The sequence below is a fragment of the Nicotiana tabacum genome, chromosome 8 (genome assembly GCF_000715075.1).
Source record: "Nicotiana tabacum cultivar K326 chromosome 8, ASM71507v2, whole genome shotgun sequence".
Classification (NCBI taxonomy): domain Eukaryota; kingdom Viridiplantae; phylum Streptophyta; class Magnoliopsida; order Solanales; family Solanaceae; genus Nicotiana; species Nicotiana tabacum.
In genome coordinates, this window is record NC_134087.1 from 150606999 (window position 1) to 150679087 (window position 72089).

At 37.6% G+C, this 72089-nt stretch overlaps 1 protein-coding gene across 1 annotated transcript; it reads right to left on the bottom strand.

Moving 5' to 3' along the window:
- Positions 1-11508: 11508 nt before the first annotated feature.
- LOC107829815 (membralin-like protein At1g60995) lies at positions 11509-36536 on the bottom strand. Its single transcript, XM_016657280.2, has 14 exons — positions 36043-36536; positions 35182-35244; positions 31824-32228; positions 28245-28326; positions 24533-24594; positions 24318-24412; positions 23684-23763; positions 20048-20131; positions 15646-15762; positions 15021-15106; positions 14802-14908; positions 13351-13442; positions 13191-13267; positions 11509-12378 (listed from the first exon to the last, which is right to left on the bottom strand). Exons 1-14 carry the CDS (start codon positions 36193-36195, stop codon positions 11896-11898), a joined length of 1986 nt encoding a protein of 661 aa, XP_016512766.2. The 5' UTR covers positions 36196-36536; the 3' UTR covers positions 11509-11895.
- Between the last annotated feature and the right edge of the window lie 35553 nt (positions 36537-72089).

The following is a 72089-nucleotide window of genomic DNA, read 5'->3' on the forward strand; positions in this document are numbered from 1 at the left end:
TCTCTTTTGTAAGACCATTGTCGGTCCCTTGAACATATTTTTGCCCCATATATATAAAGAAATTTCTCTTTTGGATGCCTTCTCAAATTTGGTCTTCAAACATGTTTCGTGCCTTGTATAATTTTAGGACATTTTTATGCTTCAACAATATGTTTGAGGTTTTGGTTTCAAATGACTTGATCAAAGCCATAATAATAATACTGCTTTTATAGTCGGATTCGAGTGAAATCTGAATTCGAAGTGAATTGACCCTTAGGTTTGTTTTGAACGACACAGGATCCTCGATCTGTAGTCGAGTAGGTTTTAGTTCGAATTCGGGATAGCAGGGGCCTTAAGTTCGAATCTAGCGAGAACGTGCTCTCAAACTCAAAGTGTGTTGGCCCTTGGACTCTTTGAATTGGGCCGATATGGCCTCTAAAGGATGGCTATTTTTTCCCTCTTTTGGCTCAAAGACTTAGTAAAAAAAAATTATGCCTTAGCATGTTTTTTTTATTTGTACCCATTGGGTTTTTTGAGGGTTTAGTGTTGATCGAAACCCCTTTGTTTTTTGAGTCTTAGCACAAGTTTGTATTTGAATAATTCGATACCTCTTAAGATTTTTTGAGGACTGATTTTATCGAAGCCCTTTGATTATTTTTCCGAGGGTAGCCTTTTTTACCAGTTTTTGGAGAGAATTCGAAGGCAGGTTTTTATTGCGGGGTTCGGATGTCTCCGAGCAGCGTTACTTTGGCTGTAGCCTTTGGGTGTGACTCTTGGTCTTACTTTCCCATCAACACTTCAAACTTGTTCGAAGTGTTAGTCCCCGAGAATGACAGCCTTGGCCTATAAATCGAGGGGTGCCTCTTTGAGGTCTTTAGACAATTCAAACATGTTGATTTTCAACGGCAGTCCCCGAGTAGGGGGTAAATTCGTTTGAGGTGATTTATACTTGGCCCTTGAACCATTTTTCACAAAAATCATAAGCATGAAGCTTGTATAGTAGAAAATTTTGTTTGAGGCACAAGGTATTTGATAAGAAAAAACTGCTTCTTTGAATAATTTATACATGCATACATGTTTCTCCATTGGCCTCGATTAATCTACATGGACACGGTTCGATCGTTTGTCCCATTACAAAGTTTCCCTATCGAGGCCTTTTGACACGAAGTATTTTTCCTTAAAAATAAATCATCCGAGGGTGATGCCCCCTATATTCAAGGTTGAATATAGAGAAGCCTCGGATACTGTTGAATTGTCCCCGGGTATCACATATAATCATTGCCTCATTAAAAACCTCACCGGAAAAATCCATTTGGGATAAAAATCGATCTAAGGGAAAAAGAGTGCAATGCGTGCTTTAAAACCTAAGATCCTTGTGTTGAAGAGCTTCTTCGACATCTTCGATTGAACACCTGTGATAAGTTAGTATCAAATACAAATGGAAAGGGAGAAAGTCATACCTTAGCAATAATATCGTTTGAGGAGTGATATATTCCAATTGTTTGGCAATTGTTCATGCTCCACTGTGCCAAGTTTGTAAGATCCCTTCCCAATGATATTGAGGACTTGATAGGGTCCTTCCCAATTTGGGCCGAGTTTTCCTTCATTAAGATCTCGAGTGTTGATGGTGACTTTTCTTAAGACTAAGTCCCCGATTCTGAAGTAGCGAAGGTTGGTTCTTCTATTATAATATCTCTCGATTCTCTATTGTTGCGAGGCCATCCGAACGAGTGCGACTTCTCGTTTTTCATCCAATAGTTCGAGGTTAGTGTTCATAGCCTCGTGATTTGATTCTTCTATTGTATGTCAAATCTGGTAATAAGTTCTCCGAATTCGACCGGAATGAAGGCTTCTAAGCCATATACTAAGGAGAACGGGGTTGCCCCCGTACTAGACTTCGATTTTGTTTGATATGCCCAAAGAACCTCGGTTAGAATTTCTCTCTATTTTCCCTTGGTGTCGTTCAATCTTTTCTTTAGATTCTGAATGATGGTTTTGTTTGTTGACTCGGCCTGTTCATTTCCACTTGGATAATATGGTGTTGATAAGATTCTTTTTATTTTATGTTCTTCGAGAAATATCATTACCTTGCTGCCAATGAACTGATTTCCGTTGTCGCATATGATTTTGGCAAGTATCCCGAATCGGCATATGATGTGATCCCAGATGAAGTCTATAACTTCTTTTTCTCTGACTTTCTCGAATGCCTATGCTTCCACCCATTTAGAGAAGTAGTCAGTCATAAACAAAATGAATTTAGCTTTACCTGGAACCGATAATAGAGGGTTGACGATATCCGTCTCTTATTTCATGAATGGCCACGGGGATAGGACCGAATGAAGTTGTTCTTCGGGCTGATGGATCATTGGTGCATACCTTTGGCATTTATCACATTTTCAAACAAACTCCTTAGCGTCTTTTCCCATACTATCCCAATAGTATCCTGCCCTGATGACTTGTGAACTAGTGATTCAGTACCGGAGTGGTTCCCACAAGTACCTTCATGGACTTCTCGTAGAACATAATCAGTGTCCCCTGGTCCCAAACATATTGCTAATGGTCCGTCAAACGTCCTCCTGTACAATGTTCCATCTTTAGTCAATGTGAATCGAGCAGCTTTTGTTCGTAGGGCCCTCGATTCTTTAGGGTCCGACGGGAGCTTTCCGTTTTTCAAGTACTCGATATATTTATTCCTCCAATCCCAAGTTAAGCTTGTGGAGTTTATCTCAGTGTGACCTTCTTCGATCACTAATCTCAAGAGTTGAACGACAGTCCCCGAGCTGATTTCATCCTCCTCGACTAATGACCCCAAATTTGCAAGAGCGCTCGGCTTCACTATTCTGCTTGTGAGGTGCATGCTGCATGGTCCATTCTTTAAAATGGTGAGTCACTTGTAGCTTGTCTAAATACCTTTGCATTCTATCCTCTCGAACCTCGAAGGTTTTGTTTACTAGGTTTACTACCAGAATAGAGTCGTAATTGGCTTCAATGACTTCTGCCCCCAAGCTTTTAGCTAGTTTGAGACCTGCAATCATGGACTCGTACTCGGCCTCACTGTACGTTAGCTTAGAAGTTTTGATATATTGTCTAATAGTGTTGCTCGTGGGTGGCTTTAAAATGATGCGTAGCCCGGGCCCCTTCACATTCGAGGGGTTGTCTGTGAAAAGGGTCCGCACCCCCGATGATCTACCTGATTTTAACAAGAGTTCCATCTCGACTTCAAGTACGAGGGTTAGCGTGAAATCGACCACGAAGTCTGCTAAAATTTGAGACTCGATGGCCATACGGGGTTAATATTTGATATCGTACCCACTGAGTTTGACGGCCCATTTGGCCAGTCGGCCCGATAGCTCGGGCTTTTGTAAAACATTATGAAGTGGGTAAGCAATTAGTACACATATGGGGTGACATTGCAAATACTGTTTTAGCTTCCTAGAGGCGCTTATCAACGCAAGTGCCAATTTCTCTAAGTGTGGATATTTAGTTTTCTCCTAGAGTTCGACTTATATAATAAACAGAAAATTGCGTACCTTGCTCTTCTTCAACCAGGAAACCACTTATCGCGATCTCCGAGACTGCCAAATATAAGTAGTTGGAGTATGAAGAAATGGTGGGCTCGAGAGGTATCGTTTCAATTCTTCTAACGCTTGTTGGCATTCCAGGGTTCAGGCGAAATTGTTCTTCTTTTTGAGTAGAGAGAAGAATCTATGACTCCGATTCGACGATCTCGATATGAATCGGCCTAAGGCAGCTATTCACCTCGTCAACCTTTGCACGACTTTAACGCAGTCTACGACAATGATATCTTCGATAGGCTTAATTTTATCGGGGTTGATATCGATTTCCCGATTTGACACCATGAAGCCAAGGAACTTGCCCGAACCGACACTGAAAATGTATTTCTCGGGGTTGAGCTTCATGTTGTATTTTCTCAATATCTTGAATGTTTACTGCAAATGTGTCAAATGGTCCTCTGCATGCATGGATTTAACTAGCATGTTAATATATACTTTCATTGATTTACCTATCTGTTCTTCGAACATTTTATTTACTAAGCTTTGGTAGGTAGCTCCTGCATTTTTAGCCCGAAGGGCATTACATTATAACAATATGTTCCATAATTAGGATGAATGAAGTCTTTTCTTAGTCTTCCGGGTTCATTGAATTTAAATGTACCCGGAATAAGCATCGAGAAAACTAAGGATCCCGTGGCCGGTCGTGGCGTCGATCATGTGATCGATCTTAGGCAGTTGAAAAGAATTTTTGGGACATACCTTGTTTAAATTCTTATAATCTACACACGTCCTAAGTTGTTCCCTTTTTTAGGAACTACGACTACATTATCTAACCATTCGGGGTACTTTACTTCCCGAATGGACCTTATTTTGAGAAGTTTAGTTACCTCGTCTTTTATGAATGCGTGCTTTACCTCGGACTGGGGACTTCTTTATTGTTTCATCGGTATGAACTTTGGGTCCAGGCTTAGTTGATGCGTTGTTATTTCCGGCGAGATCCCTGTCCTGTCTAAGTGGGACCCAGCAAAACACTCTATGTTATTAATAAGAAAATGAATAAGCTTTTTCCTGAGTTCGAGGGTTAACCTCGTTCCCTACTATACCTTTCACTCAGGCAGGTGCTCGATTAATATAACCTGTTCCAGCTCTTCGATCATTGATTTGGTGGCGTCGGAATCTTCGGGAACAATAAAAGTTTGAGGGGTCAAAAAATCTTCCTCTTCCTCTTCCTCTTCCTTTTCCTCTTCCTCTTCCTCTTCCTCTTCCATTTCCTGCTTCTCCGATTCGGTCGAGGCTGGTGGCAATGATTGCTATTTGGCTTCCTGTTTACCCTTGATAACCGTTTCTTCTGATATTGATAGCGCCTAAATCGGTATTACCTCATCGAACGCGAACATTTCTTTTGCAGCATGGTTCTCCTCGTACACTATTTTTACCCCGTCCGACATCGGGAATTTCATCATTTGGTGGAGAGTTGAAGATACTGCCCTCATGTTGTGGATCCAAGGCTTCCCAAGTAGGGCGTTGTACCTCATGTCGCCTTCGATCACATGAAACTTGGTATCTTGGATAGTTCCAGCTACGTTCACCGGTAGGATAATCTCTCCTTTAGTTGTTTCACTTGCCATATTGAAACCGTAAAAGACCCGAGTTGCGAGCATGATTTGATCTTGTAGGCCGAGTTGCTCCACGACCCTTAACGGGATGATATTTTCTTAGCTACCTAGATCCACTAAAACACACTTAACTTGAACTTTATTTAATAAGATAGAGATTACCAGAGCGTCGTTGTAAGGCTGAGAAATTCCTTCTGCCTTCTCGTTGTTGAATGATACAGTGCCTTCTAGCACATAGTCTCGGGTTTGTTTCTCCCTAGTAATTGATAGCTTAGTGCGTTTGAACATAGGCCCTTGTGGAATATCGACCCCTCGGACGATCATATGAGTTACATGTTGTGGCTCTTCCTGTTCAATTTTCTTGTTAGCGTCCCTTTCCCTAAAATAATTCTTGGCTCGATCACTTAGGAATTCTCGAAGGTGGTCCTCATTGAATAAACGGGCTACCTCCTCTCTCAATTTCCTGCAATCTTCGGTCCTGTGACTATGCATGCCATGATATTTACACATCAGATTGAGGTTCCTTTGGGAAGGATCGGTTTGTATGAACCTAGGCCTTCTGGTGTCTTTGATTCTTCTAATTGCTGATATAATACCTGACGCATTGATACTAAAATTATACTCCGATAATCGAGGTGCCTCTGTAGAGTCGGCATACTTGTCAAAACCCTTTTTGCTCATGAGTCCCCGAGAATTTCTATCCTCGATCGCTTTTTCGATCGTTCCGGGCATGGTTGCGTCCTGGACCACTATTCCTACGATCAGAGGTATACGGTTGATATCGGTCTTTTTTCGATCTTGGCTCTCTATCGATGTCCCTCTGATTTTTGGCGACTGACCTGTTCGGGTGCACTGAACCGGAAGGAGCTCCTAATTGGTCATCCTCGACCCTGATTTTCGATTGTTACCAATTGTGTACATCTGCCCAAGTTACAGCCGGATATTCGATTAGATTTTACTTCAGCTAACGTGATACTATCGAACTTCGTTCATTCAATCCCTGAGTAAAAGCTTGAATGACCCAATCATCTGTGACCGGTGGCAACTCCATGTATTCCATTTGAAATCGGGATACAAAACTCCCTCAACATTTCATTATCCCTCTGTCTTACTTTGAAAGGTCTGATTTCCTTGTCGCAACCTTTATGGCTCTGGCATGTGCCTTTATGAAAGAGTCTGCCAACATAGCAAATGAGTCGATGGAATTTGGTGGTAGATTGTGATACCAAATCATTGCTCCTCATGATAGGATTTCCCCGAACTTCTTCAATAAAACGGATTCGATCTCATCATCTTCCAAATCGTTACCCTTGATGGCGCATGTGTAGGAGGTAACATGCTCGTTGGGATCAGTGATCCCATTGTATTTAGGCATGTTCGGCATGCAAAACTTCTTTGGAATGGGTTTCGGAGCCGCACTCGAAGAGAATGGCTTTTGTACAAATTTCTTCGAATCCATCCCTTTCAAGATTGGTGGTGCCCCCGGTATTTGATCAACTCGGGAGTTGTATGTTTCCACTTCTTTATCATTAGCTTCGATTTTCTTCTCTCCTGACTTAATTCTTTTGGAGAGCTCATCGAGCATTTTCATTATGGCAGGATCAGTCCCCGATTCGTTACCATTCGACCTTTCTGGCATTGGCTCAGTACAGCAAGTGATTTCTGGCTCGACCCCACTCGGAGTTGTATGTGGATTTTGTAACTGAGCAATAGCGGCCTATAACATCTCGAATATAACCTGGAGACTAACTCCTCTGTCTTCTTTGCCCTGTGTACCTTGGCCACCAGATTGGCCTTCTCTACGTACACTCCCTTCGGGGTCCGCACCTAGGTCCATATTTAAAGCAACGTGCAAACTAACATTGACTTGATTGGCAACCGGTGCTCCCCCGAGATTAGCCTGCGGAACCTCGGCTCCTAGAGCAATTACATTGTCAATTTCCCCGTGAAACCCGAGACCATATTCACCATGTGTGGGTGCATTTTATGAGTTTGACATGTTTTAACCTAAGAGAAAAGATACTTGACAAGAACAAGCATAAAATAATGTGTCATCAGAATCAGCACCGAACAATCACTATTATCCTTAGCCCGCGGCAGGCGCCAAACTGTTTACCCTTAAATTCGGGTAACAATTAAACTTATATTTTGGTTTTAAGAATATGCGATTTCGTTCAATACTAATTGATAAGCAAGAAAATGAACGATTAAATTAGAGAATAAAATAAATCAAACCAGTGTGCTAGCCAGGTCTCGACCTCGACTTGGGATAGTCTCGAGGTGGGATAGTATGAACAGTAAATGATAAAGCAACTTTGATGAACAGTAAGTGAAATAGCAAGAAAGTAATGGGTGTATAAATTCTTATCCGCGAGCAATGATCCTCCTCACAAATGAATGGGATCCCTCTTTATATAATAGAGGAGTTCTAAATAAGGTACACTTCTAATTATTGTAGGAAACCATATTAAGACCTAATTAATCGTTGTAGATTGATCTGTTATGAGATTCACACCACGATCCTCGACCAATCGCGGATATCTCGTATTTTCCGTTATCAAGCTATGCCGATGTCACTCGAAGTCTGCCTCTTTCTGGTCGCAATCGATGTCTACCTCGGTCCGGAATCAACGTCCTAGCTCTTTGACGTGACATTCCTATCTAGACCAAAGAGTGAAATCGGATAGCCCCGATTTCTACCGTATACAAGTTTATTTCACAACTCTTTTGTTTGATTTTTTTTTTCAAAGTGTAAAACAACTACTTTTTTTTGTTACATATAAATAAGGACAGAAAATGAGATTTTGTTATGTGTTTTATTAATATTTTTTTATATTGGTTAAACATACTTTCTTAACCAAACTTTAATTTTTGTTAGAAAATATTTTCATATTAAGTAAATAAATTATTTTAAATAAATTTTTAATTCTTTTATTAGAATAAATTGTCCTACTTGTTAAAAAAACTTCATTTTGAAGTAGCGAATAAAAAAAGAAGAAAAGTAAAGTAGCAAGAAAATCTCGTTGTGTGCCTAATGCTGATTTTATTATCGGATATTATCTGTCTATTTGACCCCTCTTATACAAATTCCAGTTCCAAGATCATTTATCGGTGAGAGCAGGTTAAAATTCATTCCGTTGGTGAAAGACTTACGTACAATCCTGGTCATTTCACTCCTTTGCCAGTGAGAATGATCTGAGCGCGTGTGAACAATAGACAAAGACTTACGTATAATCTTGATCATTTCATCAATAGCCCACCCATGGTCAAGACCTTCAGTTGAGAAGGCCCTAAGGTACAAACCCCATTAAAATCCACCATTAAAGTTTGCCACATTCAAAAGTTTTTGCAACCTATGGGATATACAATATACTTGTTAATCAGGCTGGGCTGGCCCGTTCACAATCCGGTTCGAACTGGGTTAGCCTGGTACTGTATGGGGTGGGGACGGACTGGGGAGGGTTGGGCGGGGAAACGGGCTTGGACGAACAACTTTGGTAACCGGTACACCGAAACCCGGTTAGTCGGTTACCCGTTACCGGATTTTTACCAAGCTATAGCCCGATCCAGCCCGGTTACCGTTACAAATTATTATTTTTTTAAATTTCTGGACCTTTGCTAACGGTCAAATTCAAAAATGACCATTGGGCAACGGCCCTTTTTGGCCATTTCGGCATACCCCCTTAAGAAAATAGTCCTCTGCCCCTAATAATTAATAAATTACAATTTTAACCTTTTAAAACTATAAATAACCCTCCATCTTCTTCATTTTTTCTCATAATTTACTCTCCTACTACTCTAATTCCCTCTCAATTCTCTCTTGATAATATTGATTATTGCTCTTAAATTCTCAATTACTTATTATTTCAAGTTTCATCAAATATTTAGTTTAGTCACTATAAAATTATTATTATCTAATATCCAGTATTCAAGTGAAGTGCGGTATCAAATATTGGTCTATCAAGTGAAGTTTAATATCAAATTAAGGGCGGCATCTGAAATTCCGGTACACTCGTTCCATCTCTTTCTCTTCTTTGGTGTATATTTTTATTTTATTATTTAGAATTTTTAATTTAATTTCTTAATTTAATTTACTTAATGGATATATTAAGAGCAACCAAAAAAGTGTGCATTAGTAGGGGTGGTAATAGTAAGAGTAAAACTTCTAAAAAGTCAAGAGGTGGTGTTGGTTCTTCTAGTAGCTTTACACATATTTCTGAAAGTTCACCTGAAAATTTAAATGTAGATTATGAGCGACTTCAAGAAAATTATGGTATAGATGATGATTTAGATGATAATTTAAACGGAAAGGGGCCAAAAATACCCCTATCGTATGGTAAATAGTTTATAAAAGCCCCCGTCCATCTATCCGTCTGAAAATATATAGGACGTTATTTCTATTTTCAAATTTACCCCCACGACTAACGGAATTCCATGTGTGCATCTCATTAACTGATGTGGCCTTATTTCATTTGTCCACGTGGATCAGTGGGGCTAACATTATATTTGGGTATTTTTTTTACCCATTAAATCAATCCGACCCATTTCTTTTACCTGTGGGTCAGTCTTTTAACCCTAAACCCACATTTTTTACTCATTTTCTTCCCCCATTTTATGTGGCTACACTTGAGTTTTTTGGAGCTTATTATCCTAATATTGTAAAAGGTTTAGTTCATATTGCTAAAATTTCTCTTTTACTCCATAATTTGAAGAATAAAGAAGGATATACTTCTGTTGTTGAATCTATGCTAGATAAATTTAAAAAGTATTTCTACCCAATTCCCCCTATTTACCTAATTGGTGTTATTTTAAACTCTTCTAACAAAATGACTACTTGTCGCTAATTAATCACTGTTTTATATGTTTATATGATATTGGACCAACTGAAACTACTGATACTGAAACTTGTATTTCTGATCTACACAAACATTTACAAACTTTATATAATTATTATGCTAACATTGTTGATGCTTCTGTTGTTGTAAATGCAAATATTCCTTCAAGTTCAGTTTCAATATTTGGGACCGGTGCTTTAGATGATAATGATGGTGTTGAAGATTATTTGATTTGGTCTACACTAGGAGAGCATCAACAAACCAGTAGCAAGAATATTGATGAACTCCAATCTACTTGGAAAAGTCACCAGAGCCTCGCACAAAGAAATTTCTACCGCTGGGTTGGTGGAGGAGCAACTCAAATCAATTTCCTGTTCTTTCAGCCATGGCTCGAGACGTGCTAAATGTGTCGATTTCAACAGTCGCATCAGAGAGCGCATTTAGTCAAGTAAGGCAGCAACTAGGAGATACCCCTCATTCATTGGGCAGCAACGCTTTAGAAATTCTAGTGCTTCAGAGATTGGATAAGATCAGAACGGCGAAATCAAGGGCGTGAAGAGGTAGATGAAGCAGAGGACCAAGAAATTGGAGATATAATGGTTTATGGTTCCGATTCAAGCAATGCCGAAAATCAAGAACCTCATGTTGACATGGATGAACTTACAAAAATGATGCAAAGCATGTGATGTACACTTTCTTATTTTTTATAATTGTTGTAACCTTTTAATTTGCAAGTTCAAAAATTACAAAAATCAAAATAGAACTTGCAAATTAATTTGAAGTATTATTTATTATTCAATGAAATATAAACTGAAAGTCTTCGGAATTTGATCCTTACACATTACATATTCGTCTTATTAAATAATTTTTTGTAGCTACTTACTTTCAAATTTCAAATTTTAAACCTCAAAGTTTAATTCAAGCTCAAAAGTTTGTAAACACTTCAGTATCAATAACATTGAATAAGAAAAACAAAATATACTTAAAAATAATAATTAGCCCGGCCCAGTCCGGACCCGTTAAGCCCGAACCCGGACGGGCCCAAAAAAACCCAAAAAGTCTAAACCTCAATCCACTAACCAGCCCGAAACGATAACCAGACGGACTGTTTTTTTCCGTGTCCAGCCCGATTAACACCTTTTATACAATCTTTAACTAACATAAGAAGAGACCAACTCCAATTCCTGAAAAAGTACCAAAACTCGTCATTGGAGAGGTGGGGTGGTTCTTAGTGGTGAAATCTATAAAACACTTAATAATCCATGGTAAGAATCTTGACTCTATGAAGCATTAACGGTTATAATTCATTTTAGACTTACCTCAATGATTTGGACTGAAGAAAGCTCAAATCTCCCCTTCTTCGCAAACCCTAGCTCTGGGAAATGATTTTTGGCTAAAATCTGCCAACACAATTATTTATAGTTTTTAGCGACTGTGGGTGGACGCTGTATAGAGTGCCTCACAAATTTCTAAATAACTCAATGAAAACGCTGCAATGTCAATTTGATGCTATAGCATTTCCCGGGAACAAGTAAATGACCAAGAATCTGAACATATAGTATAAGAACACGGGAAGACAACTTGAATACAAGATATACAGAATAACGGCAAGCATGTATAAGATGCAAACTAATATAGACACAATTTTTAAAGAGGAAAAAGATAGATGACAATGAAATAAATTTACATAATTTCCATAAAGGAGGAGGTTTTCTACATCCTCCTTCCACATCTTCAATTCCTACGCTGTACATAAAGTTAAGGGTGGAAAAAAGTTTTCCCTTCGGTGGCTCATCAACTACCGAATTCTCTACAATCTCGCCATATCTGCCCAGACGATGAAAGCCTACTTTCCTCATTCCTTAGCCGCATTTCACCATTCTCATGGATAGTTTTCCAATGCTCCTTTGTGCCTACACCAATTAGGTTGCCCAACATTTCAGCTTCCATCTATTCAGCATTTTGGGTGGCATGAGTTTCTTGTCTAGGTGGTCCTGCAAAAACTTGACCATGGTCTCGTACATCTCGAAATATAGAGAGAAAGGAGTTTAGACCTTCAGAAGAAACACCCCCTAATATCCACAGCAACAAGTTGCTGAATGAGTTCATAGAACCAGGGTTAGTTCCAGTTTCAGACGGGGGGGCATCAGGTTGCCCTCCAAGTTGAAGAGGATTACCAAACTCATCTTGGTTTCCATTCCCTTGTCGATCTGGAACTCCAGAAAATTCAGCGGCACCATTTCTTGGTACTGATGGATCAATTCTAGGCCCAGGACCAGGAGGCATATCAACATTAGTTGGAGCAGGGCTCCTTGCATTTAATCTTGTGATGTGCAAAGTTGATGCGAGAATCGTAGAGGATGTGATATGAAAGTCCGGATGCTGCTGAAAATGTGAGCGTCTATTTTGCATAAATCTCTGCAGAGCTGGAACCTGAACGACAAAAATACAGGGACAAATCCCAATTTATATTTGGTTGAGATGATAACGAAATCATTTTCCTTTTAAAACAATTGGATATTGATACAGATAATAAACTCCCATCTGATTTGAAAGAAAGCCAGGAATTCAAATGGAGATCAAGTGCGAAGACTGTTCAGCATCAATCAGTAATTCAATAGTAAACCTAGTCCATCGAGTGTTAGATTTGCTAACAGCCATCTAGCCAGGAAAAGATGGATCAAGCATGGAATTTCCCAAAGCAAATACATTCATTCAAGCATGAGGTTATCATTATCAATCTGAAGTTCACCTGTGTTAAGTCGAGGGAAAATTGTAGGGTAATCATCTTACTTCAATTAGCTATTCCTCTTGTGTTTCTGTCAGTGGGATTCGCTCCTAATGATAAAAGTTTTGGTTTGACATTTTCTCTCTACAGGGGAATAAACAAAGAGATGAAATTTGTGCCCGAAATGTTTTTAAGAAATTAATGTTTCCTTCTTTTTCACTCTGTTTTTTAACACACCTGCAACATATGTAGGACATGATTGTGCTGGATCAAAGGAGCATAATACAAATTTTCAAGCATTCCAACACAAGTAACACATCTTTCAGATGTAACTGTACTATAGAAAATAAAGGAAGCATACAGTATATATGCACACCCATCTACTTGTTAAAGAAAGCAAAAGCCCCTAAAACAGACTTACAGTTTTCTAGTGTCTAGACTTGTTAAAGGAAGCACAAGCCCCTAAAACAAATAGAGAATCCTCTAACTACTATAAATATCGAAATTTGCATCCTACCTCAAAACGGTTCCAGAAATATAAAATAAGGTGTTGCATAAATGCAGCTGTTGTCGAGAGTGCTAGATAAGAAAAACCTGAGAAGATAAAACCATGTTGCCATATAAGGAACAATAAGCAGAATTTGACCCTCAAGAAACCTCAAGTCATTTGGACATACCATAAGTATAAGAAAAGAAGTAGATGTGGAAAACCAGAAAATAGAGCAAAAAGAAGCGGGGAAAGTACTTCATTGATATTGGTGTGCGTACGCTGCAAGAGATAACCAAATAAGTAATCATATCAGACAGCCAATAAGAGAAAGGATGGTACATGAGAAATAAAATTCTTCACAGTAAGTCATCATATTTAACTAAAAGCCTTATATCAGACTGCCAACCCCAAAAGATTGTCCTTTGCACTAAAACCTAGATGAATACCATCTTCTTCACAGGCATCGAGCTACTGTAACAGCAAAATTATAGCAGTCCTCAATGGTTAATGTTCTTATTTCGGCAATTTATCTTAGTTAATTTTCATAAAATTTCTTGGTAGCAGGATTATAATTGTTTCTTTCCTTTTCATTCTTATCTTTTGTTTTTAGACAATTACGGGTCCTAGATCATTTAAGGACTAGGGTTCTTACAGTCCTCATTTTTTATAAATAGATCAAACCAGATTCAGTTTTGCAGTTATTCACCCTTTTATTATAACTGACATTTATCCTTTTGTCAAGAACTTCTTTGGTTTGCTGAATCAGCCCCCATAAAGTATTTTTCCTCGGTTTTCCTCTAAGAAACTAGGGCTTCCAAAGAACAGAACCCCTTCCTACTGTGCTCCTTCTTCACAGAAAGTTTATCTTAGCAAATAAACAATAGAAAAGACAAAAAATAAAAAAATAAAAAACGGTAAATGTAAAACTACATTCACGAGTAATGATAGATACAAGATTACAGGGTTATTATTCTGATCAACATAGAATACTGACAAAAGCTGCTGATGAAAGAAATTAGCCATTAAGCTCCTTGAGTGAAAGTAGTGCAGCCTGACCAAATGCTGATAGAGGTCTTCCAAGATGGATGTGTGGCCGTTATTAAGGGAGCACCAGACTATCTTCCATTATTATGCTAATAACTACCATCCTCCCTTCTCTTAGCCAGTTAATTACCCAACTATTTGGGAAAAATTTCAGGTAGTATTAATTAGCAATTACTTGAAACAGTTTTAAAGAGGTGTTAGAATTGTGTCCTTTAATCAAATAGGTATAGATCCGACTATCATCACCCAAAAATGTATAGGACCCATCAGGATGTAGACACTCAAAAATACACCACTAGACATGTTTCTCTGGTTCCATTATAAACTAGTATCTAAGATGGATAGAAGACCAATATCTAGGTTTTCCTATACAAGGATCAGCTTTTTCACTGAGTATTGCATAGGATAGTCAAAACAGCATTCAATGTTTAGATTATCTTTTAGTTATATAACCAGACAATCAAGTACGATCTGAATTTGTCATTGTAACTAACAGACAGTAGTAATCAATGTCTATGTGCATGAGAGAGAGTGACAAAGACACACACATACACACACATAGAGGGAGAGAGAGAGAGAGAGAGAGAGAGAGACCTGATTAGCGTAAACAGTTCGCACAGCCAAACAAAAATTAACACCATGAAAGCCAGTAGCTGATCATCATAGAACTCGAACAGAAAAAATAGGATTCCTATCATGATCTGCATATCGAACTCTAGGTTATGTCTGAATGACCTCAGATATATAACCAACATTCACTGACTACAAAACAGATGTACATGGAATTAACTGATAAATGAGCAGTCTGCTTACTGGTACAAAAACAAGGGACTCAATTACGTGCACAAAGATCAACTGAAATGTTGGAAGCCTATGCCGAGCATGATGCTGTAGCTGCACTGTACATAGTTTACAGAGTAGGTCTAAGAAAGGATAAAGAAGGAAACATCAAACAAAAACAAACAGCAAGTAGTGGATAATCAATGAATCAATGATTGAAACATTCGTTTAGTATACAAGGTTTAACAGGATATTTGCACACGAACGAGAGATTCATACTTCACAGCATAACCATATCTTTATTATTTTTTGATAACCGAGAAATCCCCGAGGACCAATGGCGCACGGTTCGAAACTCAATGGATAATGGGTCCGCCTCTCTACCCTTCCCTACTTAAATACCAAACTTTTGTTTGTGGCATGGCTCGAACCCGTGATGTGTGCCTAACCCACACATTACTTGTTGTGCTCTTATCAATAGACAAAAGCCCTGGGAGCTTTATATTTTTCTTCTTTGTTTTTCATGTTGACAAGTGATTGTTCTAAAATTAAAATATGATTACACATTATTCAGATGCTAAAATATATGGCATTATAAATTCGCCATATAAGATGCTGCTACATTTCATAGCATCAAATATATAAAAAGAGAACCTACCCGTGAACTTCAGCATGCGAGTTTGGGTCTCTCTTAATGTAAATGAAACTGACATTGTTGTGGTAAAGAAAACAAAGAGCGACATCATGAGTACACCACACTTCGTGACAAGGTAGTCTGCAAGAATTATAAAGCAAATGCTCAGATGAGATCTAATCACATGTATTTGAAGTGCTCATTTTTTTTTTATAAGGTAAAATGTATTAATCAAAAAGGAGAGAACTCCCGTATACAAGAAGTATACCAAAAAGTAGAGAATTTACATCAGAACATGATTCTCTACAAAAGACGCTCAATCTTCTATAAAAATGGGGGCTATATGAGTGCACCAAAAAAAGATCAAAGATAAAAGACTATTCTTAAGATGTGAAAGAGGAGACTCAATCCCCTTAAAAGCTCTCATATTTCTCTCCCCCCAAACTATCCACATGAGAGCTAACGGGGCGAACTTCCACGCCTTTTGCTTTCTTCTTCTACGGAAACCAGCCCAGCTATATAGTATTTCCTTTACCGTGCTTGGCATCACCCATTGAATGCCAAAAAGGTTCAGGATCGCCCTCCACAAAGCCAAGGACACAGGGCAATGCAACAAAAGATGATCAACTTCTTCCCCTGAGCTTTTACACATATAGCACCAACTAACAAGTATAATTCCCCTCATTCGCAGATTCTCAGCAGTCAAAATCACTCCCCTCGCCGCTAGCCATGCAAAAAGCACACCTTCGTGGGCACCTTAGGAATCCAGATCGAGGAGTATGGAAAAGAGGCCTCCTCTCTAACCAACATACTCATGGTAAAAGGACTTTACGGTAAACAGACCATCGCCACGCAAACCCCATCTCCAAGAATCAGCTGAGGCCTGTCTTGCCCATATAGCAGTGTCAATAAATCTTGGAGCTCCGCAATCTCCCAATCTTGCATGTTCCTTCTAAATGAGAGGTCTCATACTACCCCCATACATGCTCCTTACGAATCTGTTGGACCATCAATTCCTTCTGGTTTGAAACTCTGAAGACGTGGGGAAAGGAGACTCTCAGAGTATCCTCTCCACACCACCTATGATTCCAAAAGCTGATTCTCCTTCCATTCCCACCCTGTAAGAGATGTTGCCACTGAAGGATTCCCAATTCTTCATGATGCTCCTCCACATGCCACACCCGAAAGGTGTTGTGATTGCCTTGGTCCTCCAACCCCCTCCCGTGGAATCGTACTTTTCTACTATGACCTCCCTCCATAGAGCATGCTCTTCTACCCCGAATCTCCATAGCCTTTTCCCCAACAATGCTCTGTTGAATACCCTAAGATCTTTTACTCCAAGTCCACACCACTTCTTTAGGGGAGTGACTGTCTGCCAATTCACTAGATGATACTTTCTAGTTCCATCCGCTGCATCCCATAGAAAGTTCCTTTAAAGCCGCTCCAAACTGTGATGCTCACAGGAGCTTGCAACAGGGACAAGTAATAGGTGGGCATACTCGATAAAGTGCTTTTAATGAGCACTTCCTTTTCGCATTTTGACAAGTACCGTTTCTGCCAGCCTGCTAATCTTTTTTCAACCCTTTCGATCACTGGACTCCAACCCGTAGTATCCTTATGCGAAGTGCCCAATGGGAGATCCAGGTAAGTAGTGGGAAGGGAGCCCACCTTACATCTGAGAACATAAGACAAAGCATCAATGTTAGCAACCTCACCCACCGAGAAAATCTCACACTTGCCGAGGTTGATTTTGAGACCTGATACTATCTGAAACCACTGCAGGACCTGCTTCAGGTAGGTCAACTGATCCATATCGGCATCACAGAAAACCAGGGTGTCATCCACAAAAAGCAAATGAGAGACTCTTGGGCACTGGGCACCCCGATCGAAGCTGAGAATCCTCTCAAGAAGCCTCCGCCCGCCGCTCGATCCATCATTTTACTCAAAGCATCCATCACTAGAATGAATAGCATGGGGATAGGGGGTCTCCTTGCCTGAGACCCCTGGAGCTGTCAAAGAAACCACAAGGGCTACCATTAACCAGGACAGAGAATCTGACTGAGGAAATGCAGAACTTGATTCATCCCTTCCATCTTTCCCCAAACCTCATCCGCATCATAATGAAATCCAGGAACTCCTAATTGACATGGTCGAAAGCCTTCTCAAGGTCCAACTTGCATAGTAAGCCGGGTTCTCTATTTTTCCTTCTGGAGTCTACAAGTTCATTTGCCACCAAAGCGGCATCCAGGATCTGCCTACGTTCCACAAACGCATTATGGGAGGACGAAACAGACACATCACGAACCTTCTTGAGTCTATTGGAAAGCACTTTAGAAATGATCTTGTAAATGCTCCCCACGAGACTAATAGGCATGTAGTCGCTGATAAAAGATGCACCTTCTTTCTTAGGCACAATAGTAATAAAAGAAGCATTGATACTTCTCTCGAAAACACCATTCACATGGAAGTATTCAATGGCTTCCATCAACTCCCCTTGATGGTGTCCCAACAGAGCTGGAAGAAGGCCAAGGAGAAACCATCAGGGTCGGGGGTCTTATCACCAGCACAACTCGACACAGCCTCGTGCACCTCCTCCTCCTCGAAAGCCCTTTCTAGCCACTCATTGTCTCCCTCCCCTATGTGATTGAACTCTATTCCCCCCAAAGTTGGCCTCCAACTAACTTCCTCTTTGTATAAGTTCTCATAAAACCCCACTATCGCCCCATTTACCTCCTCTTCTCCCTCAATCCTCACCCCATCCATAACTAAGGACTCTATGAAGTTTCTCCTTCGATTTGCAACCGCCACCCTGTGGAAAAATTTGGTATTCGAATCCCCTTCCTTTAACCATAGCGCCCTCGATTTTTGCCGCCAACTAGTCTCCTGAGCTATTGCTAACTCGACTATTTCCCTCTTAACCTCCCCCAATCTCTTTCTCAGATTCATCTAACTCCCTCGCCCCTTCCCCTCTCTAGATCCCCCAATTCATGCATAAGCTCCCTCATTTTAACCTCGTCCCTCCCAAAAACTTCCTTATTCCACCTAATAATATCTCCCTTGAGCAATTTAAGTTTCTTAGAAAGATGGAATGAAGGTGTCCCTGATACCCCGTAGCTTGTCCACCATTCTTTCACCTTGGTGCCTCCCTCTACATCCATCTAGCAAGATAGGCAAATGATCCGAAGTCATCCTAGGTAAAGGAATCTGCAGCACATTCGGCACCAGCTCATCCCAGGAGGGCGATATCAGAAATCTATCAAGTCTAGACCTTGAGTTGGAATCCTCCACCCTGGCCCAAGTAAACCTTTCCCCTAACAGAGGAAGATCAATGAGAAAGTGATCATTGATGAAGTCAGAAAACTCCTCCATGGCCCTCGAAATCATACTACACCGTAATCTCTCCTCCAGGAATCTAATAGTGTTAAAGTCTCCCCCCAGAACCCATGGAATGTTCCATTCCCCCATCATATTGGCCAGTTCCTCCCAGAAAAGCACCTTGGACCCTTCTCCTGCCGGTCAACTCCCCCAAATCCCCACTCCACCCCACTCACTCTATCTTTGACAAGAGCTGCTAAAGAAAAAACTCCCTTCTTAATCTCCTTTACCTACAAACTTCTATCAACCCACATTAGAAGAATGCCCCCGGCACTTCCCACGGCTGGAACCCAGTCATATTTTACCCAACCACCTCCCCAGACACTCCTCACAATCACATCCAACAAAACTTCCATTTTTGTCTCCTGAAAGCAAACTAGGTTAGCACCCCACTCTCTAACTCCCACTTTGATGATGGCCCTAATTGTTTGGGTCATTCATCCCCTCACATTCCATGAAAGAATCTTAACTTCCATAAGAAACAATATCCCCCTTCTCCCCACCCCCTCTAACCGAGCTCCTTTCCTCCCTGTCACACACCCGGCCCCTTCTCTGGTACACCACTACATCCCCTAAATTATTTTGCTTAGCACCTTGACCGCGTGTATTTGAAGTGCTCATAACAAATCTAACCGCGTGTATTTGAAGTGCTCATTACAAATTCCTTAGATATGATCAGTATGCATGCAAGTGCAACCACTAGTATGCCAGATGGAATTTACATAACAGTTACACAAATTCAAATTCAGACAAAGAAGAAAGCAACTTGACTTTCAAGTAATACAATTTTGTTCATCTGTGAATTAACTGCCGCAGATCAAAACTTCTACACCCCGCCATTGCATTACATGTTAGACAGAATGGAAGTGTTACACTTCAGCTAAAAAACTACAAAAAACCACATTGTTTAAAGTCACTAGACACCATACCCTGACATGGTTCAGGGATAAACAACCTTGAGATGAGTATATCTAAGGAAAAGTAAATTCCAATTTTCACAATAAAGTTCAATCAAACAATGGGATGCAGATAATAGAAAAGAATGATAAACCTCCAAATCTTGCAGAATTTTCAGGTTGCTCGTGAGCGTAAGTTAGATTATAGAACTCCTTCGTTTGGTGATTATAAAGATAACCTGCACAAAATTCCATGGAGCATCAGCACAACGAAAGACAAGAAAATGAAAGTAAGCTTTGCTAAAGAGACTTGAATAAACCTTCATAAATCAAGTGGTTATGGGATTCTCCTAATCCAAAACTAGAGGCACTTTGAAAGCATGCAAAAGTAAAAACTAATTGGGCTCAAGCTAAGAATCAGTTACATGCTTTAGGTCTGCTACACAACTAAGGGGGACAACCAGCTGCAGAAGAGCACTAAGATTTAATTATCAGGATTTAGAATAAAGGTATCATAAGAAGATGTTTGAATGAACGCACAAACATTTTAAGTATCGGGATAGAGAAAGTTCGTTGGACCATAGAATTATTTGAACAAATACACCAATTATTCATCTAGAATTTGGTTTTGGCAGCAGTTCTACAGGTTTGTTCATTATATTAGGAGATATATGGTTTACAATTTTAAAAAACCATCAGAATTTGGTTTTGTCCTTGAGTATTTGAAAACCACAAAAACAAAACCGACAGAAAGCACGCACTATCACACCTGCAAGCACGCGTACACATATATTCACATTATTTCGTTGGTTGCAAAATTATACATCTGTCCCTCACTCCACCTTTAGAATCTCTCCTGACTGTGTACTACACGATCTTCAAGATTATCATAGTTTATGGCGTTTTCTAATTTACAGGCTTCAGTTTTTCTAGATTGACTTTTTGTCAGCTGCCAGAAGCTAAACACTCATGCTAGTTTGCTTTTTATCTTTATGTACGTAAAATACCTGGAAAATGTTTTTTTTACTATTTTCTTTGACACTTGGACTCTAACATTGCTATATTCTGTGACGTACACTTGTCCATTTTAACTTGTACAACAATAAGAACAACTCTTCAATCCCAAGCTAACAACAACAACAACCCAGTATAATTTCACAAGTGGGGTCTGGGGAGGGGAGGATGAACGCAACCTTACCCCTACCCTGGAAGGGAGAAAGACTGTTTCTGATAGACCCTCGGCTAAAGAAAGGATGGAACAAGCACTAATAGCAAGTAACAGCAATACAAGGTATTTAGAAAACGAAGTCCAAGATAGCAAAAGAGAGTATGAAAGAAGTACTAATAGACAGTAATAACAGTACAAGATATGAAGTGATAGCAAACTAAGGGAGTACCGAAGGCAAGTAACAACAATAAAAGATATGTGGTAATAGCAAACTAAGGATAAAAGGGATACCATACTAACACTAATACTATTGAACTAAGGAAGACACAAGGAAACACGCTCGACTACCTACTAACCTTCTACCCTAATTCTCAACCTCCACACCCTCCTACCAAAGGTCATGTCCTCGATTAGCTCAAGATGTCCCATGTCTCGCCTAATCACCTCTCCCCAAGACTTCTTTGGCCTACCTCTACCCTTCCTCTTACCCCCAAGGTCAACCTCTCACACCTCGGGGCATCTGTGCTTCTCCTTTTAACATGTCCGAACCATGTTAGCCTCACCTCTCGCATCTTTTCCTCCACAGGGGCTACTCTCACCTTGTCCCGAATAACTTAATTCCTAATTCTATCTAATCTAGTATGCCCACACATCCATCTCAACATCCTCATTTCAGCTACTTTCATCTGCTAGAAATGAGAGTTCAATCCCAAGCTAGTAGAGATCAAATCCATGTTTAAACTTATCAGAAGAAAAAAAAAGTTCCATATATTAATTACATTTATGCTGCGTTCCACTGGTTCCAGCCCGGATAGAAGAAGAGAGCTGCAATAGGTTGACAATCACAGAAAAATAGCGAGTTTTTAGCACAAATAATCTCTAATGTTAGTGGGTAGGCCTAATTTTGTCCCTAAAATATATCTTTAGCATATTAATTCTAAATGCTTGACAAACTTGAGCACATCTGGTGTCTTTTAATGTAATCACAAAATTTGTTTGTCGGAAGAGCCGTTACTAGACAGCTCATATTAGACGGAGAAGTCACAAGAAATGCAAGTGCTAGTCATATCTGAAGACCACTTGTGAGTGTCATAGTTGACTGTGTCTGCTCTTTTGCAGTGATGAGTTGTGCATCGTACTGTGGTGCAATGCGTGTGTCAATTTTCTCGGCTGAGCTCAGTGTGGATGTGGGTATATGTGTGAATACACACTAAAATTGCAGATGAAATTGCAGAGAATGTGGGCGCCAATTGTCACTCTGGTAAGCTTGTGTGTGTCTCTATCGTGAGATTATGGAGAAAAGGGGCGAGGGAATGTGAAATATCTCTTTCCATTTTTTAGGATGTGACTGAATGTGTATGTATTTCGCAGTGAGCTCTCCCGTTTGAGATGAGAATATTAGCTGCGTTTATGTCTATTGTGAAACTCCTTATCCTGAGTGTATATATTTCTTGTTATGTTGCTCCGCATGATGTCCTCTGTATGTGTAAAACTTGTCCCTATGTTGTGGGCTTATATAGAGCAGGAAAGAACGGGAAGATGACAAAAAACTGGAGTTAGGTGTAAGATTCTCTTGGGTGAGTTTGTTAGAACTGGTGAGGCGGAAGAGGCGCATGGCGCTGTTGTCATCTGAAGGAAGGATTCGTGTGACACTTCTTTTTTGGAATGACGAAGAAAAAAGGGAGTGCTTTGGTTCTTTTCTTCAAGAAGAGCCGAGTTGAGGTTAGAGAGGTGAAATTTTCCGTCAGTTTTAACAAATGGAGTTTGACTTTCTATTAAAGGAGATTAAAAGTACTTAAACTTAGCAAATTTAAAGGATTAAATATTTCCATTGTTATATTTTAGGGACAACATGGACATACCCCAAACTTAAGGGACCATTTATGTTAAAAACTAAAAAGATAGCCCTGATGTGATGAATCCTTTAAAGGTCTTTATAGTCTAGTTAGCTACACTCACGTGACTATACGGTAGGCATGATTATTAAGAGAACCTCCGATTTTAGAGAACTCATACTTTGTCTTAAAAGAGAAATATTAGTATTCTAACGAATCTAGCCCAAATAGAGCGCACTTGAAATAGAGGATATTTTCATTGGATATAGAGGATTTATATAGTACAAGTTGAGGCGCATTAATAGATAGTTTTTGAAAATCATTCATCTTCCACATGATTGATATATGTACATTTTTGAATTTTGAAAGCCAAATATAGGGGACAAATATGAGACAAAGAACTCATGTGCCACTGTGTTCAACCATAAATTTTTTACATATTGTGCACACATCTTTTTCTTTAAGCTGCTTAAACCAACCACGACGTGTTTCAAGCTGCTCAGATCAAATATATGTGCAGGTAGTTCTGGTTCTGTATTCAGCAGAATGTGAAATATGATTTGATTTTCCCATTTATAGCGAGACTGTTACTCATTTATTTTGGTTTGGCTTTAAGTATCAGAAAGGCTTAGCTGGTTTATCCTATAGTTCTATGCCAGTCAGAACTGATAGTTATAGCAAATACAAATAAAACACAACAAAGAAATGTAGCACCAAAGGTTATGCTGTTACTCAAGTGAGACAGTTGCATAGGCAAAAAGTTGCTGATATGTTGAAGTACTTAGTACCTTCTCCAGGAGAATTCAACAGACTATTCATCAAAATAGTGTCATATCCCACAAGTCTGTTTATAAGAAGCTGCTGCCACCTGGAACAAAGAAGCTTTCTATTTAATAATGATGTTTTAACCTAAATAAGTCATCAAAACTTGAGTGTATCAAAATCTATTGATATAAACTTTAATCAAGAAGAGAATCCAACTTTGACCAACCAAGTTATTGTAATCACAAATAAGAGAGCATAAGAAGCAAAGGAAGTGTTGGGGTAAAGAAATCCTTGTGTTTATAATTTGTTTATGAATGACTAGTGATACAACAAAAGTAATCAAGCAAGAAGTTAAAAGCAAAATAGGAGAAAGCAAGATTATTTGTATTGTAAGTCCATGATCATGTCCCATGTTTTTCCACCACGTCGGTGGTAAGAGGAAAATGGAACAAGCTCCAGAAACATTAAATGGGAAACAAAACGAAAAAGAATAAGAAAATAAGAAGAAAAATGATTTTTTTTTTTTAAACATTAATTCAAGTGCTAAAGATATCATAACCATTGCCCTTCTGACTGAAGTTCACAGCACCAAATGAAAATCATAAACACACCTCTATGTATTTAAGTGATACTTTTAGTGAAGGGGTATGAACTGACCTGTTACCAAAGCAGGAATGCCAAGCTGAGATGCTTATGTTTATTGTGCGAATGTTATGGTGCAACCTAGCTTCCTCGGGTAGTAACAAGTAACCCTGGGAAGAAATGGTAGCATTCAAAAATTTATTAATAAGACAAACTTTAGCACTTCCGCAATAGTTTAGGAAAAGAAAAATAAATGAACAACAGGAAGGACAAGCATGCAACACCAATACCTTCTCTTTGGTGTATAAGTAAGTGGGTTCGAATGCGTTGCTTCTTGTCTCAAGCCACTGCACTGCATAGCCAAATAAAGATCACAACCATCGAAAGATAGATAATTCAACAAAACCATCAACAACTATCGACCAAGTACCAACTAACATGAATTTGATCTCTCAAAAAGCATTAGCAGCTTCATTTAGCTCAAACAATTGAAGTAGTCTTACAGCAAGCCTTTCACTTATATAAAGATACATAAAAGTCGTATATTAAAATTACACGTACTTAATGACAGATTCTGACAGCCAATGTTCTTTAAATATAGGTCAGCCCGTGAACATAGTCCAGTTAATACCTGTCCTCCTTGTGTCTTTGTGCTCATTCTTCCCCCTCTTCTCTGACCAGTGTTCTTTTCTTTTTTTCTTTTTTTCCTTTTCCTATTTATTTATATTCATCTTGGGTGGAGTTGGAATGTCTTTAGTCAAGGACATACTGTATTGACGTGAATAAAGCACAAGGAAATGGAGATACAAGTTCACCAAGTTCCATACAATGTCTTTGCAAAAAAAACATGTACAGTTTTGATCATTGGAAAATTTACTTTCAAAATTTTGGTGTTAGCACATAAGAACATTAAAATGCCAAATAATTGTTTAGGCTGCCCTTAATAGACTAATCAGAGATTCAGAAATGTACGGAACACCTTAATCCAAAATGAATAGACAACATCCAAATCACCTACACAAGTTTCTTGCACATTAAGAAATTGCAACTTCAAGCCGATTAGGGTATCGTAACATAATATACTCCATGTCTCTAATTTACCCTATATTTATTTCTTACTCGAACACGCTTGCCATTATGTTATCATACACCACCTACAAAGAATGCTTTAGAAGAAGGTAACTTCAAGGACCTACAACAACAACGCATTAGTCCCAAATAAGTGGGTTCAAAGACCTACTAAAAGAAAAATTAAAATAAAAAAGGTGGATGTACATGAGGAATTATTTGGGTTTCACAGACCATCTACTGCAGCTACACTGCATCCTATGCACCTGAACAGCCGATTTGACAAGCACAGTAACATCGGATGAAATGGCAAGGGCATGTTTATCTGATCCAAGTTGAATTTCGTTATTATATATCATGTTTTTTTACTATATATACATCACTAACAAACCATTCGTATGGTAGGCAGAGAAAACAAGGGGTAATAGAGTAGAATCAGAAGATTAGATTTTGTTTTAGGCTTAGAACGTGCGAAAAGGGACACGCTAGAAACTTTACTAGGTCAATACAGTTTATCCTTATACAGGCATGTTGATTTTTGGGCCTATTAAAATGAAGTGCCTTTGTACCAAATAACTGTACACAAGTCTTTGTAACATAGTCTACCTTTATACAGTTGCAGAATAAGCATATTGTATGTACTGAGTTACAGAACCGAAACTTGGTATTTGGTATCCGGTATTTCGGTATTTGGTACAGTATTTGGTTTAAGCTTTTAAAAATTTTGGTATTCGGTATGGTAGTATGGTATTTGGTATTTAAAAAACAACAACAACAACCCAGTATAATCCCACAAGTGGGGTTTGGGGAGGGTAGGATGTACACAGCCTTACCCCTACCCTGGAAGGGTCAGGGCAGGGAAACTGTTTCCGATAGACCCTCGGCTAAAGAAAGTGAAGGTAGCCTGATAGCAAGTAATAGTAAGACAAATAATTAGAAAACTAAATCGAAGATAGCAACACAGAATATGAAAGGGGTATCGATAACAAGTAATAGCAAGATAGTATATTTAGAAAAAATAGGTCCAAGGCAGCACACGAGAATATGAACGAAATACTGCTAGCAAACTATGAAATTACCGATGGCAAGTAATAACGGAACAAGACATGCGAATATAGCAAACTAAGGAAAAAAAAAAGGGTATCATACTAGCACCAATACTATCGAACTAGAGAAGACAAAGGGAAATGCACGATTACTTACTAACCTTCTACCATAATCTTCAACCTCCACACCCTTCTATCTAGAGTCATGTCCTCGGTCAGCTCAAGTTGCACCATGTCCCGCCTGATCACCTCACTCCAAGACTTCGTTGGCCTACCTCTACCTCTCCTCTCACCTCCCAAGGTCAACCTCTCACATCTCCTGACTGGGGCATCCGTGCTTCTCCTGTTAACATGCCCGAACCATCTCAACCTTGCAACATGCATCTTTGCCTCCACAGGGACCACTCCCACCTTGTCCCGAATAACTTCATTCCTAATTTTATCCAACCTAGTATGCCCATACATCCATCTCAACATCTTCATTTCCGCTACTTTCATCTGCTGGACATGGAACTTTTTGACTGACCAACACTCTGCCCCATACATCATAGTCGATCTAACCACTACCTTGTAGAACTTACCCTTAAGTCTCAACGGCACATTCTTATCACACAGGACACCGGAAGCAAGCCTCCACTTAATCCACCCTACTCCGATACGGTGTGTGACATCCTCATCTATCTCCCCATTCTTCTGAATTATAGACCCCAGATACTTGAAACTCTCTCGTGGGAATTGGTATTTAAAAAACAAATACCAAAATACCGATACAGCACCGAAATACATACTAACTTACACAATACACATAATTTTTATTATAACATAAATATAGGAAAGCTCTAAAATTTCACTTCACTTATCCTTGGGTTTTTTTACTTTCTAATCATTGCTACATTAGGACTTGTATAATATTAATTTTGCTAGGTAGTTAAGGTGTATCTTTCTCCCGTCAATATATCATCCAAAAGCTGCTTGAAAGCTGTGAATTCATTTAGGACTTGGTAGAGTGGATGAGTTTTCAGATCTTGTGATATGAGATGATTCGGAGGTGTTCTTCCATGAGCTGCAAAATTCCTTGAGTTCACTCCACTTTTATCGTACAATCGCTCTGTATTATGGAGAAGTTTTGCAGCTCATGGAAAGGTAAACATGACTTTGCAGAGAACCTTTCCTTCAGTTCACTCTCTATAATTGAATGTTTTAAAAGGTACTTTTTTTGATTTAGTGGTTCGTTCAAGAATTTTTTACTTTTTAAAGATAAAGATAAGTTAAAATTCTCTATCCAATCTAACAAATCAAAGTTACCGAACCAAATAAATCAAAATTGAAAGGACGGAAAGCGAACCATACTGAATTTAATTAGGTATAGTATTGTTGTCACATTTTAAGAAACCGAATATCAAAAATATCAAACCAAAATGTCTAAACACCATACCATTCCAACCGATGAACACCCCCTAATAGCTACTAATGACATAAACACCCACATGTCATTCATCAAAACTATAAATGATAGGAGAATGGAAAGCAGAGCCGCAAGATAATGGCTCAGCACTTAGAAACAAACAGATTCAACCAACCACTGCAAGAAGGTTAAGAAAATAATTTCATTCCAACAAATTTAACTTCAAAAGAATCTCCGGTTGAAAAATGTTTTAGAGCTAACTAGAAAGAGCCTTCATGGAGTTTCGCTTCCAAGATAATAAAGGTAGGAAAACAACATCCCAAAAAAGGAGCAGTTAAAATACCAATTCAGTAACCTTTTTGGCCATCCACCAACATTGGGAAGAATAGACATAAAAAGAAACTCCTAAATTGTCTTTACTAAGATTGAGCTCATTATGCAGTTGTGGCTACTGTACAGGATTATTAGAAGGTAGATAGATACCAGCATAAGAGTTTAGCCTGTCCAAGTGAAGCGCCTTGAGCAACTTAGGAATGTCAATATGTAGATGTATACCAGCAATATCCTGCACATTGGAACTTTAGTCTGAGAAGTACATTAAAGCAGGCATCAGAATGAGCTTGACATTTAAATTTACCAGGAAAACTAGAGGAAAAGAAACAAAAAAGCATTCACTTATTAGATCAAACCAAATATCTAACAGCTCATTATTAGAGATAAAGTAAACTTTATTGTGAAAACATACAAGTTGGATGCCCACCGCCACCAGTACACATTTGTGTACTGGATAAGTAATGCATCATTTCTTCTGGGGAAAAATATCAGGTATTTAAAATCTAGCTCCACAATGTATCAAGACCAAATGCTGCCATAAAGATGATCAGCAAAGTAAACCTTAGGTGAAACGTTGTTACCAGACAATAACATCAAACTCAAACAAAACTTCAGCAAAACATACTTAGGGGTTACAACACTAATCAAATTCCTGAGAACAACAAAGGACAAACATGGGCACTAGTGCGCAGTTCAATCAGTCACCTGCCAAAATTACAACAACGACACAGTAAAATCCCACAAAGTGGGGTCTGGGGAGGGTAATGGGTACGCAGACCTTACCCCTACCCCGATAGGGCAGAGAGGTTGTTTCCGATAGACCCTCGGCTCAAAAAGACGGAAATAAAAAAAATAAAAAAAAGAACAAGAAAAGACAACTCATTAGTAACTCCAGTAAAAACCGTAATAGTAACAGAATCATAACAACCAAAAGATAAATGACATGTAATAACAGTAACCAAAATTCAGAACCCAAAATGCGCAGAGGAGATCAACCTAAACTGAAAGATGAAATAAGACCTTAAAACCTTTATAATGGGATTTTCTAACATATATTCGAACTTCAAAATCTTTTATTTAAACGCACATCTCATAACAAATTCAATTTATGTTGTGGAAAATTTTCCTTTTTTGTGCGATATAAAGGGTCTGTATAACACCTGATCTTCTCAGTTCCTTTAAGCATAACTTACAACACACTCAGTAAACTTCCATATAGCATTAACAAAAGAGAAGTAAGAAAGACATAATAGGCTATGTTCTTCACTAGGTACTGTAACCTTTCAAAAAGCTAATCACAGAAATACATAAAACGGGTAATAAAAAGCAAGCTATCTGATGTTCAGATTCATTCTCTTAATCACTCACCTTGGCCTAAAACATAATAATAATAATAATAATAATAATAATAATAATAATAATAATAATAATAATAATAATAATAAGTGTCATGTGGTAGAAATAGCAAGTTTAATGACAAAAAGTTGCACGTGAAGCAATAAATCTATATAATATATTAAAAAGCACGAAGGCCCTTAGTGAAATATTGTTCGTCTTTTTTACCTTCAAAAATAAATTTCACACTAGATAAAATTGTAATTTAGTTTTATTTTTCTAATATTTAAGAATTTGATATCAAGTAAAATTTTAATTATTAAACCTTCCCTTATTTGAAAAAGTAATTAAAACCAAAATAGAAAAATCCAAAGTTGACACCTAAACTAGAGAAAATCAAAGTAGGAAACTAAATATCGTGCACCTAGAACTCTATTAGGTTTAGGAGCCTTCATTACGAGTATAATTGATTTAATTTTTTAATAATATGATTTGATTATTAAAAAAAGTAATTGAAAGAATACGTAGAAACTACAAATAAAGTTCTTTTTTCTATTCGACTATACACAATTTTACTCCTTTCCTTTTTTGAACCATACAGAAACACTTCTTATATAGGATTTTGTTTGCACATAACGATTCTCTTGTCAATGGAACATCCAGACAGATTTATAGCCCGTTTGGCCAAGCTTCTAAAATCAGCTTATTTTGAGATGTGCTTTTCTCAAAAGTACTTTTTAAAAAAAATGCTTTTGGTGAGAAGCGGTTTGTGTTTGGCTAATTAATTTGAAAAGCACTTTTGAGCAATAATTAGTGTTTGGCCAAGCTTTTGAAAACTGCTTCTAAGTGTATTTTTCTCAAAAGTGCTTCTCAGAAAAGTGCTCTTGGAGATAAGCTACTTTTTTCTGCTTCTCCAAAACTGCTTCTGCTTCTCCTCAAAAGCACTTTTCTTCCTTCCAAAAGCTTGGCCAAACACCTCAATTTTTGGCCAAAAGTGCTTTTGGCCAAAAAAAGCACTTTTGGCCCAAAAAAATGCTTGGCCAATCAGGCTATTACTATTTTTTAGAGGTAATTCTTCTTCAGTCTTTGAGTTGTAACAATCAGGTAGATTGAAGCTTCATATTTTCATTGAACATACACAGAGAAGCTAATTAATAGTATCATTGCACCTCTCAACCTATGATTTAGTCCATATTAATTCTGATGCAAAGAACAACTCATGCTATTTGTTGCACGAACAAGCCAATGCTAAGCCATGTTCGTTTTCACTCTATGAATTAATTTTTTCCCCAGATATCATTGTAGATTTGACAGTGAAATTTTTACAATTGTGATGCTTTCAACCTCGATACTAACATCAATACTGTAGCTTCAATCTCTATGAGAAGTACTCCTTTATCATGTTGTCCAAGTTTCATCTTCTTGTTTCAATGCACTTTGTATCTGAATGAACACAACAATGGTACCTTTTAGATTCCAAATTGCAAGATTCTCAATTATAGAGATTTTTCTTTTGCTATTTTTATACGTTAAATACCAGTTTCGTTGTCCCAGCTTTTTATGTTATAGGTCAGATGAAAAGTTGAGTTTGAATCACTCTAATATAGTAATTATGTTACATTTAAACTCAAACTAATTTTAAACGATTATTGGTCTTGTTTTAATTTTATTGTATTTGGTGTTGTTTTAATTTTACAATAGTTAGTTATTCATATGTAAACATATGTTTGTACTGACTTTTTTAAAAAAAATTATAGGTGTGTTGCAGGATGACTAAGTGAGTAAGATTTACTTTCCGATATAAGCGAATTGGAATTTAAAAATATTTTTTTATGAAAATACTTTTTTACTTTGAACTTTGGCAGGATAGTTTATGGCCAGTATGAGCTTTCCTTCCTCCTCCAAGGAAGTTCAACAAAGGAGGAACGAAAGGCCTTTTACAATATTTAATTATGATAACAATCATCCAGAATCAAAATTTGCACTTCTGTAAGCTTTGATTTTTATAAGATAAATAAATATTTTTAAGTTATGCATTATATTAAAAGATTATTACCTTTAAATTTTATAATAATCGCTAGGCTACACGTGCAAGGCACGTACTCTAAAACTAGTACATGGAAAACCACAAGTAAGCTAGTGTTCCTAAGTATACTCCTAGCCTGTTTAACTAGGAAATATTCCAGTCTAGGTTAAGACCATCTCAATTTACCTTGGATTTTCATTTGCACGAAAAACATTAATAAAAGATGGCATGAGATAAGCACAGCAAGCTTTGTACTTTATAATACGATTCACTTAGCTAGCCTTGTTCCCAGATGAGGGAATCCCATAATATGCTAACATAAAGTATCAGAGAAGATGCAAGCTAGTTTTACACTTATCCAAACTTACCCATAATCCTCCAAGTACCCGCTTGGAAATTCTCCAAATGAAAGACAAACGTCCATGCCATTTTTGGCCAATTCGAATTATAGCTGCTTTGAGTGATTCCTTTGGCGAGATGAAAAATCGTGCACGTGAACTTTCCTTATTGATTTTAGGGATCACATCATCAACCACTGACTCACTCTTCATAGAACTCCCCAATGAAGATTCAAAGAGCTCACTGTTTGAATGTAATAGAGATTTACCACTTTTGGCACCATCACTTAACCAGTCCAACCATGGTTTTGTAGCTGTGGTAACTGAACTATCTTCATTCCCACGTTTCAGGTTCTCACTTATTTGTTCTTCGTTGGCGACGTTTACTACATCATAGTTGGTTTGATTCTGTGACCACAAGCCAGCACTTGTAATCTGTAGGAGAAAACAGAATCAGCTGGATTTTACAGGATGATATAACTAGCACACGTGAGTGATCAGAAATTTACTAAATAACCAAAACAGCGATAATAATGCAATTATGTACTAAATGGAGACTTATATAGATTCATGAAAATGCGACAAACGCTAGATATTCTATAAGGAATTATCCTTCAAGATTAGTCAACTCAGTTTATCACCTATATTGCTTTGAACCACGCCTTTTTCATTATTCATATTTCTCTTAATTTTCTTTTGAACAATTTGTTGAACTTTATCAGCACACAACTTTTTTTGCTAAGAAATTATGTGAACCAGCTCAAATGAGGCTTAAACCCTTCAATTAAAAGAAAAGACGAAAAAACATAGCTGCTTAGATGCTTATGCAAATATTCAGCTGTAAAAGATCTAATATCTTTCTTTCTTTGGGGGGATAACACTATGTCTTGGCCAACTAACGCACCTCGGTTAATCAACCAATACCTGTTTCCTTCCACCACTGGAAATGGAAGAGCAATTTGATGAGACTTCATCAGATGATTGTACAAGAAGGCACTAGATTATTTAGAGAGAAAAAAAAAAGAACAGATGATAAAAAATCGACCATAAGCATCCATTCCCTAATCTATGCCAATAGATCGTGAGATCCATGTACTTGAGTTGTCAAATGAGCCACATTAAAAGTGAAAGCTTATATATAATGGCCCACATGCGTCCAAATAGAGCTCGATTGAAAGACCCCACGCGTACATGACATAACCATTAAAGTACTACAAATGAAGATAAGGCTCTCTAAGGAAAAAAAAAGGATAGTTTCAAATGAGACACTACCTAAGTGTAGGGTGTTCCTCACTTCATTGCTACACTTTGGCAGCTGGAAACTAAGATACTTCAAAAAGAAACTACATCAACCACCTATATTCACTCTAATAGGCCAACCTGAACTTACCATGGTCTTAATGTCAGATGAAATGGCCATGGTTTCAACTGTGTGAGTAAAGATCTTTCTTTGGTTCACTTTCTCTTGGGCTTGGTTGCTCTTTTTACCATGTGCTACAGTAAATGAGATGGGATATATGACTTTTGCTCCGTTTTGGGGACTCAATAATATGATATTAATAGAGCTCTATTTATCTGTTTCTCAAAAATAGGTAGATTTCCTAGGACTAATTCTTTATTTTAAAGTTACCGTGGATGTGCAAACGAAAAAATTGGTAACTCAAGACTAGACACCATATATATATCACATTGTTATTTGCTAAAAGAGAAAGATCATAAGCCGACTAAACCTTCAGCCTAATGCTGATCAATTGGCTTTACATTACAAGGCCACCATTAAGCCATACTTATACTAAGTCCTCAACATAGATAGAGGAAGATTATTTGTGTTTGGAACTTTGGATTGGGATGTCAGCAGAGTGGTTGAATTTCTCAAGTTGTTAGACAATTTTAAAGGTATCTCAGAGAGGGCATAGGCTAGTGTAGAGAGGGACTAGCAAGGGACTTTTCACTGTGAAATCAGCATATACATGCTTAAATTGTACGGGGCAACACTTTGGCTCCGGGCAGTGGAAACATGTATGGAAAGTGAAGATTCTTCTCAAAGTAGCATGTTTCCGCTGGTTAGTGGTTAGAATGGCAGTCTTGAGACATGACAATGTGATGAGAGGGCTGCCTTTATGTTCCAGGTGCTTTATGTGTAGTAGAGAGTCGGAAACTGTTAATCACCTGTTTTTGCACTGCCAAGTAACTGTATGGCAGTTATTTTTTAACATGAAAAGTATGAGATGGTCAATGCCATGATCAACTAGTGAACTCCTAGCATGTTGGAATGACAAGGAAAACATGATAAGGCAGAAGAAGTAGTGGAGCATCATCCCAGCATGTATTTGGTGGGCAATTCGGAAGGAGAGAAATTTTAGATGTTTCGAAGACATTTCGAACTCTCATCAGAAGATCAAGATGAATTGTATATTTTTGTTCTACCTTGGTGTAAAGAAGGTTCATAGATGATGTAGGATCTTTGTTAGACATCATTGGGACCTTGTTAGAAGTACAAGGCTAGAATTTCTGTTTGCACTTTTTTGTTTTTGAACTGTAACTTTACTAATGAGTTTTACATATAAATGTTACCCTTCTCAAAAAACATTGATGATTTTTTTTTGGTTGAGAAACATTGATAATTTATTAATTTATTCATCACACTTCTACATGCAAATATTTATATTTTATATGATCCTACCCTAAGCTTTCCTTTGTCTGATTCCAGGCTAAACACTTTTCAACTTAAGCTACAATATTCAAAATCTAAGTTGCACGGACATCATTTTTTATGCCGAAGCCATCTCGACACGACTCTGGGACGGGTGCGGGTGCAGGATATATTTGGGATTCAGTCAACCAACTTTGGATACTTTGACCGAAGTCCATGGACAAATTTGGGGGAATAATAGAGATTTTGATTTCTCAAAATAAAAGATAAAGCATATTTAAGACATGGGAAACGGCATACCTTCAATATAAATGTAAGTTTTTCTACAATATAATGTAAGTTTTACAATTTAAGACATGGAGAATGAAAGATTGAATTCTACAATATACATGTAAGTATTTCACAGAATATCTCTCAAAATTTAGAATATCTTTATAGCTCTATTTTTATAATTTTGAATTTTCCTAGCCGAATCCCAGCACCCGTATCCATAACTGGATCCTCACCCCGAATCTTAAATTTAGATTTTGTTGAATCCGACTCTTGGATCCGTACACCAGCACCCGAGTGCGAGCAACTTAGTTTAAAACCCGAAATTCAAAAACACAAAAAACTGAAGCCTTTTTCAGCACTAGCTTTTATTTTAACAACCCAAAACCTAGATGCATATCCACAATTATTATTGAGAACATAAAACAGGAGAAGTTTTACAGCACAGCAAATGAGAAAACTCACCTTGATTTGAATAAGTTGTGCCTCTGAGATGTTCACTCTAGACAGCTCACTTGAGCAGCCAGGCTAAACAGAACAAGTTATAGCCATTACTTATACATTTTACATGGAAAGGAACGGAAGAACACAACAACCCCACCACATTCAGAAAGAAGAGAAACCTCCATAAAGAACCATTAAGAGAGTCAGTCAATCAAATATAATATCTAAAACAATTTTCCCTTTTAAATTCTTCAGCAATTCTTATACAGATTTTTTCTAATCTAAACTCTTCTTTTTAATGTAAATACTTTATAAATCATGAGAAAATACGGTGTTAGTATACCAAAAAGAAAAAAATGATTCTCTACAAACAATACCCACTCTTCTGTACAAAGTAAAACCTCATTGGCGCATCAAAATGAAACTACGGATGAGAGGCTATTTGTGCATAGTCATTCTCTCTCTCTAGGAATTTGATTCTTACCTAGCCAAGAGGTTATGATAATATGACGCTACTAAAAACAATTTATTCCTCCAAAACTCAGGTTAGCGGACCCAAATTATGCAAGTAAGGACTAACCCAGGAAATTCGCACAAGAGTAATCCGACATTAAGGGGAATTCCATAAAAGATGCAAAACTAAACCACTCAATTAGCAAATTCAACTTCCTAGAAAACTAAACATTTACCAACCCTCCCCCAAAAAAAATGAAAGAAAACAAACAACAATTTTGATTTAAGGGGGAAAAATGAAATTGTGAATTCAATTTAACAAGTAAAGAGGGTAACCTTTTGAACGTAATTGCTGTGCAAAAAAAATTCAGTTCCATAAAAGAGGTAAGAATTTTCCCAATAAAAGTAAAAGAGAGTTTTAAGGAGAACCTGTTGAACATAATTGGCGTGCATAACGACGAGAATAGAGAAAAGAGTGACGGCGATGAAGAGATACAAATACTCCAGAGTAGCTCTGACCCTGGGCCGAAGCATCTGAGCAAATCGTTCTTGAACCCTTATAAACGTCTGCTCTGGATCCATCTGTACATAGAACTAAAAGCAAAAGGGCTTTCCTATATATATCCCTAAGATTGCACAATCAACCTTTTCGTATCATTTGGGGGGTTTATGGGTCTTCGCAATTCCTTGCTTTTTGCCTAATTAGGATTCTCGAATAGAATTTTGTTGGAGACCATCGTCAAAGTTCAAAGAGGGGATGCTGCGAGCCTGCGACTGAGAGGGATGGATGAAGATGTCAAATATGGGTCAAATGCATGAATGAAAATGTTTTCCTATATTTTCCTTGCAAAATATTTATCTAGAAAATAAGTGTTTTTAATTTTAGTTAAGTAGTTAAAAAAATATTTTTAAAAAAAATCTATAGTTTAAACAAATACTATGGGAGATGAATCATCATGAAATAGATAAAGTACGGAAAAAGATTGATAAGTCTGAATCTAGGGGTCGAAATGACAATAGCAAAGCTAGGAATAAGCGGTGGGTGGGGTTGTTGGAGGGTAGGGGTGGGGTGAAAATGGTGTGTATAAGCCAACACTCAATCACAACTCCACTAATGCCCAACTCACAAATCCATAAACCAAGGCCAGAACTTTCATAGCCCAAATATCTCTTCCGGTGGAACAAATCTCAAACTCCAAATAAGGAACCAGATAATTCTCCTCACGGGGCTTTAACTGCCGCAATACTTATGCAATCACCCTACCATTCTGTGCTAACACCGCGTCAAGACCCACGCGTGATTCATCACAATACACTAAATAAGCCCCTCAACTTGTGGGCAACACCAACACAGAGGCTGCTATAAATGAAAAACCTCTCCACAAGGTGACGGAAGTAGTATGCCCTCGAAACACGGGAAAAATTATCCTACACCATATCCGCAACATCACTACCGCTCGCCGGCGCGCAAGTGATATTGAGTACTCCACCTCGCATACGAGTGAATAAGAAGGAATTGAAGGTATAGGCTTCAAACGGAATAAAGTAGCACGATAAGGAACCAAGAAAGGGAAGTTTTCTAAAGTCCTATAGCCTCTCGAAAATAAGTATAAATATCTATGTACCGATCCGCAAGACTCTACTAGGTCTGCTAGTGACTCGTGAGACCTATATGAACCTAGTGCCACAATAGGAGACTTCGTGGTGAGCTGCCTAATTCTTTGATCCTCAACATATGGAGTCCCCTTCCCTTGATAAATTATTTGTGTCCTTTTGTTTATTCTAGATAGATATTGTTATTTGATATACATAATTCACTCTTATTCGATGTTCGTGATGTTGTGATATCGGATTTTGGGAATTTTTGGACACGTTGTGGTCGGGTATAGCCCCTGTCTCAGATATTTGTATCTTTATATTGGTTTTGAGAATATTTTCGCATTTATGCTTTATCATAACTATGTTAATGACTTAATAATTTGACGTCTATTATTGCTATTGGGTGTTAGATTGCCTAGCAAGCAGGTTAAGCGCCATCATAATCTTTGATGGGATTTTTAGTCGTGATAAGTTGGTATCAAAGTTTGGTGAGAACTCGTATTTTAGAAGCAACAACAGGTGATAAAGAGGCAGCACCACTGGTTGTAGCCAAGAGAGGGAGAGGTTGGGGTAGGGTCAAGGCTCCCACGAGGGGCTGCACTATAGCGCCGAGAGGTAGATCACCTACGGTAGCCCGTGCGCACACTAGTGCATTATCAGAGGACCCACTTGCTTATCAGGTGGAGGATCAGATTATTGATGACCATGTCGAGGCCCCAATTCCGGCTCTGCATCCAAAGGGTTTTGTTACTACACCAATGTTTCAGGATATTATGGCTAAGATAGTCAGATTTATCAATGGTTTGACTCAAGCTGGAGTGGTTCTAGTGGCCCCATCTACATCTCAGGTTGGAGGGGGAGCTCAGGCCGTTCTCACTCGTACTCTGGAGCAGGCTATAGTGATGTTTCAGATGCGGGGTGTATTGGCAGCTGGTGTCTGGCAGCCTATAGTGGTAACTAGACCCCTGGTTGAGCCTGCTATGTCTACTGAGGAGCAAAAGAGGCTTGAGAGATTTCAGAGGTTACATCTTCTACACTTTGATGATGACGCTTCTGAGGATGCACAGATTGTCTAGACTAATGTCATCAAATGCTTCATAATTTGGGCTTGGTAGAGTCCAATGGTGTGGACTTCAGTACATTCAAGTTGAGAGGGGCTGCTAGGAGATAGTGGCAGGCGTATGAGTTGGGTAGGCCAGAAAGTTCATCTCCTCTGACTTGGACTCAGTTTTTGCATTTGTTTCAAGAGATGTACATCCCACATACCATGAGGGATGAGTTGAGGGGTTAGTTTGAGTGCCTTCAGCAAGATCGCATGAATGTGATTGAGTATGATGCGAGATTCACAGAGTTATCTCTTCATGCTTCTTTCTTGATCCCCACTAAGGCATAGAAGGTGAGTCTATTCATTGAAGGTTTCACCTATGGTATTAGGATTTCCATGGCCTGAGAGTTAGATATTAGGACTACTTTTTATCAGGCCATGGAGTTAGATCGAAGGAGTGAGAATATATGTAGTTAGAGGAGAGAGAATAGGATGAGGAATATAAGGCCTTGTCGTTCTGGTAGTTTCAGTGGTACCTCATCTAGAGGTAGAGGTCAGTTTGGTAGAGGCCATCATGGTAGGCCATCTTATTCTATGTAGAGAGGTCAGTTTGGTAGAGGCCATCATAGTAGGCCATCTTATTCTATGTAGCATGTTGCTGGGGATGCAGTGTCTCGATCGTCCTTTGACATTCTAGTTCCATCATTGTTCTGTGATCTCCCAGTGAGTTCATATTGTGCTCCGTCTATTTAGGGTTCTTCTAGCGACTATTCAGAGCATCGGGGATAGATTCATGTTTAGCAGCCTCCGTCAGCTAGGGGTTATATTGAGTGTGGAGTTTGGCTATGTAAGGAGGCATTTGTTACATCTCACGTTTTCTTACGCTAAAATTTCATTTTCAGTTAACCGATGTAGACTCGGGGATGAGATCATCCTGACGTTAACGTACTTGCGCTATTTATAACAAGCAATAAATAAGTGTCATGAAATATAAAGGGTACACGAATTAAAAAAATGAGTTTCGTTGAAAATGGCCAATTTGAAATAAAATACAGGTCGAGCAATAATACCCGATAATTATGAACTAGTACCATGCAAGGCACCATATGACCACGGTAGTATAATATATAAAGTATATATGAAGTATTTTTAAAAAAAATTTAAAGTAATTTGTGATAATTTTTAAATTATGCGGGTAACTGATTAATCACCGGGTAACAGAACATTACCCAGTTAACTAATAAGTGGATAAAAATTAACAAAAACTTACTCCAAAAATATTGCACAAATGCCACAAGGCTAAGATGACTCATGAGCCATCTATGCCATGTGGCTATTTATGGCCAAATCAAAATCTAACTAACCTAAGACTTAAGTCTTATCTTCATTCTTAGGTTCAAACATATGAGAAATCAGAAACATTTCCTTCATTAAAGATAAAACATCCATTGCATTCTGTCCTTGGTTTTTAAAACCAAAAACGTCAGAGAGCAGAAATATTCCGTTCAAATTTCAAGCATTCAACAATTCAATCCTTAGCCCACATTTCGTTCAAAAACGTTAGAAGCAGAATAAATTCATCTGAAATTTCAAGTTCGTCCAAGTGTGAATTTCGTCCATATTTCGCAGAAGCAGATTTGTTCAAATAATTCCAGGAATAGGTATGTTAAGGCCCTCCCTTCTTTCTTTTGGCATGGTCCATATGATACTGAAGAAACGAGCAAACACACAGTTTCCATAAATTACTCTATTCATAGTAATAGTAGGGGTATCTATATTCTTGATTCCCCATGAAAATTATTATTATTTTATGTTCATGGATCTCAGAATAATACAATTGGAAAAATTTATCCGGAAGAAATATTGAGATTATTACGTATTTTTCATACATTTCATACATGTGCATTGACCCATGACCAGATGGCATTATATACGCGTATATATGTATATTGCATTTATATGAGATACGGGAAAAGGTTACAGCATTATATATGCACCACTACCTGATCAACTGGTATATGATGATGATATTGCCCATAATGGTCTTATGACCTTCCGAATGATTTTATTGACGTACTTTTCATGCATTGCATTCATATACATTGACCCATGACCAAATGACGTTATATATGCATATATATGTAAATATATGTATATGGGATATGGGAAATGGTTACGGCGTTATATACGCACCACCACCTGATCAGCTGGTATATGTTGACGATGTTGCCCACAGTGGCCGAGACGATATAATGGGATGCCCTCAGTGGCTTGATGATATTATGTACACCCATACCTATGCATGACACGACATTTATACGCACGTGCATGACATTATAAACGTTTCAGAATTATAGAGTTATTCAGATTTAAAGACGTGTTTCTATATTCCATGTTTTATCCATGTCTGTTACGTACTAATTTTCATGCCTTACATACTCAGTACATTTTTTCGTACTGACGCCCTATTTCACGGGGCCTGCGTTTCATGCCTGCAGGTGCAGGTAGGCAAGTTGACGGTCCCCCTCCTTAGGATCCCTGATCAGCGAGAGTTGGCGTGCTCTACTTGATCCAGAGCTGCTTTTGATTTTGGTACGATACGTTTGTGTATATATATATATATATATATATGTTTGTGTATATATGTATATGGTTATGACGTGGCTCAGTCCCGTCTTTGTACAATTATGTTCTATTAGAGGTCTGTAGGCAGTATGTCTAGTTGGATAGTATGTGGCCTTGCACGGCTTTCAGTTTTGAGATGTATAGTTTTCTATAGCAGCCTTGTCAGCTCGCCTTACGTATGTTATACGTATATGTATGTATGCCTTTTGGGCAGATTTCCTTCATGTACATTATTCTCGTAATTCAGTAGATGTTATTCAGGTTTATATCTTAAATGCATGCTTAGGGGTATTTGACAGGTAGGGCTTGGGCACCCGTCGCGGCCCATCGGTTTGGGTCGTGGCAGCATTATCCCAGACTTGATAGAGGCGTAGTTCCGCAAACTTCTTAGACAGTGGTTTCCACATTGGTTGTTTCATCCCTTGCCCATTCAGCTAGAGGGGGAGGGCTTGTAGCTAGAGGTCATCCTAGAGGAGGGGGTCAGGTTGGTGGTGATCAGACTGATGGTTGTCAGTCTTGATGCTATGCTTTTTCGGGTAGACCCGAGGCTGTGGCCTCAGATATGGTGATTGTAAGCACGTGATTTTTGCCCTATATGAGAATTACTCCCAAAAAAATTCAAAAATAAAATGATTTTTCTTTGGTGTGCAATTTTGTGATATTTTGAATAATTATTTGTATTTGTATGTGCGTGTTTATTTGCTAAATTAATAAAAAAAATACAAAAATATGTCGTATTTTGCATGTAGGATTTAATTCTACAATTGTTAGTAATTAAATTTGTTTTACAAAAAATTAAAAATTACAAAAAAAGGCATCGTTTGCATTTTTAGCATTTAATGTCCAAATATACAATTTTATGCTTAATTATTACTTAATTGTGCGTTAATTGTTATTTGGAGTTAATTTGCGCTTTTATAACTTAATTTAGTTCTTAATAATAGTTTAAGTATTTTTATAATTTAGTTTTAGAGAAATAAAAGAAGAAAAGAGAGCGAAAATATAAAGAAAGTCGGAATTGGGCCTCTTCTTCGATTTCAAGCCACAGGCCCAAAAAAATGGCCCAATCTTCCCTACGACCCAGTCCATAACCCAAAAGACCCAAACCCCTTTGTCTTACATTTTACAAAACAAAACAAAACAAAAAGGAGACAAAAACCCTAAAAATTCTCAAAACAATCCGCCCCCCCCCCCCCCTTCCCTATCTTCTTCTTCTCCAAGTTTCTCCAAAGCTCATCCATGGCTTCCCCCTCAAGCTCCCATGGCTGCCTCGTCCTCATCTTCTCCATCGCACCATGAACGAGCAGTCCCATGGCTGCTTCTTCTTCTTTTAAACACCAACAACTCCACCATCGCACCATGAACGACCCCAAGCTTTCTTCGTCGCACCATGAACGACCCCAAGCTCAAGCTCGTTCATGGCTGCTTCCTCGCAGTCCCTTTCATCCTCTTCGTCGAACAACCAGCCTCGTCTTCCACCCGAGGCAACCCCAGTCACGCCGGAAAAACCCTCGACCAACGAAGGAGGAACCCCATCGTTGCGTCTTCCCTTCCTCCTCCCAGCTGCCGCGACGCTGCTTCTTCCTCCTTCCGAGCACGTCGAGCTGCTGCCATGGTCGACCAGCTGCTCCTGTTCTGCCGCGTCAACTCCCGCGACGAGCTGCGACGAGCAGCCATGAGCGTTCAGCTGCGACGAGCTGCGACGGGCAGCCATAAGCGTTCAGCTGCGACGAGCAGCCATGAGCGTTCAACTGCGACGAGCTGCGACGGGCAGCCATGAGCGTTCAGCTGCGACAAGCTGCGACGAGCAGCCATAAGCGTTCAGCTGCGACGAGACTGCTCCAAACGGATGATGATTGCTCCAGCTTCGGCGTGGACATGGATACCATTGCACCACCTCAATATCGAGCAGCTGTCCGTCGACCTCCCCGTCGACTTGGTCGCCGCTGCTTCTCCTTTTCCTCCAGTGATGCTGCGTCGAACCCCCATTGTTACTGTTGCGACGTTGCTTCAGTCAAGTTCTTAAAGTCGTTTGTTCGTCGTTAAGTTCGTTGTTGAGTCCGGGCAGATTTATTCCCATTATTGAGGGTTATCGAAACAGTCCATACAATCGAATTCGTCGCTGTTCATCTCCGGTTAGTAGATTTTTGAGTTTTATTTTGTCCGTATTTTGTTTTGATATTTTCGAATCTAAAATCGGCAAATGTTTGTTTTGTTCATGTTTATGTTTAGATATTTGATTTTTGGTCTTGTTCATGTTCATGTATTTTTGTTGAATTAATTTTCAGATTTCAAATGGAAGTTAATTAGTTATTTTTCATGTTTATTTCATGTTTGTATTGTTGTTTAAGTGAACATTTGTTATTGTTTAAGTGAGTATTTGTTAGTTTGATGTTTGTTAGATTCAAATTGAAATTTAATTAACTATTTCTTCAATTTGTTTCATGTGTTTATGTATTGTTAGAAATTGTTAATATTGTTAAGTTTAAGCTTAAGTTCATAATTGTTTATTCGTCGATCTTGTTATTTGTCTAAAAGAATTTAGTTGTGTTTAGAGAAATATGTTGGTTTAATCGTTTAAATCCATCATGTTTGTTGTTTAAAATAGATTTAATTCATGTTCATACTTTGTTTGATTGTTCTTGAATCCGAAATTTGTATAGCTTGATTTTCTTGTTTACCATTTGTGATTATTTCTTGAATTTGTCTCATAAAGTTTAATATAGGAATTGTTGTTGTAATGTTGTTAGAGTAGTTGATTTTAAGTTCAATATTATTGAATTTAGAAATCTAAATATACTTGTTTGTTGTTGTTGTTGAATCCGAAAATAAGATTGTTTGTTGCTAAAATATTGTTCAATCAAATTTTAGTTGTTCTTTGTTGTTCAATTTGTGTTCATGTGATTTGTTGTTGAAATGTTGTTGAAATCATGTTCATGTGCTTTGTTGTTGAAATGTTGAAGAAATCATGTTCATGAAATTTGTTGTTTGAACATTGTTAGAAATTAATCATATTGTCTATATTTTGGTTATGTTTGATTAAATGATGTGTTATAGCTGATGGGTAGTTTGGTAATTTGTAGTACGTTCAGGGGTAGTTTGGTAATTTCAGTAAGGTCGTGAGGGATAGTTTAGGAATTGTACATTTTGTAATTATTTATTTGAAGCATGGGGGACAAAATGAAATGGGGTGGGTTGTGATATGGTTATTTAATATAAAGGGGGGACAAGACAAAATTTAGTGGGGGGAATCTTGCATTATTTTATGTTAGGCATGGGGAACAAAATATAATGGGGTGGGGTTGATATATTTATTTAGTGTAATGGGGATGAGTGGGTTTGGTAGAGAAAATGGGTTGATTTTAATTAATGGAAAGATTTATGGGATGAGTTATAAGAAGTCTTGAAATCAGAAACACAAAGGGGGGGGGGGGAGACAGAAAAAAACGGGAGAGAGAAACAAATCTGAAAATAAGAGAGAAAAGGGCTGAACATTTAAGAGATGGAAAATTCCGAAAAATATTTAAGCTTTCAAATAAAAAAAACTAAAAAAATATTCTGCTTTCTTTTGTTGTTTGAAATCAGAATTGATTGTTGTTTCATAAAAGCTGAAGCTTTTGTTTTTTTGGATTACTACTCCACCGGTCTGTTACTGGGTTGTTACTGTTGTTGGGCTATTGTTGCTGTGTTGTACTGATTTTACTGCTGCTGCTGATTCTCATCTTCATTTTCTTTTGCTTCCAATATCAGGTACACAACTGACACACTGGTTATTGTAATCCGAAATATGAAGCATGAATACGAAAAAATGAAGAGTTGAAATTTTGAATTATATTTAATTATATTCTGAATTTTATTTGTATGTATAAATTATGTAGTTTGCAAAAAATCAGAATCATGTAGATATTTAATACATATAGTGGAACATTCGACGATAGCTTAACAAATGAACTATCTACATCTATTGCCTAAAAATAAATAAATGGTGTAGTAATTCCGTTGAATAAAAAATCAAACGAATAGGCCATCTAGTAGGAAGTTGGTAGAAATTTATTTAGTTAAATAATATTGGTTAATTTCAGCATATAAATGGTCTAGGATTAAAATTAGAATTGCTATGTTTTTTTTTAATTTGACAAACTGAGAACATGCCTAGTATAATGTAACTAGGTAATAACATGTAAATAAATTAAGATATTTCTCCTTTATTTTGTAGAGACAAATTTCAATAAAAAATGTAGGCATTTTAGGACTGTCCTTTTAAAAATAAAATGAGATGAGTCTCGCCCAATAAAATGCACTATTGCGGGGCCCTCAATAAATATTTAATTGAGTATTTAGAATTCGGGATGGACTGTTTAGTGAATTCCACAGTCTTACCCATAAATAATAATATGCTAATCGCTTTAGGCACGATTTAATAATAATACATTCTTAAACATGGGTGCGCATTTATGCGACCCAAATCCAAATCCTAAAACATTGAATAAAAATACGTTCCGGATCGCGGGTGCCTTTTATGTGACGCAATCCAAAGACATGTTTTTAAACGATGTTCACATTCTTGTAAAAATAATAATAACAATTATGAAAGCGGTAAAAAGATAAAATTTGCACATAAGTTCATATTTGTATAAAATCAGATAATCAAGCCGAATATAACAGTTGAGCGACCGTGCTAGAACCACGGAACTCGGGAATGCCTAACACCTTCTCCCGGGTTAACAGAATTCCTTATCCGGATTTCTGGTACGCAGACTGTAATATGGAGTCATTTTTTTCCTCGATTCGGGATTAAAATTGGTGACTTGGGACACCCTAAATCTCCCAAGTGGCGACTCTGAAATAAATAAATAAATCTCATTTTGATTGTCCTTTAATTGGAAAAAACTCCTTGTACCCTCGCGGGGGGGGGGGGGGGGAAAGGAGGTGTGACAGCTCATTACATGTATGGATTCAGTCTGTCATAGATATGCTTCTATGTCGTTTAATCTAGGTCTATCTATTCATATGTGTCATCGTATTTTGCTCATTATTTAGACATGCCTTGTGATTCTCTTGATATTCCTGTTCATGTGTCTACACTTGTTAGTGATTCTATTATGGTGGATCGTATATATCGGTCATGTGTAGTTATTAATGGGTGTTATGAGACTAGGGTTTATCTTTTATTGCTTAATATAGTATATTTTAATATGATTTTGGGTGTGGATTGGCTATCTCTGTACCATACTATTCTTGATTGTCACGCCAAGACTATCATGTTGGCTATTCCGTGGTTACCAATGTCGGAATAGAGGGGTTCTCTTAGTCACACTCCTAGTAGAGTGATTTCATTTCTGAAGGTTCAATGGATGGTTGAGAACAGGTGTTTGGTGTATCTAGATTTGCTAGAGATGTTAGTGTTGATACTCCTACTATTGATTCGGTCCTAGTAGTGAGGGAGTTTCTATATGTGTTTATTGCAACCTACCGGGCATGCCACCCGATATAGATATTGACTTTGGTATTGATTTGATGCTGGGCACTCGTCCTATATCTATTCCACCATATCACATAACTCCAAATAAGTTGAAAGAGTTGAAGGAGCAGTTGTAGGAGTTGTTTGATAAGGGATTCGTTAGGCTGAGTACTTCTCCTTGGAGTGCGCCCGTGTTGTTCATGAAGAAGAAGGACGGTTCTATGAGGACGTGCATCATTTACAAGCAAGTGAACAAGGTCACTATCAAGAACAAATATACATTGCCTCGCATTGATGATTTGTTTGATCAGCTTCAGGGTTCCAGGGTGTTCTCGAAGATTAATTTGAGATCGGATTATCACCTGTTGAAGATTAGGGCTTCAAACATCCCAAGACGCCTTTTAGGATTCATTATGGGCATTATGAGTTTTTGGTGATATCCTTTGGTGTGACCAATGCCCCAATAAATTTCATATATTTGAGAACAGTGTGTTCGAGCCATATTTGGATTCTTTTTTATTATGGTCATTAATGATATCTTGGTATATTCCCATAGTACTGAGAAGCCCGAGCAACATTTGAGGATTGTGCTTCAGATTCTGAGAGAGAAGAAGTTGTATGCTAAATTCTCCAAGTGTGAGTTTTAGTTGGACTCGATGGCATTCTTTGTCCATGTGGTGTCTACTGATGGGATAAAGGTTGATCGAAAGAAGATTTAGGCAGTTTAGAGTTGGCTTAAACCTTCTACCACTATAGAGATCAGGAGTTTCTTGGGGTTGGCTGGCTACTATCATCGCTTTGTGGAAGGATTTTCATCTATTGCAGCTCTATTAACCAAGTTGACCCAGAAAGGCCTCCATTCATATGGTCTGACAATTGCGAGGAGAGCTTTTAGAAGCTCAAGACTACTTTGACTACAACTCTAGTTTTGGTATTGTCCTCAGGATCAGGGATGTATAATGTCTATTGTGATGCTTTGCGTGTTGGCCTTAGGTGTGTGTTGATGCAATGGTGACTATTATGAACGCGCACAAGATTTACCCAATTCATGATTTGGACATGGTGACTATTATGAACGCTCGTGCTTAACCTTGTTTAGATCCTCCTTAAGGTCTCGTATCTGCTCATCTCTTTTGTACAACTCATCTTTCATTTTTCCTACATTTTCTTCTAAAGTTAGTTGTGTGTGATTAGCTTTCTTTTTACCAATTCCTAATTTCAATTTTAGATTTTCAGATCTAAGCTCTAGGATAGTGGTGTCAAGTTCATGAACCTAGTTCTTTAACTTAGCATTTTTACTTTCACTTTCACTAGCCCTAAGTTTCAGATTTTTGCACTTAGCTTTCAAAATCACACACTCCTTAGACAGCTATTCTTTTTCATTGTTTAGATCCTCAGATTCATCAATGAAATCCAGGAGTAACTCAGATAGCCTTTCTTTAGACAAAAATTTAATCTTGTCTTTGAGATGATTTATACTTACCTAAGATTCCTCATCGGATTCTCTAATTGCCATAAGTGCTTGTTCATCTCCATCTTCATCCTCTTTGTCCTCATCTGAGCTTTCTCCCTAGGAAGCAACCATAGCCTTTGTTGATACTTTGTTCTTCTTGGGTTGAACTTGTTCCTTCGTTAAGCTCTTTCCTTCTTCCATTCAATTTCCCATTGAGGGCAGTTTTTGATGTGGTGATCAATCTTCCCACACTTGTAACACCCCTCACTAGTTTGTTTTTCAAGAACCCTTGGTTTGCTGTAGCTTCCACTTCTTGAAAGACCATTTTCCTGTCATTAGGTACTTCTTGAAGTCCTTTGTGATCATGGTTATTTCATCCTCCTCTAGATCAACACCTTCAGTGATTCTGAATGCTAGGCTCCTTTCCTTCTTGGGTGCATCCATCTTCATGGTTTGCCTTCTAAGTTCATAGGCAGTGAGATTTCCAATTAGCTCATCCAACTTAAGAGTGGAAATGTTCTTTGATTCCTGAATAGCAGTGATTTTGCTTTCCCAAATAACAAGCAAAACCCTTGTCAGAATTTTCTCAACCTTGTCTTCTTCAAGAATAACCCTTCCAAGAGACTTAAGTTCATTTGTCAGTATGGTGAACCTTATATACATCTCTTGGAGTGTTTTCCCTTCCTTCATGGTGAAATTCTCATATTGAGAATACAGCAGTGTTCCTCTGGACCTCTTCATTTGAGGTGTTCCTTCATGAGCCACTTGCAAAGTGTCCCAGATTTTTTTAGCAGTGGTACAACTTTGAATTCTACTGTACTCATCTGGACCAAGTCCACGCACAAGCCATTTCTTGGCTTTAGCATTCTTTTCTCATTTTCTCAAATCCTCAACATTGCAGACAACTCTTATTTTTGGCACTTTTACTCCTTCAGCAGTATTCTTTATGGTTGCCAGGGGACCATCAGTAACAATGTCCCATAGTTCATAGTCTTCTCCGATAATGTGATCTTTTATTCTGTTTTTCCACCAAGAGTAGTACTGGCCATTAAATAGTGGAGGCCTAGCGGTGGATTGCCCTTCTCAATTTCCAGGTGGTGCACTCATCTTGATCTTTTCCTAAGGTGTTAGCCTCTTCAAGGATAACATGCTCTGATACCAATTGATGTTTTATACTTCAATACCACATAAGAGGGGGGGAGGTGATTTGTGTGGTGACTAATTTTTCGCTTAAACTGATTATGGAAGATAGTTCTTCTATGTGTTCTTACTACTACTGTTGCGGAATAATAAATGTAGAAAGTAAAGAACACAAGTATTTTTACGTGGAAAGTACCCGGCTCAAAAGGTGAAAAACCCATGACCTACTACTCAGTAGGATTTTTCCAACACTTCACTAAATCACTGAGCCAAAATAGAATTTACAAAACTCTTTGTAAACCTAAGGATTAACTCTAATCTCGTTGTAGCACACAACCTCAATTGTTGCGACAACTTCAAGTTAACTCTATCTTGAATACTCAAAATACCTATTACAATTGATTCTAAATAAGTTGAAAGGTACAATGTAAAATCATCTACTACAATTGAACTAGAAATAAAGAAAGACAGATAAAACTTTTTATGGAGTTGGTTCTTCAATCTGGTTCATGTAGCTTCAGGTTTGCACACTTGAATCACACACGAACTGCTTGCAAAAAGCCTTGATATTTTGCTCTCAATTCATGTTTAACTTCTGCGTTTTTGTGCAACACTTGTAATGTGAGAACATCCTGCAATTTATAGAGTTAGTAGATTGAGAAATAACTAGAGTTCTGATGCAACTCTTCCTTGGTGGAAGAGTTCTAGTTGATTTCAACTTCTAACTCCTTCCCTATCTTGGATAGTGTTCTCTTTGATTAAGGAGTCCTTCTCCTTATCAATTATGCAACCTTTTCGATCAGGAGATATTAAATATACCAAGTTAAGCTTATCTCCTTCACGTGCATCCCACATGCTCGAATCTGCCCGTTTTTATGAACTTGAGGGATGGACCACTGGGATGGACCTGGTTCATGTCTGAGTTCCTTTGTCAATCTTCAAAACTTAACCTTTACTTGGGCCAACAACACTCTAGTTTCTATCATTTCTGATCGAGGGACATAGTTCACGACTAATTTTTGGAAGAAATTTCAGCAAGTTTTGGGTACTCAAGTGAATCTTAGTACAACCTTCTACCCACAAACTGTGGGCAGGCAGAGCGGACTATTCAGACGTTTGAGGATATGTTGTGCGCGTGTGTTCTTGATTTTAAGGATAGCTAGGATGACCATTTGCCACTCATAAAATTTGCCTACAACAATAGTTATCATGCTAGTATTCAGATGGCTCAATTCGAGGCGTTATATGGTAGGAGATGTAGATCTCCTATTGGGTGGTTCGAGACTAGGGAAGTTGAATTGATAGGACCAGACCTCGTGCATCAAGCAATGGAGAAGGTAAAGGTCATTAAGTAGCGATTAAAAACTACTCAGAGTCGTCAAAAGTCCTATTCGGATGTTCGTCGCAGAGATTTGGAGTTCAAAGAAGATGAGTGAGTATTCTTGAAGGTTTCCCCCATGAAGGGTATAATGTGGTTTGGAAAGAACGGGAAATTGAGCCCGAGGTATGTCGTACCATACAGAATCATTCAGAGGATTGGCCAGGTGGAGTACAAGCTTCCACCTAAGATGTCATTAGTGCACCTGGTATTCCATGTGTCTATGTTGAAGAAGGCAGTTGGAGATCCGTTGCTTATTGTGCCATTTAAGACCGTTGAGGTTAATCAAGAACTGAATTATGAAGAAACTCCAGTTGCCATTCTTGATAAGCAAGTCCGAAAGCTAAGAAATAAAGAGATTGCCTCCGTGAAAGTGTTACGACAAAACCAATTGGTCGAAGAGGCCACATGGGAAGCTGAGAAGGAGATGAAGAAGAAGTTTCCTCATTTGTTTGAATAGCTATGTAATTAAGTATTTGTGTTCTATGAAGATGTTGAGAGCTTACCTGTCACGCCCCAAACCTGGGGAGGTATGGCTAGCACCCGGTACCGTAGTGGACCGAGCGAACCACTTTGTAACTCATTCGTTCCTTTTGTAACTATCATGGGCCAACATGGCCACAACTTATAATGTACAATTTTAAGTGGGCAATTGTTATATTAATGAACCATTAATCATAAAAGAAGGATACATATGAGTCGTCAAGGCCTCTGATATGCTGTACAAAATAAACCTCTGTCTACAAAGCCTCTAAGATTATTTGACATCAAATTGGGAAGGGTAGCGGCCTACCCATAAGTATGTAATAAAACTTCAACGTGATGACTCGTAGACTCTGATGCACTCCGAATGAGGTAGAGCCTTACCGATACTTCGCTGAATGCCAAGATCGTCCACTATGAGGGTTCGTCAAACTGATTATCTATACCTGCAGGCATGAATTCAGCGTCCCCAACAAAAGAATGTCAGTAGAAATAATTACCGAGTATGTAAGGCAGAACTGAAAGCAGAAATTACTAGGATGTCCACTTACTTTTCCTCTAATTTAATATATCTTTTTGACAAATTAATAATTTTTATAAATGTTTGGGCAACATAGCATGTAGTGTACAAAAAGTATACCATAAAGTAGAAGGCCTACAAAAAGGTATGGTTTTCTTCACAGTTAGTTAAAAAAATTCTTTTCTCTCCGTCTTGTACCATTTATTTTACTGATTTTTGCATTTTAATTTGATAAAATTTTTTGATTGCACAGAACTACTCGCTTAAGGGGTAAAAGCATTCAGAAAATAGACCACTTAAGTTAGTTAACACCTGATCAAGTCCCAGAAAAGAAGACACTTGTAGAAGAGAAGAAACATATGCTTAATTTTAGAAAACACTTGTAGGATATACTGTTTCTACATACCACATGCATGTTTGGGCTTGGTGTATGCATGTTTGGGCTTGGTGTATGAATCTTCAGAAGTGATCCAAAGTTTTAACGTACGTATCGCACAAAGAATCCACTCAGACCAATAGAGAATATGAATTAATATAAGACAGAGAAGAAACATGGGATAAATGACTCAACCTGTAAGTCTGGATAGCTCTGTAAATCGTGAAATATTTATAATATTATGCATATGCGTATAAATGTCATGTAATGCATAGGTATGTATGTACAAAATATCATCAAGCCTCTGAGGGCATCCCATCATATTATCTCAGCCACTGTGGGCAGAATCATCAACGTATACCAGCTGATCAGGTGGTGGTGCGTATATAATGCCGTAACCTTTTCACATATCCTACATACATACTGTGAGCACGTGATTTTTGCCCTATGTGAAATACTCCTACAAATTAAGGAAATAAATTTTTCCCAACTATTTTCAATTTTATAGGATTTTTGTAGAAATTTGTGTCAATTGTTTGCATTTCTGTGCATGTTTTACCTTTATTTAAATAAACAAAATACCAAAAATACCTTGCATTTCAATGAGATTTTGTTTTCATATTTTTAGGATTAATTAGTAAATTAGTCGTTTTATTAAAAAATAAAAATCACAAAAAATGGTTCACTTTTTATATTTTTTGCTTTTAATTTTAGATTAGTAGTCTAACCTTTTAATCTAGGAGCAACTAATTTTTATAAATAGCTTAATTTAAATTAATTTAGGAATTTAATTTAGTTTTTAATTAATTAGAAAAAAACGAGAAGAAAAGAGAAAAAGAAAACAAAGAAAAAACAAAACAAAAGGGGTTTTCTCGATTTAGGCCACCCAAGAGACCCAACTGGTGGCCCAAAACTCCTTTAGACCAAAAAGTCGCCCCAGCCCAATCCTTTTCCCCAGCCCAGTTCCCCTGCCATGCCCAAACAACGTCGTTTAATTGCTCTCCATCTTGGTCGTTGATCCTATGTGATCTAACGGTCCGGAACTAACCCCCTCACCCCCTTAAAACTATCCCAATCGACCCCCCCAAACCGTGAAGACCCCTCCCCATTCTCTCATCTCTCTCAAACTTTAACCAGCTGCCCCTAAACCACCCCAACTCCCTGACCAGCGGCCACCACCATAACTCCTCCAAATCTACCCAAATTCACACCCCGTAATCCCCTCCTCCCCCTCATCTCATATCTCATTTTAGTATCTTTTAAAACATCCTAGAACTCCCTAAGTTTTAGATCTATAATGTCCAGAAATGTCAAGCTTCTTTTTCTTCAAATTTTCCGTTGATTTTAGCATGTTTTGAGTTAAAACTAACATTAGCTAATGGTTTTTGTAATATGGGGGTCTGGAAGGGCGATACAGGAATAAAAATTGAGGGAATATTATCTATAACCGATTGAGAACATTCTAGAAATAGGATAAGGGATCAAGATACAATGAAATTAGAATTTAGGTCAGATTTTGGGTAAAATAGGCCAATATGAAAGGTAAAAAGGGTTAAATAATATATAGGAAATATCTGGATAAGACAACTGTCCTAACAGTTGTCCATTTCTGTTAGAAAGGATTCTTTTTCCTTGAAATTTTGGAGGAGCACATGCGTTCTTCTCATCTCTTATTTAGGAAGAACTTCCTCTTCATTTTTGGAGCACGGGAAATAGACTCTAAAAAACTCTCAAAAAATAAAATCCAGCTGAATTCTCGACTGACTCTTTCTGGGAAAACATTTTTCTTCTTTTCGATTTTCTGATTTCTCTCTTTGAGTCATGGTTTGATAATGAAGCTGTATTGATGATTACTGCTGCTCCCTGCTGCTGAGTCCATCACTCTTTGCTGATTTCTAAACACATTTTTTTTGTTGCTTGCTGTATCAGGTACTACCTTGAAACCTTGAGCTGCAAGTTAAATGTGAAGATATGAATATTTTTGGGATTAATACAACCATGTCATTTTTAGTAAATAACTCTTATGTTTTATTAACTCATGTAATTCTTTCCTTGGTTAGCTAATATCATGTGTTGTCTTTTACTAGTAGATGAAGATTTGTGTTTGGGACTTAAGATTCATGTAATTATGGCATCTTTCTTCCTCTTCATTTTCTCTGCAATCCAGTTTAATGTTTGAGGCGTGTACAACCATTTCATTCAGCCTTGTTTGAATTGCAATATGAAATGAAATTATTGAGTGTGTACCTGTAACATTTCTTTAATTTTATTTTTGGTTTTGTTAAATTTTAAGTGAAAGTTTGTTGTTGACTTAGGTTCCCTTGTTCTGTTAAAATTTTGGAATTGTTATTTTGGATTCAAATCCAACTTAGATAAGTTTAAATTTGCCCGAAAATTCTGTCTCTGTTTAATATTTGAAGTCATGAGAGCATTAAATCACTTTGCTAAATGGAGTTTAGCTTTTCTTTTGAAGACCTGTTTTAGCCCATTGCATTTATGTTCAGCTAGCATATGATATTCAATTAAGTGTTTTTGAGTTGGTTTAACAAAAGTTAAGTTTAAATCCTTAAAGATCGGAACTGGATCAAATGTTATGGGTCTCAACTTAGGCCCAAGGACCCCTCACATGTTTGGATTAGAGTCCAGATTTGTCGCCTAACCCCTATCTGCAAAAAACATGCGATGTTAATCAGTTATTCCTCAGATTTTTATAGACTAGGATCATGATTTGGGGATTTGGATTTCCTTATGTCACCATGTGATAAATTTGTTAATTTGATTCCATGCTCAATGTTGTATTTTCGGAATTGATGTTAATTTGTGCATAAAGAGCGAATTGAGCCAGGCTTCATAAATGGCCCAAATAGGGTTGTGCATATAAGTCTGGATACTTTCAAGATTTGGGCCCTAGAATTTGACCCAAAATAATTCATATGGACTTAAGGTGGCTAGTTTTTGTGTCCCAATTGTTCAACAAGTTGGTTAAAAGGACCAACGACATTTCCAGGCTTCTTGTTGTAATCAGTAGTAAAACCAAACTCGAACATATAGCGTCAGGTCCAAGAATGCTTAGCGATAACAATTTGTCTTTCCATCATAATTAAGCAAACCCAACGAGCCTTAAGTTTGGTCCTTGATTTCAGACAGAGACCTTATACCAGTATTAAGGAATAAAATAATGATACTCATAGCTTGCTTTAGGCGCGTTCAATATACCATCGTGGTTGTGTACACGTTCGCGTGACATAATTACGGTCTTAAAAACAAAATCGGGATATGCGTTCGTGCAACTTTGACTAAACATTCTTAATAATAATAAAACGTTATTAATTGTGGACACGTTCGCGTGACATGATTTGACGCGCCAAACAAATGGGTACACGTACGCGTGACCTGTTTCAAGATAATTTCTTAACTAAAAGAGGTAAATGCACATAGGTTCTAAAATAAGTAATTAAATAATTTGATTAAGCCAAGTATGATCAAAGCGACCGTGCTAAAACCATGAAACCCGGTAATGCCTAACACCTTCTCCCGAGTTAACAGAATTCCTTACTCGGATTTCTGTGTTCGCAGACTGTAAATAGAGTCAACTTCCTCGATTCGGGATTTTAAACCAGTGACTTGGGATACCAATACTTATTCCAAGTGGCGACTCTGATTTAAATATTAATAATTCCGTTTCGATTATCACTTAAATTGGAAAAAACTCCCTTATACCCCTTACGGGTATAGGAAAAAAAAGGTGTGACACACACACACACACACACACACATATATATAAATATATACGCGTATATAACGTCGTCTGAGTCATATTTCAGCCACTGTAGGCAACATCATCATTGTATACCAGCTGATCAGGTGGTGGTGCGTATATAACACCATAATCTTTCCCATATCACATATACACATATATACGCATATATAACGCCATCTAGTCATGGGTCAACCTGCATGTATAAATGCATGGAATGCGTTAATAAAATCTCTCGGTACGTCATAAAACTATTATGTCTCTGATTAATATCATGAAATAAATTTTACCAACTTACGTATTTTTGAAACCCATGAACATATGATAGAATAATAAACATAAATAATTTTTCACTTTGGCAATCCTCCCGGACATTCATGATCTTTCCAAAAAAGATCCATCTTTCAAAGTGTTTAAGAATGTTCTAATTTACTACCTTTATGGAAGAAAAATATTATATAAGCTATAAAAATTGCAGTGCTCAATGCAGCTAAATCTATTTCCTTCTTTGTCCTCCTTAGATTTAATAAAGGACTTATCACTATATATTAAATACTTTTTCCTCAGTCTTTCAGAATTGCTTTGTTAAAAGTATAAAGTCATAAATTTTCAGATATTGAACATACTCGGACAACTTGCCGCTTCCATTCCCATAACATCAATTGCCAATTTAAATTGAATATCCTGCTAGTAAGGCGCAACATGTATACTGGTGCTGATATATGGGATTACCGAATCCAACCAGCATAACTTTCAAGGATTGGTAAAGTTCTAAAATGGACTTCAAGTAGGTTTACTAATTTTTTTTAAAGGATTGATAAAGTAGTAATTAGATTTTCAATAGGTTTTCTATTATAAAATTTTATTTTTGAGTATTATGCATTGGCCAAGTAGAAGCTCAACTTCAACTTTTGAATGGAAAACAAGAATATACGCATCTCTAGCATTTGTACGAATAGAATAATTTATGGAAGTTGTTCATTTGCTCGTTTTGTTAGTGTCGTATAGATCATGCCAAAAAGAAAGAAGGGATAACCTTAACATACCTGAGTCGATTTCCTTGACAATCCCTCTAACACACGTTAATTGTGACAAAATCCGAGACGTCAAGGTCGGAATAGGGAAAAATCTGTATGTTATTCTTGAGAAAGATTGGACCGTATACAAAAGATATTTATTGACCTTTAATATGTCGTTAGACCATGCCTCGAATTAGTAGGTAAAATGATTCATCAACAATCTATACTTGGATAGAGGTCAGAAATCAATCCGGCATATTCTTGAATGTGAAAGATAGATCCTAAAGTTCTACGAAGTCTCAACCCAAAAGCAGCAAACAAAAGACTCTCATCTAGCTAAATAACTTGGTTAAATTTAATACGACCAACACTTCTGTTTAGAATAACTGATCTATGTAGTTGATTGGTTCATAAGCTAGTGAATCAGAATAAGCCAATGAATATAAACAGGAACAAGGGTGCCAAAGTTTTTCCATGAGATGAGAGTTTGCAAATATTTCAGAATACACTGACCTAGGACAAGAAGCATGGCCCACATTTCTTAAAGCTTGCCATCTATTTAATGACTTAAAAGAGTCATCTTAGGTTATAAGGGGGGCTGCCACGTTTTGGGAGGGGGAATTTTTAGTCTTATTTGATAATTTATTAGTTAAGTAGGTAATATCCCGTTACCTCGTAATTAATCAATTACCCGTAAAATTTAAGAATTATCTCAATTTACTTAAAATACTATTCACTTTTAATATACTTTATACATCTTACTATAATATACTTTACTATCGTGGTCATGTGGTACCATATAAAATTAATACATACATTATTACTTTCTTAAAATATCCATGTAAAAAATAATGCACATAACTTATAATTTTCCTAATCTCATAAAAAAAATACAAATTTTCGTACGCTTAATTCTTAAAAATGGTAAAAAGGTAACCTTCTTTTCATGTGAGAAAATAATTTCTATCTTTACAATAAAGAAAATCTCATAAACTTTCTTATTTTATATGTATAATTTAAAACATATTCGAAAGTAGTAATATTAATATCTATATAAAATCATATTTTTCAAATCATTTTTTTTCTTTATAAAAATATTCCACTCAAAATACCATATCAAATATATACATAACAGTATCAAGGTTGTTAAACTTACGGGGTGTAACATCCTTCCCCCCTTTAGAACATTCGTCCTCGAATGTTAACTCTTAGAAATTTTCAAATATGTAACTAATTTAAGACCCAAACTTTATTTGAAGTCTCGACTATTCACAACATTTCGTACTTGAGTATCTCATATTTTATTCACTATTAACTTACTTTTCAATCTCGCATCGTATCTCTCTTTCTTTCATAACCTCCCTTTCATATTACGCCTTAAAGCTCTACTGTGATACCTGCACCTCTGGTGCATACAAAATCTGGTGAAATCTTCATACTGACTTTTTACGACTCAGCTCTATGGCACGATTTGGAAATAAAAGAAGGGTAACATTTCCTAAATGCCCTATAGCCTCTCAGTTATAAAGGTGGCGCACAACTCACCCATAAGTGAGACTCTACTGGGCATGTCTTTGTAGACTCCCTAGGATACGACCCGCTCTGATACCACTTTGTCACGCCCCAAACCTGGGGAGGCGTGGCTGACACCCGGTGCCGTAGTGGCCTGAGCGAACTACTCTGTAACTCATTCGTTCCTTTTGCAACTATCATGGGCCAACATGGCCATATCGTAATGTACAATTTTAAGTGGAAAATTGTTATATTAATGAACCATCAATCATAAAACATGGATACATATGGTCCGTCAAGGCCTTTGACATACTGTACAAAATAAACCTATGTCTACAAAGCCTCTAAGATTATTTGACATCAAATTGGGCAGAGTACCGGCCTACCCATAAGTATGTAATAAAACTTCAACATGATCACTCGTAGACTCGGATGCACTCCAAATGAGGTGGAGTCTTACCGATCCTTCGCTGAATACCAATATCGTCCACTATAAGGATTCGTCAAACTGATTGTCTATATCTGCAGGCATGAATGTAGCGTCCCCAACAAAAGGACGTCAGTACGAATAATGTACCGAGTATGTAAGGCGGAACTGAAAGCAGAAATTACTAGGATGTCCACTTACTTTTCCTCCAATTTAATATATCTTTTTGACAAAGTAATAATAAATATTTGGGCAACATAGCTTGTAGTGTACAAAAAGTATACCATAATGTAGAAGACCTACAAAAAGGTATGGTTTTCTTCACAGTTAGTTAAAAAAATTCTTTTCTCTCCGTCTTGTACCATTTATTTTACTGATTTTTGCATTTTAATTTGATAAAAAAATGTGATTGCACATAACTACTCGCTTAAAGGAGGTAAAAGCATACAGAAAGTAGACCACTTAAGTTAGTTAACACCTAATCAAGTCCCAAAAAGAAGACACTTGTAGAAGAGAAGGAACATATGCTTAATTTTAGAAAACACTTGTAGGATATACTGCTTCTACATACCACAAGCATGTTTGGGCTTCGTGTATGAATCTTTAGAAGTGATCCAAAGTCTTAACGTACGTATCACACAAAGAATCCACTCAGACCAATAGAGAATATGAATTAATATAAGACAAAGAAGAAACATGGATAAATGACTCAATCTGTAAGTCTGGATAGCTTTGTAAATCGTGAAATATTTATAATGTTATGCATATGCGTGTAAATGTCATGTAATGCATAGGTCTGTACGTACATAATATCATCAAGCCTCTGAGGGCATCCCATCATATTATCTCAGTCACTGAGGGCAGAATCATCAATGTCTACCAGCTGATCAGGTGGTGGTACGTATATAACGCCGTAACCTTTTCCCATATCCCATATACATAAATATACATATATACGCGTATATAACGTCGTCTATATCATTTCAGCCAATGTGGGCAACATCATCATCGTATACCAGCTGATCAGGTAGTGATGCGTATATAACGCAGTAACCTTTTCCATATATATATATATATATATATATATATATATATATATATATATATATATATATATATATATATATATGTATGTATGTATATATATATATATATATGTATATAACGCCATCTAGCGCGTATATAACGCCATCTAGTTATGGGTCAACGTGCATCTATAAATGCATGGAATGCATATGAAATGCGTTAATAAAATCTCCCGATACGTCATAAAACTATTATGTCTCTGATTAATATCATGAAATAAATTTTACCAACTTACGTATTTTTGAGACCCATGAACAGATGATAGAATAATAAACATAAATAATTATTCACTTTGGCAATCCTCACAGACATTCATGATCCAAAAAAGATCCATCTTTCAAAGTGTTTAAGAAAGTTCTGATTTACTACCTTTGTGGAAGAAAAATATATATAAGCTATTAAAATTGAAGTGCTCAATGTAGCTAAATCTATTTCCTTCTTTGTCCTCCTTAGATTTAATAAAGGACTTATCACTATATATTAAATACTTTTTCCTCAGTCTTTCAGAATTGCTTTGTTAAAAGTATAAAGTCATAAATTTTCAGATATTGAACATGCCCGGACAACTTGCCGCTTTCATTCCCATAACATCAATTGCCAATTTAAATTGAATATCCTGCTAGTAAGGCGCAACATGTATACTGGTGCTGATATATGGGATTACCGAACCCAACCAGCATAACTTTTAAGGATTGGTAAAGTTCTAAAATGGACTTCAAGTAGGTTTACTAATTTTTTTTAAAGGATTGATAAAGTAGTAATTAGATTTTCAGTAGGTTTTCTATTATAAAATTTTATTTTTGAGTATTATGCATTGGCAAAGTGGCAGCTCAACTTCAACTTGAATGGAAAAACAAGAATATACGCATCTCTAGCATTTCTACGAATAAAATAATTTATGGAAGTTGTTCATTTGCTCATTTTGTTAGTGTCGTATAGATCATGCCAAAAAGAAAGAAGGGATAACCTTAACATACCTGAGTCGATTCCCTTGACAATCCCTCTAACACACGTTAATTGTGACAAAATATGTGACGGCAAGGTCGGAGTAGGAAAAAATCTGTATGCTATTCTTGAGAAAGATTGCAGTGTACAAAAGATATTTATTGAGCTTTAGTATGTGGTTAGACCATGCCTCGAATTAGTAGGTAAAATGATTCATCAACTATCTATACTTGGATACAGGTCAGAAATCAATCCGGCATATTCTTGAATGTGAAAGATAGATCCTAAATTTCTATGAAGTCTCAACCCAAAAGCAGCAAAACAAAAGACTCTCATCTAGCTAAATAACTTGGTTAAATTTAATACGACCAACACTTCTGTTTTGAATAACTGATCTATGTGGTTGATTGGTTCATAAGCTAGTGGAATCAGAATAAGCCCATGAATATAAACGGGGACAAGGATGCCAAAGTTTTTCCATGAGATGAGAGTTTGCAAGTATTTCAGAATACACTGACCTAGGACAAGAAGCATGACCCGCATTTCTTAAAGCTTGCCATCTATTTAATGACTTAAAGAGTCATCTTAGGTTATAAGGAGGGCTGCCACGTTTTGGGAGGGAGAATTTTTAGTCTTATTTGATAATTTATTAGTTAAGTAGGTAATGTCCCGTTACCTGGTAATTAATCAATTACCCGTAATATTTAAGAATTATCTCAATTTACTTAAAATACTATTCACTTTTAATATACTTTATACACCTTACTATAATATACTTTACTATCATGGTCATGTGGTACCATATAACATTAATTCATACATTATTACTTTCTTAAAATATCCATGTAAAAAATAATGCACATAACTAATAATTTTCCTAATTTCACAAAAAAAAATACAAATTTTCGTACGCTTAATTCTTAAAATGGTAAAAAGGTAACCTTCTTTTCATGTGAGAAAATAATTTCTATCTTTACAATAAAGAAAATCCCATAAACTTTCTTATTTTATATGTATAATTTAAAACATATTCGAAAGTAATAATATTAATATCTATATAAATTAATATTTTTTAAATCATTTTTTTCTTTACAAAAATGTTCCACTCAAAATACTATATCAAATATATATATAACGGTATCAAGGTTGTTAAACTTACGGGGTGTAACATTACCTTCTATGAATTTTGTGTCACCTGGATAGTTGATGTTAATAGTGTTCCTTTTCTAAATGTATTGCTTACGAGGCCATGGTTGGTATTGTTTCATATTATGTTGCATCTTTGGATTATGTATATGTTGTTAAGATTGGTTTCTGGGATTCTCTGACAGGTGGATAGGCCTAGTTACAAAGGAAACTCTGGCGAAATTCTTGCAAATTTTGGTACGACTGGTGTGTGAGGTAATAGTTGGGACACAGAGAATTCGAATGGTGGATCTTGACCCTCATTCGAGGATGAATGATCCTAAGCGGGTGAGAATGTAAGGACCCGTAAAAAAAATTTCCTAATGATTTAAGATTTTAAAGTACGACAGTAGTATCCGGGGTTAACACATCATTTCTTCAAGCATAAGTGGTATCACATTAATAAAATGATCTAAAAATTCAGTTTTGATTGAAGCATTAGATTCGTATTGAAATTTCGGACCCATATCAAAAAGATTCATTGTATTCGGATATCTTATGAGAGAGTTATGCCCATTTCCGTATCTTTCCCATCGCGTCGAGGGTAGCGTGGGGCGCTGGGAATTTTTTAGATTCTGGAACCAGCGCCACATGCCACCTGTGGCTCTACAATATTAAGTTATATACGGGGTTCATTTTCTCCACTTCATTTGGACGAATCTTGGAGTTCTTCTTCACTCGCTCAAGACCACCAACTCCTACCTTCTTCAAGGCAAGCAATCCCCATTATCTTGGTGTGAAATTCCATCATTTCTACACTAGTATTGATGCAATCGACTCATAAAATACATAGATCTTCAAGAAATTCTTTCAAGAACTCAAAGGAGGGTTTTGCAAGATATCTTCCAAAAGGTAATCTTACACCCTTAGGCTTACATGCATGGATTTATTATGGGAATATGAGTATGAATTAAGTATTGGGACTTGTGTGATGATGATTGGAAGCCATAATTTCTCAATTTAAATACATAACAATTGTAGAAATTGAAATGTAATTATTTGATGAAATTTTGTTGGTTGGGTGTGGATGGATGGTCATGCATGTGATGTTAGAAGTCATAAAATATTTAAGAATGATGGGGGGATAAATTGTTGGTAAATGATGGTAGTTGGATGAACTAATTCTATGGCTATGAGATATAGATATTTATGCCTACTATGTGTTTGATAAAGTGCCTAAATGGCCTAAACTATATAATTTGTTACTAATGATGGTTCCATTGAATGTTGATATTCTAGATTGAATTTGCTTAGTGTAGTAGATCATTGTAGTATCATTAAGGGACAAATTTCAGGTATGCTAGCTAAACTCTTCTTTAAAAATGAACCCCACATTACCTTTGTAAGTTCCAAGATGTTCACTATGAACCGATTACTCCGAATAAGCCTAGTGATAAATATGTATTTTCAATTCGTGTTTCAAATGCTCTTATTATGTTGTATATTAATTGAGGATGTGTTCGAAATTATGGATTGTGTATCTACATGTTGTAACTCCACGTTGTTTTTCATATGAAAATTAATATGCCAAATTGTGTAGAGATTGTGATTGGGATTACACCTCTACCCACATACACATTGGGATGAGGCGACATGACCGCTTTGTGTGGAATTTTGGGTATTGTTGTTACACCACCACCCGCATACATATTGGGGTGAGGCGTCAGGGCCACTTTGTATAGGTTTTTGTACTGTGGTTACACCTCCACTTGCATATATTGGGGTGATGCGCGAGGGCCGCTTGAGTAAAGTTGTGGTATTGTGCTTGCACCTCCACCCGCATACATTGGGGTGAGGCGGCGGGGCCGCTTTGTCTCAAGATGATTACAAAGGATCTCGTCTTAAAATTTATAAATGTTATTGACAGCTCTTGATAAACTTGCTTTGGCTTCAATGGCAATCTATGCTATTCTATTGTCAACTTGATTCATCATATTGTATTTTCAAGTTGTTTATTAGGTGTTTGGCTTTCATACTAGTACTATTCGATATGTACTAACGTCCCTTTTTTTGGGGGCGCTGCATCTTTTATGCATGCAGGTGGTTCCACATCGGAGGATATTGACTAATTATAGCGGTGATCATGCTTCCCAGCTGATTTGGTGAGCCCCATCTTATTCCTGGGTTGTGCATCTTATGTTTCGTATATACTATCCTGTTTTAAGGTATAGCCGGAGCCTTGTTGTCGCGCCCCCCTTTTTTCTCGCGAAAATCGGGTTTGTGACATTTGGGAGGCAACTCGTTCCCTTTCGGGAATTGGGTTTGAATTGAAGAGTCGCCACCTAATGATTTAAGTGCATTAGGACACTAAGAAAGGTTTGATTTGAACAACTAGAGATTGGGTAAGGGCTTGAAATTATCCCAAGGGGAAGGTGTTAGTCACTCCTCAGGATCCACTAGTGTGATTCCCGGCCAAGCTATTGTTGTGACTTAAGTGCAAATAACACATAGACAAATAAAGACTTCAAATAAGAGGGGATTTTCACGTAATGGTTACAAATAAACAAAAGTAAGAAAAAAGAACTAAAAGTAATTGATTTTCTTAAAAGAAATGGTTTAAAAAAGATTTAAAAGAAACAAAGAAAACAAAGGGAGGGGGGTCCTAGGTTTATTAATAATATGGATCACTCCACACAACATCCGGTAATCACTCCTCAATGAGGGGCTACACGAGAATATTATTGCGTGGTCATCATATCCATATCAACCCTTTCCCACTCCGTTGAGGTATTAAAGCACAGAATTGTCTCGTTTACTTATTGCATGCTATTACCCGTCCCCATCTTATCAGCCCCGGAGGCACTTGGGACTACTAATCCTAAAAGGAGGAGGTATTGGGCTTATTTGTGATTTCAAAAGGTAAAATACTAAGGCGACAATCAAAACACGTATGGCAAGTATGGAGAAGCATATAAACAAATGAAAAGGCTCAAACATACCTCCTTTAAGCAGAGAAAAGCAAGTAGTTAGCATGACTTACACATACTGTTTAGGGTCTGATTAAACTTAAAGGGTCGAGGCAGACTGATTTATTACATAGTTCAGATAAGAAGCCCGAGTCAGGCCTGCCTACTGGTTGTAGCATATAAAATCTAATTCAGTTTATAAACTTTCACCCTATGACTTGCTTAAGTGTTAGACGAAGACCCCTATAGGCATGATATCTATTGATTCCAGAAACAGTGAAACAAACATGAATACATACTGATTTAAGAAAATCGTCTGTTATTAAAGAAATGCGAGTTTTAGCAAAAGAGCATGCGTCATTGTTACTGGTTTTAGACCCATAAGCGAGTGAAACGATTCAGATTCGATTAAAGCTCCTTTAGGCATGCTTTCTATATGTTGTCGATATCGGACACTTTTATAAACGTAGTAAAAAATGCAGAAATCCTATAGACATGACATCTAGATGCTAAATTTCGTTTAAAGCCTATGAACATGATATCTAATTGCAGTTGATTATTTAAGACCTACAAACATGTTTGCCTGATGAGGAATGCATATGCAAGATTCAAAAAGAACCTATAGGCAGGATATCTACATGATGTGCAGAAATTCCTATAGGCAGGGTATCTATATGTTATGCAGAAGTTCAGAAATAACTTATAGGCATGGTACCTATATGAGAATGCAAGATTCCTATAGACATGGTATCTATGCATGAGAATGCAGAAATTCTTATAGACATGGTACCTATATGAGAAATGCAAGATTCCTATAGACATGGTATCTATACATGAAAATGCAGAAATTCTTAAACTCCTATAGACAGGTTATCTACCCCTTTTGCATACATAGTTACCCCTCCCTTTTCACTAGCCATCCCCGAGAGTTTTATTGCAAAGTTATTACAACCCAGAAAAAGTAAAGTAAATGAAAAATACATCAGAAATTAAAAAGTACAACCAAGGAGAGCCTGATTCAGACTTCCTGCCTGAAGTATGAAGTAAATCAACTCCAAGAGATCATATTTCATAGCCTTTCTCCTATTTAGGGTGTGTCAGAGTTCCCTAAGAGTCTCATATGAACTCCGGGCAGTGCTTACACCTAAATGTATCACGGATTAAGCCATGGTGCAGTGTGGAAGGGCCAGCCCTTAGGTGTCCAAGTTCAGAGGGAACTCAAGGTCCTAAGGTAAGGCTCACAAGAGGGGGGCAGAACTTAGGAACTAAGAGAGAGTGCAAGTGCAAAATTCTGAAAGGGGGAAAGGGGAAGGGAAACAGTACACATGGGGATATAGGGAATGGGGAGTTGCAAGAGGTAAAAAGCAAGTTAGTGGGCATAACCCAACAATGGGAGATGCTGACACACCCATAAGCCTACTGGAACACATTGTTTAGAGGTTAGGATCCCCTAAGGGATCAAGTTCAAACTATAGACAATAACTTGCATATTGCCATGTTTTAAACTGTAACTCAAAGCACATGAAGGGAAATAGGGAATAGGGATTCATAGCAGAAACAAGCAAAAGGAAATCAACATGCTAGTTTAAGTATTTAACTGTACCGAAGTAGTAAAGTAGACATAGATGCAGAAAGCTGTAAGTAAACACATTGTGGTGATGCTGAAGTTAAATTAGGACATACCAGTTTCAAAGAAACAAACAGGGAAAAGCAGTAGTCTTGTGAAAGTCAGAATGCAGACAAGAAGGAAGAATTATATTATGTGAGAGTGAGAATTCAGAAGATATTGTGAATTGTGAAGTGTGTGAAAAGGATCGTGCCTTTTATAGTGTAGAAAGCAGGCAAAAATAAGGTAAGAAAATAGTTTGAAAACTGATTGTCAATCAATTACACGAGGCTTCCCTTAATTAAGGGATTCAGATTCAAACGGGTATAAACCAATTAAGGAAAGAAATTAATCAAACACTTTGTGCAGAGTAGGCAATTAGGGGTGAAAGTTATTTAAGGACAAGGTTTTAAAATACACGGTTTGTGCAAATAAGGTAAGAAGATCAGTTAACAACCAATAAATCAAAAGGGTTAGAGATTTTGTATGAATGAACCAAGTTAGAAAAGATAAAGAAGGGTTTCACTTAGGTTGCGTCACAGAGAAAATCGGTAAACAATGGAAAGAAATCAATCAGGCTATATTCAGAAGGAAGCTTGAACTAATTGCAAATTTGAAAACCATTTAGAAGGAAATTCATCATATATAAAGAACATGTGAGCATGTTAAGTATGAAAGAAAACTTTCACGTCACTGTAAAATCAATAGGAAAAACCAGTGTAGAAGAGTTTTAGTAAAAGGTCAGAATCATATGAAAACAAAGAAGTCCAAACTCAATTCAAGGACTCGAAGAGTTAGGGGTTCTAAAATAAAACCCTAGTTCAATCAAATATATGATCAAACCTGGAAGAACCCCCAAATTTTAGGGTTTCCGCCTTGAATCAAGTACAAAGATGAGAAGACAAGTGGTCGAAGCAGGCTCAGAGGTTTCAGAGAAGAACTGAAGCATCTTGCATGCTTCTATCAACAACAAAACTCATGAGAAAGCATGATATCAAGGTAATTGGCAGAACACAGTAGAAGCACTCAAAGAAAAAATAGAGGAGAAACACTGATAGGAACAGTGAACATGCTTAAGAAGTTTTTCAGAAGAAACTTAAACAGGGCTTAGTAGAAGGAAAGTAAGGAAGCTTAAGAACTTAGCAGGAAAGTACAGTAGGAGAAACATGCTGGAACATAGTAGAAGAAAAATACAAGAACATAATAGAAAAGCATATAAGAATACAGTACGGAAAATATGGTAGAAGAACATACAAGCATGGAGTATATAAAACACAATAAAAAGAATATACAAGAATGGAGTATAAAAACGCAATAGAAGAACATACAAGAACAGAACACAGTAGGAGAACATACGAGAACGTGGTAGATAAAAACATAGGGGCACAGTAGAGGCAAATACACAAAAGAAAGGGAAAGAAAGTCAAAGAAACAGTTAAACATTTTTTTTCAGAAAACCCTAGATCGGAAAGAAAGATTTTTTTAAAAAAAGTAATTTTCGAAAGAAAAGTTAGGGAAATCGTTTGAAAACTCAAGGAGAGCATAGATACACAACAGATCTAAAGAAATCAGAGAAAAACCTCGAAGGGTTAGGGCTTTAGAAGAACCCTAGAAATGAGAAAGGCTTTGAAAGGCCACTGATCTGAGTCGGAGAGGTCAGAAACAGGGTCAGATAACCTTGGTACGTCGGAGCAAGGACGGAGATGACCCTGGATCCTCGAATCGACAGAGGTCTATGTTAAACCCTTCATAGTTAAGCCTCGAATCTTCAGGTATCGGGCGCGTGGGAGCAAGATGAGGTGGGTATAAGGCTTCCATAGCCTGAGAAACCATGGATCCCGGTGGGTTTCAAGGTAGAAGTGATGGGAGGCGGCTAGGGTTAGAGAAGGTTCGAGAGTGTTTTGAGAGAGGGGAGGGTTTCAGAGGCGGCTGGTTAGGTGAAATGATTTAGGGTTAAGGGGTGTTGGTGGATTAAAAAAGGAAATGAGAGATTGTGGCCGTTGATCATTTTGATCAACGACCTGGATTTAATGGGGGGGCCGAGCGGGTTGAACTTAATTGGATCAGGAGTGGGTAGTTTAGGAATTGGGCCAGTTCAAACATGGATTGGGTCAGGCTAATTGGTTTAAAATTTGGTTCAATTGGAGGTTCAAATAAGGCTAAAATTGAAATAAACGGGGCTAGCATTTAAATAGCCATTTTCCCTTATTTATTTTATAAAAATAGTAAAATAATTTCTAGAAATAAATTAAAGATACTAAAATGATTAATAATAGTAATTATCAAATTAAAAATACTGGAGTCAATTTTATAATTATGAAAACAATTAAATCTTAAAATAGGCTAATATCGCAATTATACGCAATTTAGCTTTAAAAATACTAAATAAATTTGTAAAAAATATGCAAAAATTATGCCAACTATATTTTAATATAAATATGAGAATTCAATAAGTGAATCACCCAAAATGATAATTTTGCGGATAATTATTAGGTTTTTTCTCGGTAAAAATAGGGCAATAAATAGATTTAAAAATCTATAAAAATTAAGAGAAAAAATAGTAAAACCTTGGGACATACTTATATATTCATATACATGCTATTTTGAAAGTATTTTGCATATAAAAATATACAAAAAAAAATTGGGTATCAACAGCTGCCCCTATTTACCCGGGAAGGATGAAAGAGTTATCGGGTAAAGATATGATGGCCAATTTTGACTGAACAGAATGCTTTGAAGAATTTGACCGAGCTATGGCTCCTGAGATGCCTACTTATCCCTGGTCTTATAGGAATCAGGCCATATGTAGTCCAAGATCCGTCGACGGAATGTGCCGATGGAGATTTTCCAAGACGGATGCGATATTTGGGTTAGGATGGATAGTTAAAGTCCAATAGGGCTACGGGAACTGGAGCGGGATTGCTCCTGCTGAGACGGTCATTGCTCGCCGGTTTACCTGCAAATGAACATATGTTGTGCCAAAATTTAAACATGATGCAAGTTCCCGTCGGACCATGAAATGTTGTCTTTGGACGGTTAGGATGACGTCCTCAGACCATAACGTCTTGGGACATGAAGTGTATAATAAGGATTCGCAGTCCATGAAATGGTGCTCTCAGGCTATGAGAATAATGCCTTCGAATTATGACGCCTTTGAATAATGATATGCAAAAGATAAAAGGGGTCCTCAGGCCATGGCATGGCATTCTCGGGCTATAAAAATGGTGCCTCCGAACAATGACGCCTTTGGATAATTTGGCGATCTTTCAGCCTATGAGATGCAGTAGGTGTCGATCTTTCAGCCCATGAGATGCAGTAGGTGGCGATCTTTCAGCCAATGCAAATGTAAATAAGGTGGCGATTCTTTGGCCGATGCAAGGTATAAATGTAGTGGCGCTTCAGCCGATGCAAGATGTAAGTAAAGTGGCGATCTTTCAGCCGATGCAAGATGTAAATAAAGTGGCGATCTTTCAGCCGATGCAACATGTAAAAGAAGTGGCGATCTTTCAGCAGGTGCAAGATGTAAATGAAGTGGCCATCTTTCAGCCATGCAAAATGTAAATAAAGTGGCGATCTTTTAGCCATGCAAGATGTAAGTAAAGTGGCGATCTTTCAGCCATGCAAGATATAAGTAAAGTGGCAATCTTTCAGCTATGCAAGATGGAGGTAGAGCTTAACCTCGGAAGGCAGAATGGTAGCCTTATGCAATGTAGAGAATGCAGATGGAGACAGAGCTTAGTCTTGGAAGGCAGAATGGTAGCCTTATGCAATGCAGAGAATGCAGATGGATACAGAGCTTAGTCTCGGAAAGCAGAATGGTAACCTTATGCAATGCAGAGAATGCAGATGGAGGTAGAGCTTAACCTCGGAAGGCAGAATGGTAGCCTTATGCAATGCAGAGAATGTAGATCGAGACAGAGCTTAGTCTCAAAAGGCAGAATGGTAGCCTTATACAATGCAGAGAATGAATATAGAGATAAAGCTTAGTCTCGGAAGGCAGAATGGTAGCCTTATGCAATGCAGAGAATGAAGATGGAGGTAGAGCTTAACCTCGGAAGGCAGAATGGTAGCCTTATGCAATGCATAGAATGCAGATGGAGACAGAGCTTAGTCTCAGAAGGTAAAATGGTAGCCTTATGCAGGAAGTAAAAATGGCAAATGGCAATAGAGTTTTCTTAGCTGATAGCGGATTGCGGTATCGTGATTACTGGGGATATTATGCCTGCTGGGGACACTGTTGTGCGGATAGCAGTTGCGAGCAAGTGCAACGGTTCGGAGAGTTGTATTCCTAAACTTTGTGAGTGAGCGTATAGTATATTTGATGATTTTGCAACTCAAGTGCTTGCATCCAAAGAAAAATCGTGAGTTTGTAAAGGGGGAAAAGTTAGTTCGTATCCCCGCTGGCTTTGCTTGACCTGCTCGGTTTTGATCCGGCGATACCGTATATATCACTAGGGTAGCGTTGCTAAACAAGGCAATATTATTAATAAACATGCATGATTTAGTAAAAGCATAACATAAGTACATAATTAAGAATAATTTTCTTTAGATGAACCGACGACAGCGACGTGGTTCAAGACATTACAACTTCGCTTGTTCCAAAATTTTGAGGGTCCTCAAAATTCCGCCCTAGTTTACTGGGCTACTGCTCCTGACGGTTGTTAATGATAAATGGCTGGAATCGACCTCATCCTCAAAATTCTGCCATAGTTTCCAATAGTGGGGAAAATGGAAATTTTATTGAATTGTGACCGAACCCATAGGGCTGCCTATGTATCCCCTCTTAAACGGGAATCAGGTCAGGCATAGTTCAAATTACATCATAAAATAAAGCATAAAGGTTACACATAGTATCGCTTGACTGCGTCTGAATTGATCGGCTTTGGCCAAACTTCTTTGTCCATTTCGGCAAGTATGAGGGCTCCTCTTGTCAGAACCCGGTGAACCATGTACGAACCCTGCCAGTTGGGAGAGAATTTCCCTTTGGCTTCATCTTGATGCGGAAAAATTTTCTTTAATACCAGCCGCCCCGGTGTGAATTGTCTCGGCTTAACTCTTTTGTTGAAGGATCTAGACATTCTGTTCTGATAGAGCTGACCGTGGCAAACTGCATTCATTTTCTTTCCGTCTATAAGAGCTAGTTGCTCGTAACGACTCTTTTCCCATTCTGCATCGTCGAGCTCTGCTTCCTGTATGATCCTTAAGGAAGGAATTTCTACCTCAGCGGGAATGACTACCTCTATACCGTAAACCAGCATATAGGGGGTTGCTCCTGTTGATGTGCAAACTGTGGTGCGGTATCCAGATAAAGCAAATGAGAGCTTCTCGTGCCACTGCTTATGCTTCTCTATCATTTTCCTTAGTATCTTCTTGATATTCTTGTTGGCGGCCTCTACGGCTCCGTTCATCTGAGGTCTGTAAGCTGTAGAATTCTTGTGTTTGATCTTGAAGGTTTCACACATGGATTTCATCAAATCATTGTTGAGGTCGGAGTCATTATCAGTAATGATTGACTCTGGAATTCCGAACCGACACATGATACGGTCGTAGATGAAATCCACCACGACTTTCTTAGTCACCGCCCTGTAAGATGCTGCTTCAACCCATTTGGTGAAATAATCAATTGCTACTAGGATAAACCTGTGCCCGTTTGATGCGGCAGGTTCGATTGGTCCGATAACATCCATTCCCTAGGCGGCGAACGGCCACGACGAGCTTGTTGCATTAAGCTTATTTGGAGGCACCTTTATCATGTTTGCATGTATCTGGAAGCGGTGGCACTTTCGGACATACTGGATGCAGTCTGTTTCCATAGTCATCCAAAAGTAACCATCTCAGAGTATTTTCTTTACTAAAACAAAGCCATTCATATGTGGACCGCAGGTCCCTGCATGAATTTCCTCTAATAGCCTGGATGCTTCCTTTGCGTCGACACACCTTAATAATCCCAAAT

What these genes read in the sequence shown, in the direction of transcription:
- LOC107829815 (XM_016657280.2), bottom strand. Translation starts at nt 36,195, where the DNA reads ATGGATCCAGAGCAGACGTTTATAAGGGTTCAAGAACGATTTGCTCAG. An exon ending in CATTCCTGCTTTGGTAACAG is followed by an intron (nt 23,764 to 24,317) that starts GTCAGTTCATAC and finishes TCTTTGTTCCAG; the next exon opens with GTGGCAGCAGCTTCTTATAA. An exon ending in AGTCCCTTGTTTTTGTACCA is followed by an intron (nt 14,909 to 15,020) that starts GTAAGCAGACTG and finishes TTCGATATGCAG; the next exon opens with ATCATGATAGGAATCCTATT.